We start from the raw sequence: 72,089 nt of genomic DNA, 5'->3' as shown, positions 1-72,089 counted from the left end.
ACTGGCAACATACCCAGGCAGCAGATGTAGGTCAGTATATATCTTACAAATGTATTTAAATACATTACTGTGGAACAGAGGTTAAAATTTGTCTGGCGCTGGGCTTTCAGAAGCCACTATGCGGCCAAGACACAGTCAGTAGCCTTATGGGTAGGTGGCTTTGTGCTACCCCTTGAAAGGCATGCCACCCACAGTACATTGGGTGTGTATGGATTACTTTCTAGTGCTGAGCTCCTGTTAAGAGCCCTAGTTGTCAAATTATCTTTGGCTTACACTTTAAAAACACAAAGGTTAATTTACTAAAAGAATTTAGACTGTTTGCAATGGATACCGTATTTTTTGCCGTATAAGATGCACTTTTTCTTCCCCAAAACTGAGGAGGAAAAGTTGGTGGGTCCTATACGACAAATGTGTTATAAAATAATTAAAATAAGAAACTCACCCGATACCCGATCCTGCGTGTGTCTCTTCTCCTCGCTGGCTGCATGCAGCGTGTGTCTCCTCTCCTCTCTGGCAGCAGCGTGTCTTCTCTTGGCTGCAGTGAAAGAAGCCTATCCCAGACCTATCCCAGTGGGGAAAGATCCCTGGATAGTTCTAAGAGACCATATATTCAAATTTCAGAGCTAAAGCATGCTAAATACCAAAGCAATAACCATTTACAGCCAAGTGCTGCTTTGGCTCTCATTGCTGTTAATACCATTCAATATACCTTTTGTAATCCACTTTGGATATGCTTTCACAAGTTTCAGGTGCTACAGCATCATTGCATGCAATATTACAATATCAAATAACAATGAAAATCAAATACTTACAGGCCAAGTTGAGGTTCAGGGCATTGTTGGCCTCATTTCCTAAAATATTAGATGCTTCAAAGGTGAAATTTCTAGTATCAACTTTAGGGATAGAGCAGATGAAGAGATTGGAGTGTGGGGGAGAATCACCGTGTGATAAGTAATACCGGGAATCTGCAGGTAATGGTTCTCCATTCAGATTCCAGAGAAAGGTGATAGCTGATCCCTTAGCTGAGCAATGTAAAGTCACAGATTCCTCCCCAGTCCAGATGTATGATCCCGATGTGTTACTGGTCAGTGTCACTGAAGAGACCGGAGCTGTAATTTACAAGAGTCATTGTTACTACAAGTCAGAAAAAACTATTAAACTAGCTAATATAGTGCAAATAGAGTGTCACTGATGGTAATACAAATGTTAAAAATCTACAATTGTATTACACTTACAGGCCAGACTGAAGCTGGCTTGCTCGCTGGTCTTGCTGTCTATTGGGTTTGTGGCAGTACAGGTAAAGGTTCCAGGTTCCTGATTGTGAGGACTGTGGTATTCTCTCTGAGGTGGTAATTGGCATCCTGGGGCAGTGCCCCCCCCTCCCAAGCTCCAGGAGTAACTGACATCTGTACCATAAGCGGAACAGTTTAGAGACATTGACCCTGATTTATCAAAGTTCTCCAAGGCTGGAGAGGATACACTTTCATCAGTAAAGCTGGGTAATCCAGCAAACCTGGAATGGATTTCCTAAAAGTCATTAGCTATTTGTTAGCAAATGTTTTCAATCCTGGACCAGATCCATCCCAGGTTTGCTGGATCGCCCAGCTTCACTGACAAAAGTGTATTCTCTCCAGCCTTGGAGAACTTTGATAAATCAGGGCCATTGAATCCAGTCCCGGCCAGGCCAATTCTGTTACATTTTTTGTTAATTTCACATCAGAGACTGGAACTTCAAAACAGAAAACATATTGTTATGTTCTTGGTAATGTTAATTTCTGAGCAAACTTACATTAAAACCACAAAGAAAAACAGATTTTATTTCTCAAAGTGCTGTGTGGTTTGTTTATTGAAATTAAAAAAAAAGTGGGACCAGTCTATAGCTTTCCAGTCTACCATGTCTATTAGTCACTCCAAAACTCCAGTGTATTTATATTTAGAGAATCAAAATATATAAAATTTCATCTAATATAGGAGTTGCAGTTGGCCTTCTTATCATCTCCCCTTTGTTTATATTGATTTGTAAATGATGCACTCATTAGATGAAATATTAGAACTACCCGTATAATACTGGGATTCAGGTTGAATGCTGCAGTTCCCACAGCACACATTTTGTAGCTGCTGCCCCAGCCTGTCCTTTAATTTAGAGATACAGGCAGCCAAATTCTGGAGCCAAGGGATGTCCTGTAAATAACACTCAGTTATGTACATTTGCATTAAGCATGATATTTAATCCTAAACACTTCATTCCCTGAGTTCAATATTCCCTTTGTTACACACTCCTAAACCCTGTTCTAAATGTTAGACACTTCTGATCTCTGCAATTCATGTTTAACACTTTGTAAGGAATATACAATTATGTGTAAGGTAATGTAAGAGAACAGTTTATTTACTTACATATGATTGGATGGCTGAAGTAATCAAAGTTTTATATCATTCCTTAAATTACGTAAAGTATACCAGAGTTCAATAAGAACATCATGAGGCTGATTAACTAAAATAAGACGGACAACGGAATATTTCACTTAGCAAAGTAAATGAGATGAATGTCTGCTTAAATCAACTACAAGCAAAAATGATGCTATTTTACCTTTTGTTGCATGTGATTGAATATTGTTGCAAAGTGAATTTTAACTGCATTCACTAGCTAAGTGAATTATAACTTGTAGGGTAACAATTCACCTTAGTAAGTGAACAGCCAAAATTCATTTAGTACTGTAAATCAGGCCCCGCTTTTTTCTTTTGCAGTTTTCACAATTTCAGAGAAAAGCAGCTATGATCTGGTTTCAAAAAATCTATAATTCACACTCTCTATAGTTCACACAATTCTCACCTGATACAATCATCTGCAGAGTGTTGCTGTTGTTTGAGCTGAATGGGTTCTGGATGGTGTAGATGTAATTTCCACTGTCACTCTCTGTGATTGGCTGGAAGTAGAGGAGGAAATCCCTGCAGGACACATGGGGCCCAGAACAGACTTTTTTCCCATTTCAGTGGAAGGTATAGGTAGTGACATTCAGCATTACAATGGAGAAACACATATGTGCCACTGATGGGCCTATTGGATGTGTCATTACTAACGAGGGCAGAAAAACTAAGAACAGCTAGAAAAGGGAAAAAATGAAGTTAAAAGTAAAGGAAAGACTTATTAGCTTATACATTTTATCTGAAAAAACAAAACAAAAATCTAATACTCTGATTGTATTATTCACAGTGCTAGAGTCACAATGATGCTGTTAAATTTTACAAGCTCAGGTTTGACCAAAAAAATAACAACGGTTTGACAACTTGTTCTGCAACCTTTCCCAAAAATTAGCAACTAACATAATTTGTCATAGTATAAATATATAAGTCCTAAACTTAATGGATATCATTTTAGGTCTACAAGGACAGTTTCCCCAGCATTTAGACGAAGCCGTTAAACAGCCACAATGAGGGCTGTAGAGAAAACGCATCACTCAAGCTTACAAAAACACTTTTAAACGCCCAATAAATGTACCTATTGAATGAATGGGGTTTTTTTTATATGTTTTGCTGAGTCTTGAAGTTAATTTTTTTTGTGTTTTTGCTATATTTTGTAGATAATTGAGTTGTGTTGAAACTAGTTATATCCTCCTTATCAGTAAATCAACATTTGCTTCCCCATAACCTTGAGACTCCTTACCTTGAGACATTCCATGCTCAGCAAAGTTGTTAATTATATTTCTTGTTATTGACTAACTACTAAGTGCCTTCCACCTTGCTGACTGACTTTATAAACCGCAATGTGATAATAAAGGTTTGAGAGTAATCTAACTACATGCTTGAGTTGCGTGTGTTACGTTCTCTCCCAGCGCTGTAAACAGAAGCCATCAGACAGAGAAAGAAAGACAACTGATCGGGGATCACCAAGAAATCACCCTAACAAGAATTTATGAACTTTTTTTTCCTATTCTACCTCTTCTCTGCCACATTCTTTTTTTAAAACACTCTTAAAAACCTATACAAAAAACGTATAGAAATTTAAAAGGGTTTAAAATTAGTACCATTGTAGAGTTAGCCTTAAAAGTACAAAAGATTATGTTATTTTGTAGTTTGCATAGAAATATAAAAAAAAGAGTGGGGGAGCAGCATTAGGAGCTGGGCTGGTGTGTTCCAGTGTATCACTGTGATAGGAAAAAATACTGACAGATGTATGAGCTCCTCAGTGTTCTGATTTCTCACTGTCCCAATGCAATGAAAACTGTTAATAAAAATTGTGCAAGATTAGGATCCTACCCCTAACAGGCCGAATCTTGCTGTGTTATAAAAATCTAGATGGGAAATAATTAACAAAAAAGTAACTTCATTATTTCATAACTCTACAAATCTAAAACAGTTTTTTGGGAAAGACACATTTAAATTGTAAGAAACAACTACTATGTATCAAAGCCTTTGTTTAAAAATAAACATTTTTTACCTGAATTAAAAAAAAACACACTTAAGAAGATAACACAATACCACAAAAATATGTGTTATTTTCAACGTAACCTCATATTCCACATTTCACCGCTGAATAAATCATACTTTGTCTTCATTGTTTTCCCTATTCATTATCTTACGTGACTTTAGAACATGTTATCTAAATTGTATTAACATAACCTCTGTTGCTAGAAACAGGTAAAGCAAAAAACTTTGAGATAACAAATCAGGAAGCTACTTTTATTAATATATACAGTGCCTTTACTTTCAGTGGCATAGTTGACTGTGAAATTATCTCATTGACGTAGAACATTTCAAACATAAAGTGTCACAGAAAAAAGTTCTACTTTAATTTATCAGTGTTTACATATAAAATGAGTTTGAATTAATCTTCAAATAGATCCTAATGACTAAAGCTGCGTACACACTTCCAATTAATATCGTTGGTAAACGAACGACGAACGATCCTGCACGATATCTGCGAACGATCGTATAGCACCGATCCTGTACATACAGATACGAACGATTTTTGCCCAATCGATCGTTCGTCGTTCGTTCGTCGTTCATTTTGAACGATAAAAATTGGAAGTGTGTACGCAGCTTAAACTTATTGACAAAGGTAAATATTGCACCTATACCATATGGCTTAACCCTTAAAAAGTTAGGTTCAGTTTTTGATTTAGGCCATGGTTTAAAAATTTTAAACACTCATCATTGACCACCCTGGTGCAAGTGAAGGGCAAATCTAATGCCTTTAAGGTATCAAGGTTTTGACCCATAAACTACAGACCTGGAAGTTTAACCAAGTGAGAGACTTGAAAAGAAGTTTAGACAAAGTAGTGGCTGTGGATTTAGTATATCTTGATTTTGCAAAAGCATTTTAAATTGCTCCTCGGAATGCAAATATGTAAGTTCATGTCCTTTAACTATATAGTCGGTAAAGGAAAAGAGAACTGGTTTAAATACCATGTTAGGAGCACCCGTGTGAAGTACAATCTTAATATTCCTGATAGTCAATTGACAAGAGAAAGAGAGAAAGAAGGCTCTTTTGTACAGCACCAATGTATTCAACTTAAAATTTAAAAGTAATCAAATTTTATTTGATTTATCAACAATAAAACGAATGTCACATACAATTGGTGAACAAACATGTATTCATAAAATCAATTTAAAAGGGTATACATAGCCAAAGGATCCCAATTCCTAAGATAGATCTTACAGAGAATGATAAGCTGTAACTCATTCAGACGCGTTTTGCCCCTAAAAAGTCTTAATCAGGGGAACACTAAGTAACATCATTGGGACTATAAAAAGTATCCAAACATTAAATCACACAATGATCAAAACATACATTTCAGTTAGAGAGATATATATAATTAGATTCCAAAATTATTTTCAAAGTTAAATAAACAAACCAAAAAATACATACTTTATTGAAAAACAGAGATACTTACACATGAATGTACATCTTAGGAACAATCAATAAAGGAAATGAAAGTGAGTTGAATAAATTGAAGACAAAAGGTATCAAATACCTAACGATCTATCCAAGAAAAAGGCTTCATTATTGGGGATAAGCGAGGGAGTTTTCAAAACTTGATTTCGCAGCAAGTTCGGCCGTTCTCGCTTACCGAAATTGTAAGCGAGAACAACCAGTGTAAATTCGCCAAACGAGATTGAATTTAAAAAAAAAAAGCACTAGAGGTTTTGAATGGGGAGACTTGTCCTCATTTAGTGCTGGGGATTGCACACAGGATTCCCAGGGCTGCATGAACGAATGCAGCCCTGAGAATCCACTGCGATCCCAGAGCTTAATTGGTCACGGGGCTGTACTTATCAGCTCGGTGACCGTGAGAACTTAACTGCAAATGAACTCTCAATGGAGAAACTCCATTGAGAGTTCATCTGCAGTTCCACTGCAATCCCTGGGCACTAAAGGTTAATTAACCTCCAGTGCCAGGCATTGCAAACTGGAGGATTCCCAGGGCTGCAAGAATGAATGCAGCCCTGAGAATCCTCTGCAATCCTGGGGCACTAGAGGTTTAGGATTCCCAGGGCTGCATTCATTCTGAGAATCCTCCTGTAATGATTTCCTCGATCTTCCAATGGTTTTTGTGAAATCGCTTCGCCGAAATTTTGCGGACCCATTGGAAGTTCGAGAAATTTTTTGCTCATTTTCCTCATTGATCATAAGGTAATAACTGATCCATAACACAGAAAAAGAGAAGGCGAAGAAGAAAAATAAATCAAGAAAGAGAAAAAGTATAATCAAAAAATAAATAAAGAGCCACTAAAGGGGTAGATATGAAAATACCCGCAAAAATAGGAGTAAAAATAAGATAAAAACAATAACATTTATTTATTTATCATAAATAGCAGGTGAAAAAGGTTGTGTAAAATACACAGATGATACTTAGAAGATTCACTTTGCACAGGATAAGACATCCAGTGGATATTATCTACAAACATATGAAAAAATAGGAAGAGGAAGAAAAAACATTGAAGGAAGTTGATACTTGGAAAAAAATGAAAATAAATGACAAGGAAAAAAAAAACAAAAAATAAGTAAATATACACTCACAAGCGCAAAACAGATAACTTACTGGGGAGGAAGTGGGAGGAACCAAGAAATAGCCTGTCAGCACACCTCCAAGCACACAGGAATAGTGCTGCTTGCAGGACGTGCCTAAATAGAGAGAGTGAAGGAGGGAGCATGTAACATTCTAAATAACAGGTAATGCAAGCGCAAGAATAAACTGCGCTTGCGCTAGGTTATAGGCATCCAACCTAGCGTCCCATAGGCATCCCATGATTAGTTAGCTTAGGAATATGTCCGTGTTTAAATTGAGTCTCCTGCAGACAGACAATATATGCTTTGGATTGCTTGAGTCCATAGAAAATTAGAGATTTTTTATAGGGATAATGCAAATTTTAACATTATGGCAGATACTTTTACACTAAAACATATTGGAAATTGGAGACAAATTTTGAAATAGTGAATTTTCAACACCATTGAACGTGATAAGTCTGGTGTTGGAAATTAGATGCTTGTTATGGGAATCTGTGACCTGTTTCATCCAATTAAAAGGGAGGAAAGTGCTTTTTTCTGCTCCTGATTTCCAAAAGTAACACTATTAGTGACATGAACCAGCTTGGAATCTATATCTGCCACGGTGCATAATATCAATTTGTCCTGTGAGCAATTTTGGGCAAAGTCTGTACAGGAAAAAAAGGTTTCTGTTCTGCACTTCTTGAAACATATAACTCTTTACTCAGCAAATGCTTGACTATTGGTGAGCTGTAACTCTGAGTTTTCTGCTTCAACACTGGTATAAATTTAGACTTTATTCCAAACATACAAAAATACACAATATCCCTTGTAAATCCTGCTTGGCATTAATAAGCTAATTGTATTTCCACAGTGGTTCATTTCTATTTACTTTGGATCTGAATAACATTTTGTATTTCAGCAAAAAAAAAAGCCTTTTTTATGGGACTTTCCTTTATTATCCCATATTTCCTCGTTACATTTTAGTCCTAACAATAATGCCTGTATATAAATATTTAAGCAAAGTTTTCATACTGTGATAAAGTAACCTATTAAAGAAAATAAACAAATAAATAAAAGTGTTTATCTGGCCATTTGTTTTAAGTTTTAAACACATGACACAGTACATGTGTAAACATAGGAACGTCTGTTGGGGTTTATTGCACTTTGCACTATAAAGTTTAGATGTGCTCCATCTTTTCTTCTCATTGAACTAAAAAATCTTTATATATTGCTTTCCCAGGTAAACACTGACACCATTCTTTAGTGCATAATTTATCAACCAGAGCTCCATTAAAGCCCCCAGGGAAGCTCCTAAAGAGATTGCTTTAGAATTTTCTTTCTTGACTACTACTACAGTAGTTTCTGTCCATTCAATAGTGCCCTCAATGACACCACTAAGTAAGCTCAGGCCATAGTAATAGGTTACTCATTTAGCTGACATTTCCATAACGAGATAAAACTGGAAAAATAGCTTATAACTCTCTGGTAATTATTATGACACTCAATTTATTATTGCCACTAAATACTAATGGTAAATATTGCTTTTCAGTGGATTTATTGTCGCCAAACAATCTCAAAGCTAGGTAAGTAAATTATTGGCTTTAATTGAATGCCAGTTCTAATTTAGCCTTACCACTGAACACCTATGTTGCATTTGCCATAGAATCGCATTATACTCAATAAATATATATACACTGTTTCAAGAAAAAAAAAAAGAAAAGATGGCTTTTTTCAATTCTTTTTTATAACATTCCTTATTTAACTTTTTTTCATTTTAAACAAACAGTGTACAGACATTGAAAGGGGTAGGTAACAAGTAGGTGGAGGTAAAACAGAAGTCAGCATGTATAAACAATTTGTGATAGTTAAAGAACAGATATCAAAGTTTAAAGATGTAGGGTTCTCTTTGAGATCCCATCAGAATCTAACACCCACATAAAATTCAGATCTCCACATTCTTGTACCTAGAACATTTCAAATAGCATATGAAGAGAATGCTTTATGTACCTGGGTCCATGTAGCACTTGAATTCAGGGGTGTCCTTATAGTATATCCAGCATCCAGGGCAGTGTAGTTGCTCAGAGGTTAGCACTCTTGCTTTTGCAGTGCTAGGTCCCAGGTTTGATTCCCAGCCAGAGCACTATCACAGGTTCTCCCTGTGTCTGTGTGGGTTTCCTCCAGGTTTCCTCCACATCCCAAAAACATGCAGTTAGGTTATTTGGCTTTCCACCCAAAATTGACCTTAGACAGCATTAATGACATATGACTATCGTAGGGACATTAGATTGTAAGCCCCTTTGGGGGACAGTTAGTGTCATGACTATGGATGTTGTACAGTGCTGTGTAATATGATGGTGCTAAAAAAAAAACTGTGTAGTAATGATAATCCCCGTGTTTCATTAAATTCTTCATCGCTACCTCTCAAGCTAGCAGTGAGATCTTCCATTAACATTACATCGTTCACTTTACACAACCATAACCCAACAGCTGGAGAACCCTCTTTCAATTCTAAGGGTAATATTTAAATCAAACCTCAGGTGTATACCAACCATCAGATTATAATGTGTCATTATTTATTTACCAAAAAAGCAGGAAGAAATAGGGAAGCATCCAGAAATATATATGGTGGGGAGCTTGCTTCTTGGGCGGAGGTGGTCGCACAGAGCTCTGTGCTTTCAAAGGAGACAATTCAAATATCAATATATCCAACTTCTCCCGACCACATTGCCCTCTTCATCAGACTTGTACAAAAATAAACCCCATGATTTATTAGCATTGAAATTTGTGGTCATTTACAGCTTTCCTAGGTTTCTGCCACAACATTTGAGTGGGTTTAGGTCTAGACTTTGACGGAACTATTGCAACACCTTGATTCCTTTCTTTTTTAGCTATTCTGTTTTAGGCTGAAAGAATTATGGGGAATGTACATTTTTGGTCACACAATAAATGTGAATTACAAATACATTTTAAAAATGTCTTTATTTATAAAATTTTAAATGAAAAACAAATAAGAAAACAATCATAACAAAGTAATATGTGCAATCAGACGAGGCGGGCACTTTGAAGTAGACCTAGATGGGATGAATTGCTGGGACATCAACTTCTGAGAAGATTGACAGCTGTCTTCAATGCTTAACTCTTACTTAAACCTTCTAACCCTTTACAGATTATTGGACAACAACAATTGCTTATCTAAGATTACTGCTGATGTCTTCCCCTTGGCTTTGTGTTAACACACACGTGAATGCTCTAGACCAGCCAACAGCCATAAACTTTTGCTTTTATAGAGATGGTCACATTTGCTGATTTAATTAGCAGTGCCTGGCTTTTACTTACCATTTTATTTTTGGATATTGCACATATTTACATATATATACATATGTGGGTTTACTGAACCATACAAAAAACACATTAAAAAAATACAAAGTCCATTGCTGACCTCTTCTTATAAAACAAATTGCCTTGCTTTTATGCTGAAACACTTCAGAATTTTTAAGACTTATGATTTTCAAGTTTCTATAGATTTGATTGGAGTAAAATACACAGAATGCACTACAACAAGGATTAAAATACCAGGGAGGAAGAATTTTAGAAGTTTGTACCCCATATTTCTCATTAGTTTATGATTACACAAACATCAATTTTCAGTGCTTGGAAAAGTGGGCATGATATATTTAACTTTACAATCCTTTTTTCAGTTATTAGTGGAATAAATAACAGATCTAGGTAAAGTAGAATTCAAAGACTCTGCAGCTTTGATGAAGATAAGGTTCCTACATACAAGACATTTAGACTAATAGTTTAACGCTTGCAACTTATATCAGCGGATGGTTATGAGCTTTCATCATGACTCTCACGAGTTTGTGAAGAAATGGTCTGATCTGACCCTGTGTCCTGGGACGGAGCAAGGACAGCATTGGTAAATGGCATCTAGAGCTGGGTGTGGTGCATCATCAATGCCACCCAGAAGTGTACAATTTTAGTGAATGGAGTACCGACAGGCAGCAGCAGGAGGAGGTGGTGGGACCTGAGATAGAGTGTAGACATTTTTGGTAAGTGGCATCTAGAGCTGGGTGTAGTCCATCATCAATGTCACCATCATCAATGAAAGCAGGTTTGTTGTACCCTAATGTGGTGTGTAATGTCACCCTCATCCTCCTACCCCATTTCTTCCCCTCATCTCCCATCTCCACTTTCCATCAGGCCACACAGGGTATTATCAAGCAGAAAGATGATGGGTATGATGTCGTTCCAGCCTGAGAGCTTCTGGCTCACAACGTTTGTGGCCTGCTCAAAGGGGCCAGTACCTTGCACAGAAACTCCATCTGCAGCCACTGGTAAAATAGCACAGTTCTGTGGCTGTACCAAGGACCCCGCTGCCTCCACGCACCACGCTGACCAAGTAATGGCGGATGGCTAGCTTTTGCTCACACAGACACTGGAGCATTTGCAGGATGGAGTTCCATCTACTCACAGTATCACAAATGAGTCTATGCTGTGGCAGCCTCTGTTGGTGCTGGATCTTGCTAAGCACCGTGGTGGCAGTAGGAAATAGGCAGACATGGCTGCAGATGGCGTGAGCCTGTCTCAATAAGTCCTGCAGTCCTGGGTACGTGCGGAGGAACTTCTGCACCACCGGATTCAGTATGTGCGCAAAGCAGGGCACATAACAATAATAATAATAAACAATAACATGTGTTATGCAGCCCATGAGCTGCGCAGGCATAAGGTTGGCCTTGTTGTAGCACACTACGTTGTCTGTTGTGAGCTGGGGGGGGGTCAGCCAATCCTCAACCTTTCTGTGCAAAGCGTTCAAGAGTTCTCTGGAGGTGTGACTTTTCCCCCAAGGACACCAGTTTCAGAACTGCCTGGCAACGCGTGTGCTTGAGGAAGCCGTAGAGCCGTGCCGGCTTAACCACAGTGTTCTCCACTGCTGGCCGTTCAAGAGGAGTGTGGAAATGAGAGGGGTTGATGGTAGAAAGAATGCAGGAGGGGGAGGAAGAGGACTGGGGTGGCCCATGCTTTCCCACCACATCCCTCAGGGTTACCAGGTGCTGTAATGCCTCTTGCAGACTACCGCCCACTGAGCTATGCAAGGCCATCCCACTCCGTGCCTGGTTGTCCAGCTGTCCATGGTGATATGGATTTGGCTAGACACCAAGACTGCCAATGCCTGGGAGAGGTTTTCCATTACATGTGCATGTAAACTGGGTACAGCTGTGGGGGAGAAATAATGCCTGCTTGGTATATTCCACCGCTGCTCGGCACAGGCCATCAGGTCATGGAAGGGAGCCGAGTCCACAATGCTGTGCGGTAGTAGCTGCAAGGCCAATAGTTTGGCTAGACGTGAATTGAGTTCAATGACTCTTTTGTTGGTTTGGCCCATAGCCGGATGCCTTGTGCAAAACTCTGGTAGAGTGGGCTGAAGGGACTGGGAGCTGGGGAAGCTGAAGGGGTCACCGGAGTACCTATCTTGTGTCCACAACCGTCGTCTGATGCCACAAAACCTGCGGGCAAAAGCTGAAACTTCCTCACAGCTGGAAGTCTGGCTGGCACCAACCTCCTGAGACTTACTAGCAATGACAATGGAGGTGGAAGAACAGCCGATGACGTGGTTGCACCTCCTTCAGGAGAACGCAAGTACTGCTCCAACTTTGGTTTGTGGTTCTTGCACATGTGGGAAAGCAAGGATGTTGTACCCAAATTTTATCCGGCTTATCCACTATGGGTCTGCCTGTGGCACAGGATGCAGATTGCTACACACCCATCATCGTCTTTCAGCTTAAAAAGGACCACACTGGAGAGGTGCGTGTAACCACTCTGCTGCTCTTTTTCTTTACTTGCTTCAGCGTCTGCTGGGTGCCCTGCATCTGCTTCAGCTCCATCTCCCCATGGTCACATCATCTCTGACTGTTCCCCTGCTTGTGCCCACTGGTCTGTCTCTTCTTTGGGACTCACATGAGGCAGATTTGCAGCCCCTTCCATCCCCAGTCTGTTGCTGTTGCTGCTGCCTTTCCTCAATGTCTGTTTTGGAACTGCTGCTAGTCCTTACACGCACCGCTGGTTCCCAGGTGACATCACGGTCATCATTATTCTCATTTTTATGTAAGCCAACTGAATTTGCACTTACAGATCCTCAGGCTGTTCGTCAAACTGCAAGGGAGAGTCATCAGGAGGTACAGGCACATTAGCCACGCTAACTCCTGTCTTTGCTCCTGCCATGGCTGTGATGGTTGCGCTCATCTTTTATTTATTCAGGCAAAAATGCACCTGCACCAAACAGTTTCCTTGGTAAATAGCAAGAGGTATTAAACAATGAAATATCTGTATTTTTTTATAATAGGACAGAATTTTTTTCTGTACCAAACAGGCTTCATTGGTAAATAGCAAGAGGTATCAAATATCTGTATTTTTTTTATAGCTTCTTTAGTAAAAAGGAACAGGTAGCATCAAAAAACTGAAATATTTGTATATTTACAGATATACATAAGGCTCCTAAACTGTCCCTGTCACAAGGCACGTCTCTCCCTGCTTCTCTCCCTCACACAGAACACAAGATAGGGTGACTTACCCCTCTCTTCTTCCCTGTATATACGTCTGTGCTCAGATCTCTCCTGATTGGCTGCTGGGACTTGCTGTGCATCCTGGGAGCAAATGATTTGCTCCCCGCCACGATTCTCGCTGGATATAGTCGCCGTTTCCGCCCCCTGATTTTTCCCTTGTCCATTCGGTGAGAACACGACCTCATAGCGAATCACAAGACTGTTCTCGCTTACATGTTCGGCAAGAAAGGCTCGATTAACTGCAAATTCGAACTTAAAATCTTGCTTGCTCATCCCTATTGCAGATACATTACAGTGTCAAAAATGATTACTGGTATATATTTACCCAGTATATATTATTTAGGTTAGTTGTAGCAGATGATAGCATTGATGATGATAGCATAGTTGTAGCAGATGATAAATTCTTTATTTCATACAAAACAAACATCATGACTTCTACAACTATATCCAGTAATTTAAAGTAAACTAAAAATTGGTGGTCAGAAGACTTTTCCCATCCTAATTATAACGCTGCCTTTACTTTCACAACTAACCTAAATAATATATACTGGTAAATATATACCAGTAATCATGAAACATTTACCTTATCCAATCTGTCTCTCCAAAACTAAAACACATTTTTGTGATGGACATTTTTTTAACTGTAAGAAACATTTACTATGTAACAGAGCCTAAATTTATCATTCGGAGATTCTTACTTGAATTAGGGAAAACACACCAAAGCTATTTCTATCACTGCTTCCAATTCCACCTTTCATTGCTGAATAAATTGTATTCTGTCTTCCTTGTTTACTTAAAGTTTACGTAAAGTTTGTTTACTTCATGACTTTTTTTCAATTTTACAATATTTACAATTGCAAAAGAGTAACCAACAAGGTATTTGCAGACTTTCATTAACCATCCAATACCCTGATATGGATCATCTTTCTTCTCCTATTACAGTCTCAATAAAGTTAGTGATATATTATCATTTATTATTTATTGTAATGAACAACAATTTGTGATTATCACTGGACTACAATTTGTATTACTTCTATTATTTAGACATTGAGGAATAATACTACAGCCATATCCTTATCAAATTGGAATACACTATACTCAGTACTCTCAACCTCCTTATAAGATTTTCTAGCCCACATCCTTATAATCTACAACCTCACAGTAAGTAAAATTGAAAACTAGTATAAAAAACTAAGTTTAGACTTTATGAACTTACACTAACATTAACAATCATTTCTAAATATATTTATAATGTATATAGAATAGACAGGGACATCATCTAGCACCAGTATAACCAACATCTTGGACAACGCAATTTCCTTTATTATGTTAACACCATACAAGTAAGTCCACTCATTAATAAAATATTTCATTTATCCATTATTCTCATTTACCTTATCCATTGATTCACATTTCTGAAACCCATATTTTTGTTATCATGTTTGAACATAACAAGTACAATAACATGCCTAAGTACTAGTATTTATACCTCATACTAGTAATCATATCCCTTTACCTTCCCCGCTTTTTATGCATCAAGTCTAAGATATTATAATGTGCTAAAACTAGCTTGTTACTTGTTATTATTGTTTTTCTGACTGTACATTTGTGTATATTTCTGTTCAATTTATGAATTTAGTCAAGTCTCAAACATTCCTGATAAAGCCAGAAGGCGAAACATGTTGGTAAACTGAGATTACCCCCGTGAAAGTACTGTACACTTCATAATCAGTTAAAAATACTTTGTTGGTTACTCATTTGCAATTGTAAATATTGTAAAATTGAAAACACACAGGATGAGTCGCAGGCATGCCACACAAGCACCCCCAGAACGAAGACCGCCGTCAAGGGCAGTGGACACATACTTCACCAAAATGGGCAAAGCAGCTTCTTCCTCACAGGGAGATGGCAATGGATCCAAGATGGCGCTGAAGGAAAACGCAGGGCAGGAAAGTGGGAATGTGAGTACTTCTCCCCTTCCTGACACTTTTCCCCAGGCTGGGAGCCAGAATGCCAGTTTTTGGCCACATCTAGCCCCCCTCCTTCACCCCAAGCCCCCTGGATGTGGTAGCAGGCCATGGGCAGCAATCTGTGGGGATTACAAAAGCGAATTCGGAAGCTTGTATGGCCAGAATAGAAGCCGCAATGCGCAGTGAACTGGCCACGCTTAAGAGCGTTTGGGAGCAAGGGTGCTTACTGTAGAGGAGACCATAACAGCCTTGTCAAACACAGCTGAACAGCACAGGGGACTTCTGAACGGGCATTCCCAGTTGCTGCAGAGGTTGGAGTTGCAGCAAGATGACCTCAAGAACAGAAATCGACAAAACAACATTCGAATTAGGGGTCTTCCAGAGTCAGTAGAGACCCCGGATTTATCGCAAGCGGCCACTGTGTTTTTCAACAAGATTTTTGGTGTACCGGAGGACTCACCCATAGTTATGGAAAAAATACATGGGGCTTTGGGTCCTAGACCACAAGATCCTGGGAAACACAGAGATGTAATTTGTAAGCTGGCTTCCTTCCCATTGAAGGAGAAGATCCTGAGAGCTGCATGCATACAATCGGAGATATTATTTAAGGGGGCGGAGGTCATGCTGTTACAAGACCTGTCCCGCCACACTCTTGGGCTCAGGAGGGCGATGCGACCTCTACTGTAAGTATTTAACAACATGGCTTCTGATACCGTTGGGGCTTTCCCTTCCACTTAGTGGCGAATAAGGGTGGTGAAACGGCAGTTTTTCATGACCCATCGAGCTTACCAGCACTACTAGCTACCCTAGCCTTGCCACAAGTATCTCTCCCTGATTGGCCTAAGGGCCCAGGGTTTTTGGATGACACAACGGTGAACGGCTGGTCGAATATATAGGAAGAGGCACAACAGGAAGCACTCCAACCTGAGCCCATAACTCTCAGGTCTGATGCAATCATACTTACTTTACCTGGTCCTGTGTGGGACACCTGTTTAATTGTTTTACTTAGTCCATGTAAAGACTTACAGACCTTTGATTGGTATATATGTGGAGGTGTTCTCTACTGAGAGGACTCTGTACACAAGCAGGACAATGGTGCTTGGAAATATAATGATTTGGTACATGTTTTGGTTTTGTGCTGTTCTGCTGGGGATCAGGGGGCTCCTGGTCTAGCCCTTGTAGTCTCCGCATTAGAGCCCTAACTCGGATAGTAGAGGGGGGATCTGTTGTTAGACCAGCCCCCCCTTTTTAGACCCCAGAGGGACTGGTGTTGCCTTGGAAACCACTGGGTGGGGAGCCTAGGTTTTTCTACCCCACCCCCCAGTTTTTCTATCTCCCCTAAGGAAAGGACACCAGTTGACTCAACCCTTCCCCTACCCAGATCCCCTGCTGTATCCCGTCCCTTCCTATCCAACCTTCCCCTGGTTTTATAGTTTTATACTCGCATTTTAGTTGGCTAGTCCAACTTTGAAGTTGAGGTTACTGCTTATTGGATACAATTTAAGTTATCACTCTAAATGTAAAAGGTTTGAATGTACCGGAGAAAAAGTTGTCTCTCCTGGAGGGGCTTTATGGACATAAAACACACGTTGCCTATATACAGGAAATATCAAACAAGAGAAGCTGCCTAATTTGGGGAATCAGAGGTTTACCACTGGTTATCACAGTTGTTCTGGGGACTCTAGATCCAAGGATGTGATCGTCTTGATTGCTAACTCAATAGCTTGGGACCTGAAAGGAATTTAAGAAAATACAGAAGGGCGATATTTGTTTGTAAAAGGTCTGTTAAACAATAAGTTGGTTACTTTGGCCACCGTATATGCCCCAAACACGGCCCAGGCCACGTTTCTCTCTGACACATTAGAGGCCCTGGCTAATTTTAGAGAGGGGCATTTGATCTTAAGGAGGTGACTTCAATTTTGTACTAGATGTCAAAATGGACACTAGGAATCCCTCGGGAGTGATAGATCTAAAAGAGGTAGACCCTTGTGAGTCTTCCAACACCACCAACTGGTGGATGTTTGGAGGATTTTAAATTCCCGTGAGAGGGATAATACATTCTTCTCTAGGCTCCACCAGTCGCACTTATGACTTGATCATTTTTGGGTGCACCATGCCGATCTGATCCAGGTGAAACAGTGTTCTTTAGGGGATATGACATTTTCGGATCATGCTCCGGTGATCCTTCACATTAACCTGCACCATGCGACACCTAGAGTGTGGCATTAGCGTCTGAACAGGACCCTGCAGGACCGATGTGGTCACTAACACTGAGGTCTCTAGGGAATTGAAGAGTTATTTTATGGTCAATTCTACTCCAGAAGTGAGCCCAATGGTGGTGTGGGAGGTCCATAATGCAGTTAAGGGGAATACTGAATAAACATGGCTCCAGAATTAAAAACTGGCCAAGATTACTGTTATGGTTGGTATGTCGATATGTGCCTGTTTATTTGATTTAATTCTGATCCTGCGATATCCTATATCTCCTCCCTGGTTTTTATTGTACCCTGTTTTAAAAATTTTACATACAGAATGTTTAAAAAAAACTGGCCCAGGAGGAGCTCACAAACCTAATCTATAAGATATAGGATCTGGAACAAGGGCACAAAAGGACCCTTGATGAAACGAACGGCAGGGAGCTAATCAATGCTAAGGATAGACTGGCTTCCCTTTGCCTTGGCAAAGCCAAGTACACCCTGGTGAGGTGTAAACAGCTTTTTATGAATTTGGGAATAGGAATGGGAGGCTCTTGGCCAACGCCTTAAGGGCTACCAAAGAAATGACTTATATTTCCTACATTATGGACAGAAAGAGGAGAAAGAAACATCTTGTAACATAAATAGCGGAGGGCTTTAGAGCATATTACAAATCTTTATATATTATGCATCCTCCCAGTTCCAGGGCAGGTGTACAGGAACAAGGAATACAGATGATCAATCAGTATCTGATACGGTCGGGTATCCCCAAACTATCCCCAACAGAGGCATCGGTGCTAGAAGGACCCATAACAGAACCAGAGATCCTCTCAGCAATTAAAAATAGCCAACTTGGAAATCACCCAGGCCAGACGTCTTTACCATGCCCTATTATAAATCTTTTAGTGAGCAGTTGATCCCTTATTTTTTGAAGGCTTACAATTCATTGGCTAAAGGAGGATCTTTCTCTGCGGATTCCCTCAGGGCGCAAATCTCTGTACTTCCCAAGGAGGGGAAAGATGGCTCCTCCTTCAATAATTATAGGCCAATTTTACTTCTAAACCAGGACCTCAAGCTTTTCACAAAGGTGTTGGCCATGAGACTCCAATCCATTGTGTGTAAGATCATTCACCCTGCTTAGGTGGGTTTTGTCCCCTTCAGAGAAGCGAGAGACAAAACCACTAGGGTCTTAGAGTGGATTTATGCAGCAAGGCTGTCCGGGGCTCGTCATGCCTCCTGTCAACCGACTCCCAAAAAGCTTTCGATAGAGTTGACTGGCATTTCATGAGGCTCATGCTTGCCCATATAGGTCTAGAGGAGCATATGATGGCATGGATAAGCTCGGTATATTTAAACATTTCCGCGTCGGTGCGGGTTAATGAGTTACCCTGCCAATGGTACCCGACAGGGTTGTCCCCTTTCAGCCTTATTCTTCATACCTACCCTGGAATCCTTTCTGTGTCATGTGAGGGCTTTTAGATTAATATGTTCAAAAGTGCAGCACTGAATTTGACACTTACTCCAGTGATGCAGAACCAGCTGGCAGAGAGCTTCCAGTTTCAATGGGAGACTGAAGCCATTAAGTATTTGGGGGTCATGATTCCAATTAGATGGGGTTTTCACGTTAAACTTTGCCCCTATGCTGGCCAGGGTTAATAGCAACTTGGCATGCTGGAGGTCGCTCTCCTTTACATGGCTGCGGCATATCCAGGTGGTCCATTGAAGTATATATGTGTTGCTCACAAAGTGGTTATTCATGTTTTTTGTCCATATGATGTTTTGTATATGAACTGTTAATTGATGTTATGTTGTTATTGAAAAGTGTATTTTTTCTATTATTATAAAAATAAAGTGTTTAAAAAAATCCTTCATTAAACGATACAAATCTAGAATCATAAATTAGATACTCCTGAGGGTTTTTCTAAAAAAGGTATACCCAGTTTTACACGTTTCATCATGTGTGTTGTTTGGATGATCACCTGGCTCTACCTGCTCTCACTTCCTTTTCTCACTGCTGTCGTGCAGAGCACTAGACGGACTGACTCGTTGACTATTTGAAACTTAAGCCTTTGTGAACATGTTATGTAAATCAGTGGATGACTACAGTGTGTGTATATACCGGAATTACTTTCAAATCATCAAGACATTTATTGCAACAGAATAGAAGCTGGAAATTTGTATCAGAGAGGTTTTTGAGATATTTAAGATGTAATTTGGTTGCTGCCCTATAAGAAATAGTCCTTTGATTGCTGTACTGTCTGGCCCTTACCAGCATATAGGAGGGGTGCTGCATGTTCAGAACCAGATCTCCTTGCTTTCCTGAAGAAGCGGATAACTGGGTATACCCTTTAGGAAAACCCTCAGGAGTACCTGGTTTTTGATTTTTGAATGCTATTTAATAAAGTAAGTTTTATCATAGATAAAAAAAAAACCTTTTTCCTGTTTGTTAAATAATTTAATATATTAATAGTAAAATTGGCTTAAAAAGTCACAGAAACTAGTGGTTTTCCACAAATTATGTTTGTCTTAGTCCTGAGATAGTTGAGCTCAGCTTTTTATTTAGGCAATAACTCCTGGGCTGTTCATTTCTGTCCAGGTTTATCTGTCTCAAATGGGGACATTGTTTTTAATAAAAATGTATTTGTACAGTATAATAAAATAGTATGAGTATAATAAAGTTTGAAACACATAATCATGTCAAAGTAATAAATACAAAAAATGTTTTGCATTCAATACAGTTATTTTGTATTGAATGCAATACAATTAGATTTAAAATTCCCACCATCACCACCATCAGCTTGCTACAATATGCCCATGTCTAAGCATGAATTCTGACTAAATACTTCAACAAAACCCAATATGCATTGTTTGGACTAATTTCATGGTTGGCCTAAGCAAAAGTACCAATATAAGTGACATGAAGCAGCTTGGAATCTACATCTGCCAGGAAAAATTATATGATATGGGAGAAAAATTGGCATTTTTGGCGAAGCTTGCACAAGAATAGAGATTTTACTTTTGTAGCTCTTAAAACATAAAAATTCTCAATCAGCGAATGTTTCCTATGAATTAGTGAGCTGTAACTCTGACCAAGCAAGGGGTGTGTCAGACTCCAGAGAAATTGCTGCTCCTACACAGCTTTAAGTTTATACTTTAATCCAAACACAAACCCAAAAATACACAATATCCCTTGTAAATCTATCTTGGCATCAACCAAGTCAATATTATTTTCACAGTGGATGATTTTTTTTTCTTTGGATCCTAAGGACGTTTGTTTTTTTTTAAGGTAACATGGTGTTTCTAAGAAACTTTCCTTTATTATTCCATACTTACTTGTTACACTTTGGTCTTAACAAAAATATCTACATATTATTACCATAAATCAAATTTACATTTGCAGCAGAATCTCAAATATACTTGGATTAGACCTTCATAATTATTTAAATCTGTGCTCAGATGCAAAACAACCAACAGTTTCCAATGTGTCATTATTTATTGAACAAAAATAGAGAAGCGATGGCAGAGAAATAGCATTCAGTACCCACTGTTGGAATAAACCTTTCCCTTTTGTAAGATGTATTGGTCCTTCTTTAAATTCAAGACACCCCAAACAGAGCACATTCTACACCCACCAACCCCTCCCCCTACCATTATTAACCCTTTCTCTCCCCAAAGAATCCACTCACAGGGTTGGTTAAATGACCCATAGGCCTTTTATTTCAAATTATAAATTACTTTTCAATAACTAATACATTCCAATAAATAAACATAAATAACATTAACCATTTAAAACATAGCTAACCAAATATATATATATATATATATATATATAACCATGCATAAAATACATAAACAATATCAACAATACCAGTAATAACAATTCTCTTTTAAAAATTTAACCCTTAACAACTATCAGGTTACTGGTCCTTGAGGACCTGCTCCCATGCATTACCTTCCTCATTTTAGATCTGCAGTATCAGGATAAATATATGTTCCCAGCTTTAACCCAGCTCGGGAACAATACTCCTAATAATACACAGTCCTCACCCTCAACAATCCAACCACCATTTTTATCATCACAAACCGGAGAACTCCATACAAGATGGATCCCCCATCACCACTGATACCACATCCAAAAACCCACTAAATTTATAATCTGTTACCCATATCCCCAAACCTGCATCACCTCTAACACTCCCTTCTTAGACCATTACTTCATTCCCACCTAAAAAACCTTAACCCCCTCCTGCATGCTACCTGCCCACGCCAGTCATGGAGGCCTTCCTATACTTCCCATATACCCAAGGCCTATATGGAAATATAAATGGTGGAGAATTAGGACGTACTGCCCCAAAAGAGACAATTTAAAAACTTTTGATGAGACTGTGCTGTAAAAATGTTTGAACATTAGTTGCAGCACACATCTCTTACAGCCATTACAGACAAAAACATTTGAAAAAACTAAACTTTTATTCATAATTATTTAAATGAAAAAAACAAGAAAGAAAACTTATAGTTTTAACAATACAATATATACAATCAGGAAAGGCTGGCACTGTGAAGGGAACTCCTCCAGCTCCTCCCAAAATCATGCTTATATGATACATATTAAAGAAGGTACTAAATATAGGCTGTTATTACTTCAATATCTTCCATAACATCAACACAAAAGGAAGTCAACCAAAAGGATCCAGCAGTATGACGTTGTAGATTTGCTGATGCTTGAGATTATTGTCCTCTTCCCTGACCCAATTTGACCAAGCTTTAGTTGTTGCATAGAGGGCCTCACATTTGACTCTGGAGACCATTGGAAAACCGAGGCATTCGTGGTTGACTTGATAGGGCTAATTTACTTTTAGGCTATTCACTTACCAAGGTGTAAGATCACCTTGCTGGGTATACAAAACCAAGTTTAGTAAATATGGTGATAATTTACTCAATACTAGTGTTGATGTTCGAATTCGGGTTGTCCCTATATTCGACTCGAATACTCGGGTAGACCCGACCCGAAAAACACGGGATTCGACAGCAAAAATTCGGAAGGAAAAAAAAAGGGTTACAGGTTACAGGTTATCCGACAGGGTTTTACAGGTTATCCGACAATGACATTATGAATCATAATGTCATTGTGGGATTCCTGGACCGTAGGAACATTGCGGTCACAGCTAATTGAAAGCAGGTGCCTTCAATTAGCTGTAACTGCAAGCAATACGAGGGCAATAGAGATTGAATGGAGATACTATCTCCATTCATACCTCTACTGCTCTGTGATTGGCTGAGAAATAGGAATCCCTGATAACAGCTCAAGCATCATCAGGTTTTCCCTTTCCTCAGCCAATCAGGGAGCAGAGCAATCAGCGGAGCTTTACTATGCTGACAGCTCTGCTCCTCTGATCATTCCTGCAGCCCTAGAGGAGCTGTGACATGTATTCTGTATGTGTTATACATGTCACAGTTTCTCTAGCGCAGCAGGAGCGATCAAGGTAGCAGAGCTGTCAGCATAGTAAAGTTCTGCTGATTGCTCTGCTCCCTGATTGGCTGAGGAAAGGGAAATCCTGATGATGCTTGAGCTGTCATCAGGATTTCCTATTTCTCAGCCAATCACAGAGCACTAGGGATGAATGGGACAAGTCTCCCCATTCATCTCTAGTGCTGAATAGCTGAGAAATATAAAACCTCAGCCAGAACACTAGGGGTGAATGGAGAGGCTTGTCCTCATTTAACCCATAGTGCCCTGCAATCCTTCACTGTCAGGAGGATTTCCAGGTTCATTGCAACCCTGGAAATCCTCCTGTCATTGGGATAACCTTTAAAAAAAAAAAAAAAAAGTGAAATTACACAAACACCCACATTAATAAAATAATTTTAAATTAAAGCATTGTCCTATTTTTTACTTATATTTTAACCCTTTCAGGGAAAGAGTAAGGGGATTTATGTACCCCTGTACTCATTCACCAGGGTGGGGCGGTGGAGATCTGGGAGTCTCCTTATTAAAGGGGGCTTCCAGATTCCAAAGTCCAGGTAAAAATGTTTATAAAAGCCCCCATTGTTATCAATTGAAGCTTTCATAAAAGCTTAAAAACGCTTGAAAAAGCCTCCATTGAGTTCAATAGAAGCGTTTTCCCACGTTTATCCAGCGTTTTAATTTTTTAAATGTTAAAGCAACGTTTAAGATAACGCTCAAAAACGTGCCTGAAGGAAACGTCCTGGTGTAGATTAGCCCATGGGAATGCAGTCCATGTAGACTAAAGCTGCATACACACGTCCAATAATTATCGTTAGAAACGACCGATGAACAACCGATTGGTCAAAAAAAAGTGACCAAGGACGTCAACGAACGAGGATTGTCGTTGGAAATGAACGACTGCCACTGTTGATCTGATTGGCTGACGATCTTTCACTATCTATCGTGTGTACAGTATCGTGACGTATACTCCTCCTTACATGTCCCTCCCTGCATCGTTCAAACGATTGTATCTAGTGTGTGGACACTGTTGGTGGATTATATATGAACGATCATATTGTTACAGCATGTACAGAATTGTGCACAATATGATTGTTCAAGTATAATCGTGCATAATCGTTGATCGGTCGTAATTGTTCATTTTCTAACAATAATTATTGCAAGTGTGTACCTAGCTTTAGCCTAAAATAGATTTGACAGGTGCTCTTTAATCTTCATGTGAAGGGGTATGTAATAGTGTTATGTGTCTTTTTACAATGTATCTTTTTATGTATCCTTTTACAATGTATCTTTTTATGTATCCTTTTATAATGTATCTCTTTACAACTGTTTGGAGGCTGTAGAAGCTCTACACAGTGCTGAAAAAAACCCAAATTTTTCCTCCCATTGACTTTAATGGTGTTTGACTTTGACATTCAACCACCCGAATTTTTTTGCTATATTCGAGCAAATAGCTGCCGAATCGAATAGTGAGCTATTCGACCAACACTACTCAATACAAAAAAATATGCATTCATGTGCAAGGTGAAAAAATGATTGTGAATGAAACTGATTTTTCACATTTTTGAATGGTTGAAGCCAGCAGAGCTTTACCCCATTTACTTAGCTAAGTGAAATATCCCTTGCAAAGAAATAGTTCATGGGAACAGTCTATATATTTCTTTGTTAAATCAGCCCCAAATACTACAAAGTGCCCAGGTCCTGTGCCTGAAATGCCGGCTCATACCATCATCCTTCCACCACCATGCCTGACGGTTGTTATGAGGTGTTTGTTCTGATGTGTGGTTTTCACCAAACGTGGTTCTTTGCATTATGGCCAAACATCTCCACCTTGGCCTTGTCTGTCCAGAGGAGAATGTTTTAGAATTGTTGTAGTTGGTTCAGATGAAAAACCTAAACCATACTGTCATGTTCTCTTTAGAGAGAGAATGTTTTCTCCTGGTAGCCCTTCCCAACACGTTTATTCCGCATATTTCTAATTATACTATCATGAACTTTAACATACTAACTGAGACCTGTAGAGTCTTAAATGTAGCTTTTGCTTTTTTTTTTTTTTTTTTGCTATTTCTCTGAACATTGCATGGTGTGACCTGGGGATGAAAGGCTGGGACATCAACTCCTGGGGCAATCGGCATCTATTCTGAATGTTCAGCTCTTGTGAACAATCTTTGTTATATTAGAGTGATGGGCTTCAAATTGTTCAGAAAATGATCCCCCCCCCCCCCCCCTCGATTCACAGGCTTTTCTAAGATCATTGATGATGTCTCTCTTACTAGGCTTTATGTAAACACCCATTTGAATGTTCTAGTCTGCAAACTATCCAAACTTCTTCTGTTATAGAGGTGCTCATACTTCCTGATGATCAGTTTATCAAGTGAATTTGATTAACCATGTCTAGCTGCCACCCTTTTAAATGCTGCTCTTTTGAATATTTATATTTTTTCTGCTCCTCCTTGTGACACTTTATACTGTATACATATGCCTACCATACCAAAAAAACACATAATAAAAGAAAAAGTCCATTGCTGACTTCTACTTTTAAAACGACTTTCTGGGCTATTATGCCGACTCATGCTGGGACTTTTTAAGACTTGTGAATTTCATGCTCTATAGATTTGATGGTGGGGTAAAAGGCACAGAATGCATTAACACCAAGATTCAGGCCTGAAGCAAAATAAAAAAAAAATTAGAAGGTTGGACCCCAAATTTCTCATTAGTTGATGAATACATAAACATTAAATTCCATAGTCTAAAGCTATAGGGAAAAAATGACAGATCCAAGTAAGGTAGGTTTCAATGGTCCTGTAGCTTTAACAAACAGAAGGTTCATACATAAAAAAAACATTCAAGATCATACAAGGAGTAAATATCCTGCTATATATATCAGAAGATGATTATGATCCTTTTTCTCATAACTCGCTTGAGCTTAGACAGAAAATGTCTGGAATGACTCTGTCTTTTTTTTTTTTAATAAAGACTTTGGTTAGCCGCATTCATCCACATAGAGTGTATTAACTGTAACTTATTGGTTACTTTAGACGTTCACTCTCTGCAACAAACAATGGTGGGTGGTGAACTGAGAATTCCTCACTTCTGATGGTTCTTGGGATGTCTAAAGACTGTGTGGTACAAAATTACCCATTAGTTTCTATCGAGAAGAGAAAACATAGAAAAATAGTTGCATCTCATTTGTTGCCGAAACATGGGAGGAGGGGACAATATCTAGTCCTTTGAGAACAAGACAAGGCTGAACCAAGAATTATGTGATTATTTTGTCATCATTATTGGTATTTTTGTGACAATAAAACTATTGAATTCCATTAAAAGTTTATGTATACATTTATTTACAAAATACCATGATTCCAATCAGTATGCTATTTGCCTAAGTACATATTGAAACAATATTTTTTTTATATTTACAAATCTCTTACTGCTCATCATGTTTTGTTGCTTTGTATTCTGATTCATCAGAAAAGGTTGAAGTAAAGCATGCTATAAGGGAATAATGTGTAAGTATATTAGACATAAAAATATAAACACAAATCAATATTACATAAAACTGAACAAAAAGCAAAATAAATCAAATCATACTACATATCCTACATACAGTACAACAAAGTTTTAAGACAGGGTGAGCTATTTTCTCATATTAGTATTCAAAGATGACAAAGCATGACAAGTCAGGAAGAAGGAATCTGGGCAGCAGTAACAAACTAATCTCATTTTATTTCTATGTGTGCATAAGGCTGCATGGTCTATAACAATAAGCAAATAAAATGATTTTGAGAGGGTGAAGCTCTCAGATCTTGGGATATCTGCCATGCCATTTATGACCAGTGAAGCTTCTATCTGTTAAAACTAATTTCCATTAATAACAGCAATACCCCTGCTATGACAGGATATAGTACTCCATATCAATGAGGGGAGATCCTATAATATAGATATAATCTTAACATAGCATTGTCACCAAAACTGCTACCTGGAGAAACAAGTCCCAAGGAAAGCAAAAATAAAAAACACGTAACTGTGTAACAGTGTAAAAGTGAGTTTTAATGAAAACTTTTTCACATAAAAATTTGTAACATTTTATTTTACTTGTGACATGTAATAATATTACCATATTTAATTTCTTTGGCCGGGCATCAGTGTACTGTATGTTGCTGTATTAGGGAAAGCTATTTGCTGATAAAAAGAAAAAAAAAAGAAAATTATGTATTAGAGAACAATTTGTAAAAACACATGCATGCCTTTATTATTCCTGTTCCTATAGTAATTTAGTATCAGACAAGATTTACAAAGTATATAGGATTGTTTATATTAACCAGTGACATGTAGAAGTGAAAATATGATTGTCCCTCCCAAAGATTTAGGCGTTGTATACAAGCTAGGGTTTCCTTTCCTAAGATGATCATTCATGAATATCCTGGATAAAATCTACCATCTCTATAGCTGTCCAATGATGTTGTTTGTGATCTACTTTGGAAGTTTATTAAATGACTGATAGGAATGACCATTGTTGGGAATGACACATAAGGGATCACCCTACTTGTCCTTTCCTCCTCATAGGACACAACAGTGACATCTATACAGCGCTCCTTTGTTCTACTGTTTATACAAATGGTACCAATGATCAAATGTTCTGCATGTGTATGAGGCTTTACACATATCTATGTACTAAGAATAGTTCAGGTGAGACGCAAATAACTGAATAGCATGTTTGGGAGCTGCATTTGCAGATGGGACAAAGCAGAAAAACCAAACCAGTATATTTTTAAGCTAATTTTAATAAATAATAATAATAATTTGATAATGTTTTTCTGTTGGGCTTCATTTTAACATTGTAGGTAAATCCAGTGCTTGAGCAGCTGGGAGGAACACAAACTTCTCCATACAAAAGGAACAGTAAAATTATTTCTTCCATTACCCTTTACTTTGGTAGCAACCTGACAGCATACAGCCCCTAATAGAACACTCATTGTACATGCGTTTTTTACAACTTAAGGATGTCATTGTTCTTTTGTGCCAAAGGCAGTCTCTACACAAAGTGGAGGCACTGCTAAAACAAAATGCAGGAAAAAAACTTCATTTAGATTGTGTGAAATATATTAAATGAAATAAATTACACTCAGCTTCTAATGACTTCACTCCAGGCTGAAATTTCTGATAGGAAACCCCTGCTGGTAATCATACAAATGTGTCGGAATGGGGGATTTTTAGGCATGTTAGTGGTCATAATGATCAGTGACAGGTAGTACTCTGTGAGATTTAGATGTTCCTCTACTATCCCTGACCCATAAAATGTATCCTTCCATAACCCTGAATTCATCTCTAAAACCTAAACTAACTCTTAAATAAACTCTTAAACTATTTGTGTACATTGGTGGTTCCCTATGCAGTCTCAATTATTTACCTCATATTGACTTGATTCTGCTTTTGCAACATTTTGATCTGTCTGTAAAAGGAAATAAAAGATTTATTGTTTTTATATTATTATGGGTACATAATGGTTAATGCTGCCTATAGTATATGTTACAAAAACAGAAGAACTACTATTTGTGAGAAGGAGAAAAGGAAAACATTGATCTGGAGGACATGTGTTGATTATACACTCAAAATATAGGATTAGTTTTAGAAAATTGCAGAATGATACAAAATAAAAAATATAAAAAAAAAAACATTATTCCACACAGTCGCATTCCAGGAAACTTACTGTGATCACAGAAATAGTCCTTTTATCCAGAGGTGAAATATTTTCATTTTCATATATTGGAGACTTGGGAGTTTCTGTGAAAATAAATTAAATATTCCATCATATGTTGTAAAGATGACTAAAAACATTTTGCCAACATTGTATGTATTGAAAATGATGTGCACTATATCGGCCTCCTTTGTAATTGGCAACCAAACATAACGGCTGGCCCAGTAACCATTACCACGCTTCAGGTGTCACTTCTTTGAAGCATTGTGCCATTAATGGATAAGTTAAACCATTGGCTTAATATATATAGGACTGCAGCAATGGGACACCAAGGTCAACTAAAAATTTTGGAAGCAATACCTGGATTAACAGAGCAGTAAGTGTAAGGTACACCTTATTCTACTTTACATATAACTAACAATACATCTGTACTTATAACTATTCCTAAAAATACAATGTATAAAATATAAAATGTATAAACAATACAGCAATTCTTTAACCTCCTTAGCAGTATTCCCGAGTGTGGCTCGGGGTGGATCTTCCATACCAAAAGCAATAACCTTAAGCCACACTCGGGGTGGAATTGCCAGGAAGCTTAAAACTCCTACATGGTTCCCATGTTCCAGCAGGGTCCTTCAGCAGTGCCCAAGGCATCCTCCAGCAGTGTCCGCCATGTCTTCCAGTGATGCCCAGCATCTGTTTCCCCTGGATATGCCAGGCATCCGCAGGCTACACGGATGCCGGCCAGCATCTGCGTCTCCGGCGAGTGAACGTTGGGGACGTGAGGCCAAGGGAAGCATCTGTTCGTGAGTGCGTGGTTGGAAGGCAGGACTGTGGAGATGGTAGGCGGGACCAGGTGGAAATTTTAAAATATTGGGGATTTTTAAATGTACTGCTTTTACATGTAAAAATCCTCATCATTCATACTGCCAGAGAGGTTAAATTATTATCCTGATTTTATTTTATATATCTGACCCTAGCTATTTATTCTGTACTACTAAAATACCAATTATAAAAATTTAAATTATTAAAAATAATATATCCATTGTGGTTTCTATTGGAGTGTTTAATGTGCAGTCTGCATCTGCTTACGTGTATCAGAATAGAGGAGACTTTCTAACCATACAATGACAAAGAGATCAGATCATATATTTATATTTACACCGTAAAAAGTTATATAGTGGGAGGGTTAACCTGACAGCACAACAGACCGATACAACATACTTTTTTTCTTATTATGTAGCCAACCAAGCTGCTGATGAAGATCACTCCGAATATTACTCCAATAACAATTCCAGCTATCACTCCACCACCAAGTCCTGCAAAAGGAAAAGCACAAACATAAGCTTAGAGTTTATTAGATATAAGATGTAGATGGGTATAACATGTTATAATTCAGATATACAATTTATAACTAGTGTCAACAAATATTTGGATCCAAAACTTTTAAGAGAAACCTGCCCTAGATGCATCATGTAGGTTGCCATATCACTAAGATAAAGGGCTCCAATAAAAGCAGGGATCCTCTCCTCCATCTTTGTGGTGGCAGGCAGCCAATTAGCCAGGGCTTTCCAGCATTTACCACTCCTGACAGAGATCTGCTAGCAGACACAACCTCTCTGTGCTGCTGGCACAGTCAAAGTAAAATAAAGTTGCTGTAGTTAGACTGTGTCACTATTAGTCAGATAGATAGTTGGATTGTACTGTATTGCTTCAGTCCTGTAATCTACTGTACTCAGGTAGAGTGTTTCACTGTTAGTCACATAGATAGATAGTCAGTCAGTGTGTTACATACAGGCAGCCAGAGCCAGGGTACCCAGACGGTGTGCACACCATCACACTTGTACCAAGAGACAGTCAGACAGATGCAGAGATAGATATCACATTTGTATACTGTGTTACATATTAAGGAATTGTAATATGCATATTGAAGGAAAGTGCCGCATACAACACACACAGTGCACTTGCATTTCTTGTGTAAATCCCGCCCCCCCAAAAAAGAATCAACTTACTGTAATAATTTACACTCTGTGAAGCAAATTAACATTTTAACTCTGTCTAGCCAAAGAGGAAGGGTCATCTTTGCCAGGCATGGCAAGGAAAGCAGTATATGGGTAGGTTTTTAATTACAGAACCGAGAACAAGAAGCAAGCTGGACCTTAGACATTTTAGCGCTGCTGGTGGTGATGCGCATCCATTATTACTGTACCTTGAACAACAGGTACATGACCCAGCCTGCATCAAATGATTGCACCCCTTCTTACTCCCAGTTCCAGACACAGGCCTCACAGGGGTCCCAAACTATAGTCCCCGATACACCTGTACTTCCTACTTCTTTCTCCTCGACTGGAAAGATTTGCATAGAGCAGATTGTTCATGTGTACATAGAGGAGTCCCACCGAGGGGTTGGAGAGGCGGAGCTGGAAGCATTCCTTCAAACTATAGTCCTTGATACACCTGTACCTTCTACTTCTTTCTCCTCAACTGGAAAGTCTCATGTAGTGCAGAATCTTCATGTGTACGAGAGGAGTCCTACCCAGGGGTTGGAGAGACGGAGCTGGAAGCATTCCTTGAAGATGCACAGTTGTTTGAGTCATCTGACGAAGAGAGTCAGTTCACAGGCTTTCCCTCCTCCCTCCCTTACTTTTCACCCCAACACTCTGAGCCAGACGAGCCACTTCAAACTGGCTCCAAAAAGCTGCTGCTTCCTGTCGGCACATAAAGGGAAACTGTCTCTTCTAATGATGATGATGATGTCCTTTATCTGACATAGGGTGAACAAGGAGATCATCATAGGCAAGAAGAGGAGAAGGAGGTTGCAGAACGCTCTCAAAGGGGGAGAGGGAGGAAAAGGTGCCAACACTCTGCAGTATTCAAGAACCAGTCAGGCAACTCATAGTCGTCCATCGTTGGCAGCACCACACCACAGGTGTGCCTCAACAACCGCGGACCACCACCACGAACACCAGCTCCAGAGCACCTTTTGGCCCATTTTGATGTTCGCCCGTGTGGGCATTTTTTTAGTGTCCATAGTGATGACAACACTATGATCACCTGCAAAATGTGTGCTCAGCAGTTCAAACGAGGTAAAAACCCAAACAAACTTGGAACAAGTTGCATGAGCACACATTTAAAAAGCCACCACCCGGTAACCTGGCAGTAACAGGTCCCTGTGCTGCTGCCAGTAATTTGAGTGGGGGATGTAGCCAAGCAATACAGTTTTCAGGCTCCACCAGCAGTGAGGATGAGCTCCAACGCAGATCAGCTGGTGTTTGTCGCATTGCTAGCAGTCAAGACCATGCATCATTGCCATCCCCCACACCTTCTACCTCATCATACATCATATGCCTGCTAGAACAGATGATGGTGGAGCTCGGACATGACACAGAGCGGACGCTGCAGGAAGCCTGCAGGAAGAGATGACGTTTACAACATCATCTTGGACATGCGTGCCTACTAGGCATAGTGTACCGCAAATCTAGGGCGAGGAGGATGTGGAAGATGAGGACTGGGAGGAGACTGCGAGTATGGGAGAGGGGGAGGAAGGGGCAGAGGAGGATATGGAGGGTAGATGGCATCCATCCACCCAAATACAAGGCGGCATGTTCCGTAGATGGTAAGACTAGGCAGAGGAGGACGACCCTGTGCTGCTGTTCAAACCACAGGAGACTAAAGGTGCGTACACACTTCCAATTTTTATCGTTCAAAACGAACGACGAACGATCGATTGGGCAAAAAATCGTTCGTAAAAAAGTAACCAACGACGCCGACGAACGAGGAAAGTCGTTGGAAACGAATGACCGGACCGGCGGATCGGATTGGACGACGATCGTTGAACATCGTTCGTGTGTACGGTCGTTCGTTGATCGTCCATGGGCTGAGCATGCGTAATGAACGAACGTTCGTTCACTTTCCTGTCGTGCACATAGTTCCTCTATCGCTCAAACGATCGTATCTATTGTGTGTACAATATCTACGAACAATCGTGTCGTTATCTCTATGTGCAGGATCGGTGCTATACGATCGTTCGTAGATATCGTGCAGGATCGTTCGTCGTTCGTTTTCCAACGATAATAATTGGAAGTGTGTACGTAGCTTTAGTCCAGAATTCCCTCAGCTGTGGGAACTTTGAGCCACATGACAGCCTTCATGAAGGAGTGCATAGCTACAAGGGCATACAGCACATAAAAACAAACACTGATGACTATTGGATTGCTACATTACTTGATCCACGTTACAAGCCTGAGATAGAACAACTCATCTTGACCCAATACAGGGGACCCACAATGCAGCACTACCAAGAAGTGTTTGGAAGGGACTTGTGCTCAGCCTTTCCGTATGCCAGCAGCAGGGATCCCCATGGCAATTCCACCAGTCATGGCAGCCAAACAATTACCTTAAGCGGCATGGGTGGCAGCAGCAGGAGAGGTCGTCCAAGCAAAACTATGCATGCTTTTTTTGAGCAGGGGAAAGTCTCCAGTCGTGCAGCAGTTGCCAATGACAGTCTGCAGCCTGCAATGCCAGGACCCACTGCGCTACAGGGTATCGAAGCTTGAGCAGTGTCCGGAGCCGGCAGAACATGCCATTGAGATCCTTGCCTGCCCAGCAGCAAATGTGTTATATGAAAGATTGTTCAGTGTAGCTGGGGACGTAGTGAGTGACAAGCGCATTCGCCTCTCCGCAGTAAACGTTGGCTGACTCAATTTTATTAAAATGAATAAGGCTTGGATCAGCAATGACTTCAATACCCCCTCTGCAGAGTGCACCGATTAGTCGGCAACTGCTGCACGGCCTGCTGACACCTTGACGGAAAGAGCACTTTTACAGCCTTCTGCATCTCCATCTCCTCCTTCTTGTCGTGGCCCTCTACCTCTACTCTGTCTCTCAGGCCCATACTTTTTAATGGAGCTGTGTAACTGGCTAATTTTTGTATGGAGGACCTCCCTTGGGGCCCTCTGCCTCTATCTACTGTAAGGCCATATCACTTGTAATGGAGCTGTGTAACCGGCTATTTTTTGCACAGAGGATCTCCCTCGGGGCCCTCTGCCTCTATTTACTCTGAGGACTATATCAACCGTAACGAAGCTGTGTAACTGGCTACTTTTTATATGGAGGACTATTTCTGTATTTCTCTCAAAAAAACAGATATTTAATTATGATCCCACTTGCTCTCTATCAAAAAAGACAGAAAAATTTCTGTATTTCTTTAAAAAAAAATTCAGATATTAAATTCTAATACCACTTGCTATCTATATCTATTTTTGATACCTCTTGCTATCTATCACAAAAACAATAAAAATGTCTGTATTTCCCCCAGATATTTATTTCTGAATCAGAATTCTTCTGGGTGTCATTGACAATGCACTACACCCAGCTCTAGATGCCAGTTACCAATGCCATCCACGCTCCGTCTCAGGGCCGACCGCCTCCTTCCACTAATGTTGCTGCTGCCACCTATCAGTACTCCATTCACTAATACTGTACACTTCTGGGTGTCATTGACGATGCATTACTCCCAGCTCTAGTTGCCAGTTACCAATGCCGTCCACGCTCTGTCTCAGGGCCCACCGCCTCCTTCTCCTGCTGTTGCTGCTGCTGCCTGTCAGTGCTCCATTCACTAAAACTGTACACTTCTGGGTAGCATTGACGATGCACTACACTAGCTCTCCATGACTCTTACCAGTGCGGTTTCCCAGACGATAGGTGACCAGAGGCCACACATTGCTACTGCTCTCGCTGACCCACGCTCCGTCTCTGGTCCTCCATCCTTTTGCCTAATGTCACGGCACATACTTGTCCACAACTTTATGAGTGTCATTCCTAACACATGTCATCCAGGTCATGATGCCAGCTAGCAATTATTATTATTAATAAATAGGATTTATATAGTGTAAACACATTATGCAGCTGTATAAATTGAATATGGGTGCGTAATGGAGCTGTGTGACTAGATAGCTGCCTCTATCTACTTTGAGGCCTAAATCACTTGTAACAGTGCTGTGCAACCGGCTAATTTTTGGACCAGAGGAACCCCCTCGAGGCCCTCTGCCTCTATCCACTGTGAGGCCTATATAACTTGTACCAGAGCTGTGTAAATGGCTAATTTTTTTACTGAAAAACCCCCCTCAAGGTCCTCTGTCTCTACTCTGAAGCCTGTGTATGGCTTGTAATGAAGAGATGAAACCTGGTGGGTAATTTTAGGACTGGAGGAACCCCCTCGGGGACCTCTCTGCCTCTACTCAGAGGCCTTTAACAAATCAAAATTTAACAAACCAAAATACAGTGTTGTGCAAAACTGTGGGAGTCTTGACACGTCTTTTTAAATCTATTTGTAGGCTGTAAAAGCGTTACACAGTCCCGAAAAATAACCCGAATTTTCCCCACATTGAAATTATTGGTATTCGAATTCGACGTTCGATCACCTGAACAATATTGGCCTATTCGAGCGATATTTGACCAACACAGATTACGTGCAGGTTTTGTTGAAGTACTGAAAGAAGGTACAGCCAGGAAAGTAGCAAATTATTCAGTTCTGCAATGGCAGTTTACATATTTCTCTCAAAAAAGCTTTGCTTTAAAGACAGTAGCAGTAAAACAGGATTTAGATATTCTTGAAGGGCAGATTTATTCCAACCTACCGTTAGCAGCCACAGTAACAGTGAAGAAGAAGCTCTGACTTCCAATGAAATTCTTGGCTCTGCATTCATATTTTCCTGCATCCTTCATAGTAACATCAGGAATGTGGAGGCTGGAGCTAGAACTTGTACTCTCCACTAGGATATTACTGTTGGTTTGGATAGGGATGGGGTCGGGGTTTAGATAGTACCAGGTGAACTCGGCTGACAGTCCACGTACCAGCATCACTGTCAGGTTTACAGTATTGCCGACTTTTGATTCAGTGATGTTATTGTTGTTATGTCCAATGGCCTCCGGAGGAACTGATTAAAGAAACATAAAATCAGACAACATATCTCATTAATATTATTTATCCAAAGCTGATTGTAGATAGTAAATGGAGGTTACGTTTTTTGTATAATATAAAGGTATATATTACTACACAATATATTCTACATTTCCTGCACAGCAAATTATGTGCTTGACTCACTGATGTGATGTGATATATCACCAGAGTGATATATCTGGTGTTTTGTACATCTTTTTCTGGCCTTACACTTGTAATATTTACTGTGTATGTGTGTGTGTTTCTGCTTTACCAGGCCTAGACAAGTTTTACAGATAACTATAGCAGCACATTTTGGGATAAAGTTCTCAAGGAGAAGCTGAATTTAAAGTCTCTGCATTATGACATCAACATAATGATCCTCAATATTGTTGTTTTTTGTTGTGGATCAAAGCAGTACACCCATAACTAGAAACAAATTACCAAATATCACCGAGCATTGAGATGTTCTTCCCAGCTGATCTCCAAGGCAGATTAGACTTGATCCTTCAAAATTACTTTTTGTGGTTACTACATTTACACTGTTCTCTCCACTTTTCCATATTCTTCCACTTAAGATCAAGATCACATTAGTTGCTGGTTGTCCTCCTGACCAGGAACAGCCAAGCTGAAAGTTCAGATCAATGGGTTCCGCAGTGCATTGCATATTGCCTTCTGGATTCCCTATAAAATGCAGAAAGATGTCAACTTAACTAATATTTATGTTTTTCATGTTATGTATTTGAAACTACATTAGGGATCTGCCTTCATTTAGTGCCCTTTTGGGAATTATGCTGGAAAAACTTAAGAGAAAGTTTGGAATATTGATGAGCAAAATTGGGAAATTTTGTTATTATTTTATTGTATATGTATTGTTTTTTATTTCTCTAAAATACATCTCAACTTTGCAAGTTAATTGCAAAGCCCTAAACATTGGTAGTGTTACCAAACTTGTTGGGGGTGGTGAGGGGTGGAAATTATGGAGTATGTGGGAACATGTCCCAGGTAATAATGTTACCCCTGCTGGCTTTAAAAATGCAATTTCCCATCTATAATTTTTTTTTCTTTGAAACCAGGGATATTTCAAATTTTGGCAATACAAAAACATCTAAAGCGTGCCAGTGATAGAATGGGGCAGGTAAACTGCACCAACAATGAGTTTTGAAATATCTCTAACAGATATTTTCCCATAAGAACCACAAACCCATACTGTACACCATGTGAATTACCTGGCAAAGGGTTATACTTAGTTAAAATAAATAGGAGCCATTTTTATTTGTTATACAGATGTTGTTTTCTGCTTGTAGTGCTTTACTGTGTTTGTGCTTATTGTTCTCTTTCAAAATAAATATCTAAAAGATTGCAGACGCATTGTGGTTGATTTACTAATTTGCAAAGAACATCCAATCATACACATGAAACATTACAAAAGTAATTATTTATTGGACATGGCTGGATAACAAAGGTCAGCCCAACTTCACCTCATTTAGTAAACAAAGCAAGCATTTTACTTTGTTAAGTTTTTATGTTCTACTTCATGGTGTACAATGAACAGCATTCCCATTGGCTGGTGGTAATTAGGACATCGTTAACAATCACCAACCAATGGGAAAGCTCCCAACTGTATATTATAGCAAAGAGCTTGTAACTCACATGAAACTTATGGAATATTGTCTGGCAAGCCTGTTTTTATGGTATGCAACAATCGGTGGACCCATGACTAGTTATCATAAACCATCTCTAACAACCACCAGCCAATATTACCAGGCTATCAATTTGTTTTTTAACATTGTAACATTAGTTATAGGCAGCTTGCATCTCAATGGTTAATGTACACAGCAGACAGGACCTTCAAGTATTTACATTGCTAATGAAATGGTGCAATTTTCACTTTGTTATTCACCGAACATTTGGTTCAGTTTGACCGAGTGGGCCAAGAATAGAAAAGAGGCATGGCTGAGCTCCTAGGTTCCAAGATTTAAAATGATTTCCCAGGTATTCCTATCTGCTTTGCATTTTACAAGTTTCCTCTTTAATATATTGGCCAGAATTGTGTTTTCTAATAATATAAATAAATGTAGATTAAAAAACATCAACTTACAGGCCAAGTTGAGGCTCAGGGCAATGCTCGTCTCACTCCCAAGCTGATTAGATGCTTTACAGGTGAAATTTCCAGTATCATTCCTATAGACGGGGCTGATGAAGAGATTGGAGTGTGGGGGAGAATCACCGTGTGATAAGTAATACCGGGAATCTGCAGGTAATGGTTCTCCATTCAGATTCCAGAGAAAGGTGATAGCTGATCCCTTAGCTGAGCAATGTAAAGTCACAGATTCCTCCCCAACCCAGATGTATGATCCCGATGTGTTACTGGTCAGTGTCACTGAAGAGACCGGAGCTGTAATTTACAAGAGTCATTGTTACTACAAGTCAGAAAACAACTATAAACCTAGATAATATAGTGCAAATAGAATAAACTGGCAATATAGAAATGTATGTCAGACCAACACAAAATTTGACAGATTTGTTGTTAGTAATTTGGAGTATTTGACTTATTTCTGACACTTAAATAAAATGTCAGGCTTCAATAAAATAAAAGAAGCAAACTAATGAGGCAGATATAGGTTTGATATAAAGAAGCACAAAAAGAAGGACAAAATTTGTACAAAAAGAATAATTTAATAATTATACAGATGTACCTAAAACTGCTTACTGGTAATAAAAAAAAACAAATCTGTTTTACACTTACAGGCCAGGTCGAAGCTGACTCCATTGCTGGTCTCGCTGTTTATCCAGTTTTTGGCAGTACAGGTGAAAGTTTCATTGTCTTTATCAGAGACCGGGCTGATTGTGAGGACTGTGTTATTCTCACTGAGGTGGTAATTGGGGTCTTGGGGCAGTGGTGCCCCCTGTAGGCTCCAGGAGTAAGTGACATCTGCACCACGAGCAGTACAGTTCAGACACACTGAATCTAGTCCTGGCCACACCAACTCTGATGCATTGCTTGTTAATTTCACGTCAGAGACTGGAGCTGCCAAAAAGAAATAAAATATTGTTTGTTTCTAATCAAACTCAGGAACAAAAACAGATTCTACAGCTTGCATTGTAGTTTGGTTTTTGCCCAAAAATAAAATTAGTTTTGTTATGGAACCAGTCCATGGTTTCAGTCCAAGCTGTTTTTCAAAATGGCACCAAAGTGCACTTCTGAAATGGTACATTTCTATAGGAAACCAACATCTCTTCCTACAATAAGAGTTGTAGTTGAAAGCAATAATTGTCATTATCATTATTAAGTTTTGTTTTAAATGTAAGCAGTGTCAGTCCCAGAATCTGAATTAGTGGAAATGGAGGGTGGTGGAGCAGCATAATAACATAGGCTGAGGTGTTGCATTGAAAGGGTCATTTCAGACCTGCAGCTAAGCCAATCACAAACACTCCCATTCAACAGAATAGGAGCAGCTGAGAATAATATTGTGCACACATTTACATGCAGCTGCTGCTGAGATTGCAGAGGATTGCGGTGAGGTTCCTGAACACGATAAGTTACTTTTGGCTGTGCAGTTATTTTTACTTATCTAATCAGCACTCAACTACACCATAAAGCGTTTGCCAGTTATTGTGGATGACATTGTAGTGGTTGTAGAGGGGTGGCTCAGTGTGGCTAATAGCTTCTGTTTTCTACATCATGTCTGAAATGGGCGTTAGGAATATGCTGAAAGGAAAAAAGACTGCCAAATGTACGGGTCATCAGTCATCTGATTCTTCACTGTTCAGTCAATAACAGTATTGGGGGGAACTGTTAGTGAAAATGTATCAGGGAAAGTGTAGGTTCCTTCCCCTGCCAGACAGGACTGTGCTGTGATGTAGAGCAGTGTAAATCGCAGGACTGGATGGACAGAAATTATAGACAAGTAATATTTGGCAAACAAAGCATGCAGAGATAAAGTTCATCTATGTTTTTAGCTGTGTGCCTGGAATTCAGCTTTAAAGCAATTAGATTAGTATTTAGGTTATGCTGACAACCAGAAGACGAGAGGTTTAGGAATATAATGCCCAGTTATTACTTACTATAGACTCTGAGTCCATAGGTAGACTGCTTTATAAAGGTAGAGTTTGGATATTGTGCAGAAAAATGGTAATCCCCATCATCTGATAATCTCAGATCCTCCAATCTCAGAGTTCCATTCACATACAGGCTGCATCTTCCTGTGAACTGTTTAAGACACACAGGAGAGCCACCAGGAAAGCGCTGTGCAATTATAGTGTTTTTAAAAGTCCATTGTATTACAGGATCGGCGATTGGTATAGACTCATAAAAATAAACAGATCCTCCAAGAGTTCCATTCACAACCTGGTTAGCCAATATAACACCTGCAGGAAAAACAGACAGGATAAAAGGACAAGCAAATATAATGTACAAACTAATCCAAACCTATAAAAATATTCTAAACCCTTCATATTGTTATTAGTGATAATATTATCAGGAAATATATTTGTATGTTTAGGTGAATGTTATAACTTGAAGTTTGGACAAAACATTTGCTATGTTTTTTTTTTTATATATTTGATATGTTCCTTAGGGTGAGTTACCCATAACTAGACAGAATTATAATATGTTCAGACGAGCAGTAACAAAAACTGCAGCATTTACAGCTCCCAGGGGCCCACTAGGTGGGGCTATTGCTAGGTGCCCAGGATTGGTAACAGGCAGTCACTGATATGTGCAGGTGTTTGCTCAAAAATTCTAATGCCTTTCAAAGTGATGCAGTTTTTAATTTCACCTTTTTTAACCATTCATAAAATATGCTTGCAAATGCATAAAAAAACTTCCATATAATAATAGCAAAATGCTTTCAAGTCTATGAAGACAGTGAGGGAGGTAAAAAAAATGCAAACTAGTTTTTGCAACCCCTATTAAATGTACAGCATTGTGTAATATGTTGGTACTATATAAATACTGTTTAATAATAAAAAATAATTATAATATTATTATAACTGCTTGCTTGCAAATGCGTGAACATGATTTTATTGAATTTAATACATTAGCAGTGAGTTGGCTGGAGAATACCATTTCCTAAAAATTAATTTATTCAATTTTTTCTGTTAATGGCCAATGTACAGAAGAAAGCGGTTCACTCGTAAAGGTTAGAGATCAGGTCCTGCATAGACTTGATGTCATTTATCATTTCATTCCACACACTAATCCGAGAAGGGAAGGATTTCTGTGCTTTAATGGTATCATAAAATATTTCAGGGGCATCCATTCAAATACCCAACTTGCTTGTTTATATAAATCCCTATATCTTATATAAATTGATAATATACATCCTAAAGTGATTTAGTCGAATTTGGCTTTGTTTATTTCAACAAGAGTTCGTCAAACTTTAACCTTAACCACCTGAGCGTTACACTGAGGTCTAGATTTCTGTACCAAAAGTGATCCACTGTTTTTCTTGAAATTTTTTTTTTTAAATTGTAGACCTGTAACTTACAGAAATATGTCCGAACAGGGGTTCTATTAGATATTATGAATATAAAAAATGTATTTACTTTTATTTTTTTTTATTTTTTTGTATTGGATTGGATACCGGAGTTTGTATTCAATCCAATACAAAATGACAGTTTGAATTTACCAGTTATGTACTTTGTATTAATTTTATATTATTTTGTATTGGATTGGATACGCAAGTTTGTATCCAATCAAATACAAAATATAAATTTGAATTTCCAAGTTATTTACTTTTATTTAATTTTTTTTTATTTTTTGTATTGGATTGGATACAGGAGTTTGTATTCAATCCAATACAAAATGACAGTTTGAATTTACCAATTACAAACTTTGTATTTATTTGAATTATTTTGTATTGGATTGAATACAGGAGTTTGTATTGAATCCAATACAAAATGAATGAATGAGTTTCTATTTGAATTTCCCGCACACGCGCCGATGTCATCACGCACGCAGGGAGAAGCCTTCCGGTTTTTTTTCTCCGCCGGACAGCTTCTCCCTGCAGAGATCATCCGGCGCTGGACGAACACGGACGTGGACCATCAGCGGGACTAGGTAAGATGCCGGCCGGTATCTTGTGTTCAGCCGGCCGGGATCTTGTGTTCGGCCGGCCGGGCGGCGGAACGCAAGATGCCGGGCAGCGGAACACAAGATACCGGCCGGCATCTTACCGGTCCCGCTGGCACCCGACGCTGGAGATCGACGGACGACGATGGACGGAGGACGACGCTGGAATGGGAAAACGACGCTGGAATCCTTACCTCCATGGTCCCGCTGGATGTGCACAGCGGGACCATGGAGGTAAGGATGTGACAAAATTACGGGGTTAACCATCCTAGCAATTTTTTTTTGCCCGTACGAAGGTTGGGCATACCGGCTAGGTGGTTAATGACTATATGTGGATGATGTGAGATTATTATTGATACTGTTCTATTTATTGAATATACTGATAAATTTATTAATATACAGGGTATATGAATACATTGTATTGATTGTAATGAAAAATTATTTTTATGATTTTCTATTGTTTTAACTATAGTCTTGCTCCATTATCCTTATAAAGTTGTGACAAAACGCGTTGAGTGAGGGCAATAAATACTGTTCTAGCTGCGATTGATGCATAAAGCCATTTTTTGGCAAGTTTTATACTGTATAATTGGTGGTTATGGTTATAATATTGGAAACGGTTTCTATGTGAAACTTATCAAATAGATGAATTCATTCTATGGAGTTTTTAAATATGTATATGTATATATTGAATTATTTGATATTTTTTATATATATCTCTTCTGTCTGCCCTGAAAATACCATTTTGCTTTGTTGTATTATTAACCTCCCTAGTGGTGTAATTCCGTCAATATTTCCATGCAAAAAGAGGTAAAAGAGGTAAAAGTTTTTGCATGGAATTTTTGTTTTCATTGTAGGCTATAATTCACCGATATTTAATAAATTTAATATTAAACTTTAAATAACAAAACAAACAAAAATCTGTTAAAATATATATATATATCTCAGCCTGAAATCCACTCTGGCTCTCTTTCGGCTTGGCATCCCTCTCTGGCTCTCTCACAACCTGAAGTCCCTCTGGCTGAGCACACCTTCCCTCCTTCACCTAAGTGCAGGTGCATATTAACCCAGTCAGGATTGGGTTGGGCCACGGAGCCCACCCTTTCACTCCCTTGGCCGGCTCCAGGGCCCTAAAATACCTGGTTTCCTCCCAGAAACTTATCCAAACCTATTAACTCTCTATTCCCTGGAGCCTTTATCACACTTTCCTGACACTTTTCAATCCTTTCTAGGGACACTCTGTCAAAAAATATAATATAAATATATATATTATATGAATATTTCTTTGTATTTGTCTCAACACAGCTATTTTGTTTTTAATCCAATACAAAATTATTTTAATTTCCCGCCAATCCGCCCACCCGCAGAGACACATGCACCGAAGTCACCAGGAAACCCTGGAGATCATCTCTGCATTCACCGGCTGGAAATCGAGGAGAAAGAAAGTGTCCCCAGGACCTGCGGGGACAAGCAGGACGGCAGGGGATAGTGACAGAGCAAGGTAAGTGGGTTTTTTTTTACGCTTTTATGTACCCCGCTAGGGGAGTTAATCTGATCCCAATTTTTATCAGTTTTGCCCATCCTGCCAGCCAATCAGGAAACTGCCTTTTAATCATTCCATTAGCTAGTTTAGACACATCACTCTCCCCACAAGTGCCAACTCCCCTACCTCTGCTGAACATTTCCTGTACATCTGTAGGTTAATTCAGTGCTTCCTCTGTCCTTCTCCTGCGTTAACCCCTTGTTGCCCAGTCTGTTGTTTCCCAACCTATTCCCTTGTGTTGTTTAAGTGTTCCTCTCTGTCTGTAGTTATTCCCATGTCACCTGTGCCTCCTGTTGCTTCGAGTGTCTCCTGTGTTCCCTGTGCTGCGGTGGCCCCTGTCTCACTGGTATCTGGTTCCTGGTTTCCTGGTATTTGACCCCTGGCTTGTGACATGACCTCTCTTGCTTGCTGCCTGCTTTGACCCTGGCCTTTCTGACAATTTTTCTGCTTAGTGATTTGGTACCATGTATCTTCCTGCCCACCCTGGTGTGCCCAAGGACCTGCAACCTGGCAGTAACCAGCAGCCTAACATCCTCATCACTAGAGGCTCTGGAGAAGACTTGGTTACTGTTTAGACTCTGCACCTTGGCTCTTCCCAAGGCTCACACCACCTCCGTGCAAGTCATAGCACCCCCTAGTGGCCCTTTCTCCCAAGGCGTGAAATTCTTTACATGCTTTTTTATATTTGGCCTCTCTACAAGCATAAAGTGCCGTAGAAACAAAGCCATGTTTGACCAACACTGATAGCTACAAATAGTGAATACATAGAGCTAATAGCCAACTTAATTTCTCTAAAGGTTGAAAAAAAAAAATACATATTTTTTTTCCTATAAAGTGGTATATGTCATAATTTGTCTAATACTCCACTAATAAAGAAATAAAAATGTTATAGATAAATCGAGATAAAATGTTAAACAATACTTTACAATAAAGGTCTTTGGATGTAACAATAGACTTATTAATTTATCATTATTAATAGGTAATAGCTTTCATATTGAGGCCAGTTGGCCCCATCAGATGTTTGCACATTTTATTTTTATTCCAAGTTTGCAATTTTATTGTGCTTGCAGAGGTTTTTATTATTCTCAAAAGCAGAAGTACACTCAACACACGCAATATCAATCACTTTACACCTGTAGATAAAAATTCATAGGACAACTGGACTGACAATGTTCTGTCACATATCTTACTACCCTGGAGCTCAGCTCAATGGCAAAAATTCCAAATTCCTAATGATTGCAATAATCTATAATATAGGTTTGGTGGCTACAGATATCAATTCTGCATTTCAGTAACCTTTTAAATAGCCCTATTTCCATATGCTGTGATTACATTGTGTCTCTAGCCTGGTATATGTGATAATTGTAGTTTGTTTTTAAAACCTTTTATAAAATGCCTTTACTTCTACTTCATTTACCTACTAAATAATATACTGTCCTCACACTTCATGGTTTTCAAGCAATGCATGTATATCACAAATTAGAATAGTCCAAAATAGGCACAGATTGTGTTCTTTCAACAAGAAAGAAATCTTGTTTGTATTCACTGGTAGATTTATATCCCACTATTAATCTCAATAGGAACTCCTTGCTGGTCACACATTAGAAAATAGTGTTTTAATTATGTTTATTTTTAATTCCTTTTACTCAAATACCCATAGCTACCGAGAGTTCAGCTTTACAGTGCAGTAATACCTGGGGATACGGTGATATTTATTCCAAATGATACTCTCTGTCAGCAATCAGCTGCCAACTCCCACTGCTTTTTAAAGAGAACCACTGGAATTTCCACCCCAGTAAATTCTTCCCTATGTAATATTCATGGACAGCAAATGCAGTGCAGACACAGTACAATGTCAAGGATGTAAAGGTAGCAGATGATATATTCCTTGTATCTTTTGAGTCTAAGACAAACATTAGGACTTCTACAACTATATCCAGTAAAGTAACTTAAAGTGAACTAAAAACTGGCAGTCAGAAGTTTCTCCCATCCTAATTTTAATGCTGCCTGTACTTTCACTACTGACTTATACTCATAATCCCTCTCCAAGGGGGGGAAATATATACCAGTAATAATGTAACTTTTCACCTTCCCCAATCTGTCTCTCCAAAACTAAAACACATTTTTGGAATGGACACTTTCATAACTGTAAGAAACAATTACTACATAACAGAGCCTATATTTTACATTCAGAGATTCTTACCTGAATTAAGGAAAAACAAACTAAAGCTGATCAACAAATGTGCTTTTTCCATCTCTGCATCCTATTCCACGTTTCATTGCTGAAAATTTTTTTTCCTGTCTTCCTTGTTTACTTAAATTATTAACTTATATGACTTTGTGAGATGGCTAAATGTTATCTGAATTGTACACACATAACCTCTACTGGTAGAAACAGGTGGAGACAAAACTATGAGGAAGGAATCATTTTTATTATTATATATACAAAATATTTACTTTCAGTGTCTTTGACTTAATAATGGGACATTGTTTCATTTACTTACAGACTTTTTTTTTTAAATAGAATGTTACAAAAATGCTCTACTTTTCATTTTAGGATCTGCATATATACACCAATGTTACAAGAATGGTAAAAATGTAATTCAAATTGGATCTTGACATTGCAACACTAATATGGTTCATTAATACACTAAGGAGAACAAATCACCTAAACCAGATGTTTTAGTCCTCAGACAGTTATGTTCCGTTTTTTATTTAGGCCATGACGTTTAATATTTAAAGATTCTTTGGCTAGCTTGGTGCCAATGAATTACTGAAAGGTGAAACTGGTGCATTTAAGGGATCAATGTTTTGACTCATCAACTATGGACCTATAGGTTTAATTTGATCAGAAGATACTTTTTAAAACCAAGTGACAAAGACAAATTATTGGCTGTGGATTTGGTATACTTGCTGTATAATTTAGTATTTTCTGGTCCCTATAGAACCCAACCCTTACAAAATGGATGTTGATGTTGAACTACTCTGTTGCTTCTTAATAGTCATAAAAGTCTATTTAAGCCTTTGGAGCAGTCAAGTCAGAAAAATTGTTAAATTTTTTCAATTGTACAAACATGGCAGCATGTTACAGCTAATAGGTAATCCACAAAGATGGTGTGGAAGACATCAGGGACCCAAACCTGGTTCACATTAATAAAATATGCCCATTATGATAGGATCTGGACAGGCAAGCATGTCTATTGGATGTTCCATAAACTCCAGTCATATGTCCATCTTGGACACCCTGTAGACAGCTGGGTCTTCACATTTGAGATATCTTGCTTTATTGTGCTTTTAACAAGTCTGGCTAAAAGAGGTTTTCCAAGGACCCCTACTCCCTCCATGGCCACACATTGGTACACTCGGGGTGTCTATGTCTAAACCTGAATTCTGACCAAATACTCCAGAAAAACCCAATATGCAATGTTTGGACCAATTTCATGGTTGGTAACAATACTAGTGACATGAACCATCTTGGAATCTAAATCTGTCATCATACATGATTATGAATATGTTAAATGGGAAGAATTGGCATTTTTGGACGAAGCTTGGACAAGAATAAAGATTTAACATTTTTAGCCCTTAAAACAAAAACAATAATACTCAATCAGCAAATGTTTCCTATTGATTGATGAGCTGTAACTCTGACTAAGCAAAGGGTGTGTCAGACATCAGAAATCGCTGTTTCTACACTGCTTTAGGTTTAGACTTTTTTCCAAACACAAACCCCAAAATATACAAAATCCATTGAAAAACCAACATGGCATCAACCAAGTCAATAACATTTTCACAGTGGATGATTTTTTTTACTTTGGATCCAAAAGACTTTTGGGTTTTCAACATACCATTCTATGAAACATTCGTTTATTATTCCATACTTATTACACTTTGATCCTAACAATAATCTGTACTTATGATTAACATAAGGCAACGTTACATTTGCAACAGAATCTCATGTATACTCAAAATAGGCTTCCATAATTATTTAAATATAATGTCAGTTGTAAAACAATCAACAGATTCCTATATGACAATATTTATTTAACAAAATGACACAGAAATAAAAGAAGCATCAGGAAATATACTGTAGACAATTAAAACTTTTTAGAGCACCATCTTCAATCATAATTGTTTAAACATTAGTTGCAGCACACATCTCTTACAGCCATTACAGAGAAATTAATTTGAAAAAAATTTATTCATAATTATTTACGTAAAAAAAAGAAAAGGCTGGCACTGTGGACTTGGTTGCTCCCGAAATCATGCTTATATCATTATGTAGCAAACTAGTGATACATATTACAGAAGCTACTAAATATACTAAATTTACTTTAGAGTGATGGGCTTCAAATTGTACAGAAATTGTGTTCTAACTCTCCACAGAATTTAGCGCTTCTCTAAGATCATTGATGATATCTCTCCCCCTTGCTTTTTGTTAACACCCATTTGAATGTTCTAGTCAGAAAACTGTCCAAACCTCTATATTTTTAGAGGTGCCCACACTTGCTGATGATCAATTTATCAAGTGAATTGATTAACGGTGTGGAGCTGCAACTGACCATTTTAAATGCTGCTGTTGTGAATATTTATATTGTTTCTGCTCCTCCTTGTAACACTCTATTTACATATGCCTACTATATGCCTGCCAAAAAAACAAAAGAAAAGTTGTTGCCCTGCTATTATGCTGGGAATTTTTAAGATTTGTCCGTTTCATGCTCTATAGATTTGATGGTGGAGTAAAAGGCACAAAACGCATTAACACCAAGGTTCAGGCCAGAAGCAAAACAGGCAGGATACAAAAGTGTTAGAAGGTTGGACCCCAAATTTCTCATTAGTTGATGATCACACAAACTACAAATTCCAGTGTCTGAAACCATAGGCATGAAACATTTAACATTATGATCTTCTTTTCAGTTAGTACTGGGAACGAAAAGACAGATCCAAGTAAGGTAAAATTTCAATGGTCCTGCAGCTTTAACAAAGAGAGCGTTCATACATGAAAGATTCAGGATCATATAAGGAGTTTATAGCTTGCTTTATATATATCAGAAGATGATTTTGATCCTTTTTTTTTTATAACTCTTGAGCTAAGGGCGAAATGGTCTGGAATGACTCTGCCTTGTTTCTATCAAAGACCTTGATTAGCCATGTTTATCCACATAGGGTGCTTACACTGTAACTTATTGGTTACTTTAGGCATTCTCTCTCTGCAACAATCAATGATAGATGGCGTACTGAGAATTCCTCAATTCTGATGCTTCATCTCTATAGAAAGTGTGGCTGTCAGTATGGGAACCCGCTTTCTGGATGTCCGGGGTGTGTTATTGTAAGACAGTCTTAACTTTCCATTGCAAACAGTAATTGGACTTTTGTATTGATTGCAAATATTGTGAACTTAGAAAATTTGATAAAGTGTGGGGCAAAATTACCCATAGGTTTATATTGTGAACAGAAGACATTTAGTTCTATCTCAGTTGTTGCCAAAACATGGGAGGAGGGGACACTTTCCAGTCTTTTGAGAACAAGACAAGGCTGAACCAAGAATTATGTGATTTTTTTGTCATCATTATTAGTATTTTTGTAACAATAAAACTATTGAATGCCATTAAAAGTTTAAGTATACATTTATCTATAAAACACGATGATTCCAATCAGTATGACAAGTACATATTGAAACAATATAATACAGCAATTTTTTTACATTTACAGTTGTCTTACGGTTCATCGTGTTTCGCTGCTTTGTGTTAAGCTTCATCAGAAAAGGTTGAAAGAAAGCATGCAAATTCTATAAATGAATAATGTGTATGTATATTAGACACAAAAATATAAACAAAAATCAATATTACATAACTAATTAGAAAGGAAAGTACATCAAGTCATAATACCTATTCTACCTACAGTACATACAGACCGACAAAGTCAGTTCACTGATAACGCAACATCACAAGTCAGGAGAAAGGAATCTGGGCAGCAGTAACAAACTCACAAAATCTCATTTCTGTTATGCTATGTGCATAAGGCTGCATGGTCTATAACAATAAGCAAATAAATGATTTTGGGAGAGTGAAGCTCTCAGATCTTGGATATCTGCCATGCCATTTATGACCAGTGAAGCTTTTATCTGCTGAAACTAATTTCCATCAATAACATTATTACTATTGCTATGACAGGATATAGTACTTCATATCAATAAGGGGAAATCCTATAATAAAGTTATCATCTTACCATAATATTGTCACCAAAACTGCTACCTGTGGAAAACAAAACATAAAAAGTGTGTAGCTGTGTGACAGTAAAAGTGAGTTTTAATGAACAATCTCACAAAAAGATTTTGTAGCATTTTATTTTACTTGTGATGTATTAATATTACCATATTTAGATTCCTTGGCCGGGCATTGGTGTACTGGATGTTGCTGTTTTTGGGAAAGCCATTTGCTGTTAGAAATAAAAAAAGAAAAACATTTATTAGAAATAGATTTGTAAGAGCACAAGCATTTACACCTGTATTATTCCTGTTCCCTATAGTAATTATCAGAAAGATTTTACAAAGTATATGGGATTGTTTATATTAACCAGTGACATGTAGAAGTGATCATACTATTGTCCCTCCCATAGATTTAGGCATTGTATACTAGCTAGGGTTTCCTTTCCTAAGATGATCATTCATGAATATCCTGGATAAAATCTACCATCTATATAGCTGTCCAATGATGTTGTTTGTGATCTACTTTGGAAGTTTAGTAAATGACTGATAGGAGTGGCCATTGTTGGGAATGACACATAAGGGATCACCCTACTTTTCCTTTCCTCCTCATAGGACACAACAGTGACATCTATACAGCGCTCCTTTGTTCTACTGTTTATACAAATGGTACTAATGATCAAATGTTCTGCATGTGTATGAGGCTTTACACATATGTATGTACTAAGAATAGTTCAGGTGAGATGCAAATTACTGAATAGCATGTTTGGGGCTGCATTTGCAGATGGGACAAAGCAGAAAAACCAAACCAGTAAATTTTAAAGCTAATTTTATTAAATAATAATATTTTGATTTTTTTTTGTCAGGCTTTAATTGAGCATTGTAGGTAAATCCAGCAAACCAAATGTAGGGGAAGGAAGTACTTGAGAGGAACACAAACTTCTCCATAAAAAAAAACAAAAAACAATGGTAACATAATTTCTTCCATTACCCTTTACTTTTGGAAGTAACCAGAGAGCATACAGCCCCTAATAGAACATTCATTGTACATGTGTTTTTACAACCTAAGGGTCATTCTTTTGTTGCAAAGGCAGTCTCTACACAAAGTAGAGGCATTGCTAAAACATGTGGGAAAAAAACAGACAAAGTCCATGTAAATAGTGAAATATATTCAAAGTATTGAAAAAAAATAATGAAAAAAATCTGCAGTCAGCTTCTTAGGATTTCACTCAAGGCTGAAATGCCTAATAGTGTAAACCCCTGCTGGTAATCATACAAATGTGTCAGAACGGGGAATATTTGGGCATGTTATTGGTCATAATGATCAATGAGAGGTGCTACTCTGTGAGATTTAGATATTCCTCTACTGTCCCTGAATTTTAAAACTTATCTTTCCATGTAACCCTGATTAATCTTTAAAACCTAAACTAACTCTTAAATTAACCCTAATCCCAGTCATTGAACGTATAAACCTCTAACCCTGAAAAGTGTCTTAGTTTACCTATCTTTCTCCTTACGGGAGATCTTAACCTTAGTCCTCAATTTTCTCCTAATCCCCAAATCTGAACTCCTAGCAAAAAGCTAAATGTAACGGTTGAACATGCAGTGTCTATGAAGTTTGGTGCCCATCCAAGAACAAGGGATCCTCCTACCTATTGTTCAAGGACTAAAATGAGAATGATATTTAGAATAATGCGTATTATGTATTTTTGTACATAAAATATATAAACTATATATATATATATAAACAATCCTTAGTTTGTATTTGGTGTTTTCGATATACTATTTGTGTATATTGGTGGCTCCCTATACTGGCACAGCTACTTTCTTCATATTGATGTGATTCTGCTTTTGCAGCATTTTCATCTGCCTGTAAAAAGGACATACAATATTTATTGTTTTTTTGTATTATTAAGGCTACATTATGGTGCATGCTGCCTATAGTATGTGTTACAAAAACAGAAGAACTACTTGTGGGTGGGAGAAGAGGGAAACATTGATCTGGAAGACATATGTTGATTATACACCCTAAAATATGATAAGTTTTAGAAAATTGCAGAATGACACAAAATAAAAAATAATCATTATTCTATACAGACACATTCCAGGAAACTTACTGTTATCACAGGCATAGTCCTTTCATACATATGCAGAGATGAAACATTTTCATTTTCTTTTTTTGGAGACTTGGGAGTTTCTGTGAAAAGAAATCTGTATGCATTATATGTTGTAAAGATGGCAAAAACATTTTGCTAACATTGTAATTATTGAAAATGATGTGCACTGTGTTGCCCTCCTTGGTAACTGGCAACAGACCAATACAACATACTTTTTTTGCTTAATAAGCCGCCAACCATGATGAGGATCACTCCGCATATTACTCCAATCACAATTCCAGCTATTATTCCACCACCAAGTCCTGCAAAAGGAAAAGCACAAACATAAGCTTAGAGTTTATTAGATAGAAGATATAGATGGGTATAACTTGCTAGAATACACATGTACAATTTATAACTAGTGTTAACAAATGTTTGGATCCAAAAACGTTTTTAAGAGAAACCTGCCATAGATCATGTAGGTTGCCATATCACTAAGATAAAGGGTTCCAGGAACATTGATCCCCTTCAGGAGTTCAGCTCGCGTATAATCTGGACGTGTAACCATTCTTAAATGTCATTGTGACTACAGCACAAGCAGAAGGTGGGAACCAAGGATGGCAGAATGTTTTACAAATTGTTCCAGGTATGACAAAAAGTCCTGGACCAGAGGGAACACACCTCTAGACAGGAAGAAAATACATTTTTCCTACAGATTAAGTGAAGATTTTGTTGAAGTACTGAAAGCAGCTACAGCCAGTAAAGTAGCAAATTATTCAGTTCTGCAATGGCAGTTTTTTCTCTAAATGAAAGTTTTCTTTAAAGGAGTACACAGGATGTTGATGTCAATGCATATTCAGGTTTCATTGTATAGAAGATACACTGTAGCAGTAAAACAGGATTTTTAGATCTTTTTGAAAGGTAGATTTATTCCAACCTACCATTAGCAGTTACAGTAACAGTGAAGAAAAAGCTTTGACTTCCAATGAAATTCCTGGCTCTGCATTCATATTTTCCTGCATCCTTCATAGTAACATTAGGAATGTGGAGGCTGGAGCTAGAACTTGTACCTTCCACTAGGAGTTTTCTGTTGGTTTGGATAGGGATGGGGTCTGGGTTTAGATAGTACCAGGTGAACTCGGCTGACAGTCCACGTACCAGCATCACTGTCAGGTTTACAGTATTGCCAACTTTTGATTCAGTGATGGTATTGTTGTTATGTCCAATGGCCTCTGGAGGAACTGATTAAAGAAACATAAAAGCAGACAACATATCTCATTAATAATATTTATCCAAAGCTGATTGTAGATAGTGAATGGAGGTCAGGTGTGACCTATAAGGGGCATGCAAATAAAACTATTTGGTACTTTCTTAACTGTAATATTATAGCAAGCCTCTTTGAATTTCATTATGCCACCAGCAGAACCTCCCCCCACACCATCTCTAAGATGAAACATATGGATTTTTAGCATATTCTCCCAACTTTCTTCTTATCCAATAACACCTCACCTTTCACATTTTCTTTGCTCCCCCATCAGCATATTTACCGGTTAGCAGTGTAAGTGTTAGAAGAAACAAGAATTGAAAAGTCATAGTTTTTCAGTAAGATCGTTAACAAGCTGGACAGCTTTAGATGTTGACTAATAAGATTTGCATATGTCAAAGTAAAACTGTATCAGGAATCTAAAGTTTAAGAAGGGGAAGGGTGAATAGGCAAAAACTACTGGACCACCCAATTAGTTTATTTAATCTGTTTGATTATATTTCACAGATTCTATTTTGAAAAATCTATGTTTTTCTTGATTATCAGCAAGCTTTTTTATATAACAGTTTCACCTTAAACGCTAAATATCTAAATAGAAAATGGATCATCACAGATGTGGACATCTTTTATGGTTTCAATAGAGGTAATTTGCCATAAGCATACTTTATACTAGCATTAAACCAACAAAGGTTTCTTTTGACCTTAAGTTTCATTTAACTCATTTTGTTGTCCTGTTTTATTTACTTGAACCCTGTGATGTATAAGATACTTTTTTTGTATAATATAAATTGTTATATTACTACACAAAATATTCTACATTTCAAGCACAGCACATTATGTTGTTGACTCACTAAGTGACATCTCTGGTGTGTTGTACATGTTTTACTAACCTTAAAATTATAACATGTACTGTGTATTTGTGTGTGTTTCTGCTTACCAAGGCCTAGACAAGTTTTACAGATAACTAAAGCAGCACATTTTAGTATAAAGTTCTCAAGGAGAAGCTGAATTTGCAGTCTCTGCATTATGACATCAGCATAATGATCCTCAATAATAAAGTTTTTGTTGTGGATCAGAGCAGTACACCCATAACTAGAAACAAATTACCAAATATCACCGAGCATTGAGATGTTCTTCCCAGCTGATCTCCAAGGCAGGTTAGACTTGATCCTTCAAAATTACTATTTGTGGTCACTACAGTTACACTGTTCTGTCCACTTTTCCATGTGTTTCCACTGAAGAACAAAGTCACAATAGTTGCTGGTTGTCCTCCTGACCAGGAACAGCCAAGCTCAACATTGTGACCAATGGGTTCCACAGTGCATTGCATATTGCCTTCTGGATTCCCTATAAAATGCAGAAAGATGTCAACTGAATTAGTATTTATGTTTTTTGTGATATCTGAAACTACATTAGGGATCTGTTCCCATATACTGCCCTATTGGCAAATAGGCCAGAAAGTTTTAAATATTGATGAGCAAAATGTTGTATTTATTTTTATTGTATATGTATTATTTTTTTCTCAAAAACACATCTCAATTTAGCAAGGTAATTGCAGAGCTCTGAACATTGCAGTGTTAGCAAATTTTTTTGGGGTGGTGAGTAGGGATGAGCGAGCAAGAATATTAAGTTTGATCTTGCGGCGAATCTCTAAGATTGATCTTGTGGCCTTTTCTCTCTTACCGAAAATCTAAGCGAGAGCGGCCTTCTGATTCACCGAGAGGTCAAACTCTCTCTGAACAGGACTTCCAGGGATGCATCATGCAGCCCTGGAAATGCTCTGCGATCCCCGGGTACTGGAGGTTAATTAACCTCTACTGCCCTGGGGATCGCACACTCTTCTCAGATGCTCAGCACAGGAGAACCTCCTGACATTGTAATATCTCTTACAAATGATACATTTGTTATGAATATAAATGTATAATTTGTAAGAGATAATTATATCACAATGTCAGGAGGTTCTCCCAGGGAGCTCATCAATGATTACAGCTGTGGCTGCAATCATTGAGAAGAGTGTGCGATCCCCGGGGCGCTAGAGATTAATTAACCTCCAGTGCCCTGGGGATCGCACACTCTTCTCAATGAATGCAGCCACAGTTGCAATCATTCAGAAGATGCCCAGCACAAGAGAACCTCCTGACATTGTAATATACCGTATTTTTCGGACCATAAGACGCACTTTTTTTCCCCCAGAAGTGGGGGGAAAAAGTCCCTGCGTCTTATGGTCCAAATGTATCAAAATGTATCCTTCCCAGCTGCTGTCCCGTCCCGTCTCCTGTTCAGACTGTGATGTTGGTTTTTAATGCACATAAAATATTTTAGGACACTATTTGTTTCAGAATCTTTTTTTTCTTCATTTCCCTTCTCTAAAAAACTGGTGCGTCTTATGGTCCAGTGCGTCTTATGGTCCGAAAAATACGGTAAGTATTTCCTACAAATGATACATTTATATCCATAACAAATGTATCATTTGTAAGAGATACTTATATTACGGTGTCAGGAAGTACTCCCAGGGTTTGCAGACTGAGCTCATCAATGATTACAGCTGTGGCTGCAATCATTGAAAAGAGTGTGCGATCCCTGGGGCGCTATAGGGGTAATTAACCTCTAGTGCTCTGGGGATCGCAAACAGAGAGATTCCCAGGGCTGAATGCATCTCTGGGAATCCTCCTGTTAAAATTTCTCTTCCGATGGTTTCGCAAAATCGGTTCATTGAAATTTCATGAAACCATTGGAAGTTAGAGGAAATTTCTCGCTCATCCCTTGTGGTGAGGGGATGGGAATCATGGAGTATGTGGAAACATGTCCCAGGTAATAATGTAATCCCTGCTGGTATTAAAAGTCAAATTTCCCATCTATGCTTTCTATGCTTTGGACTATTAACATTTTTTGTCTTTGAAACCAGGGATATCTCAAATTTTGGCAATGTAAAAACATCTAAGGCAGACCAGTTCTAGAATGCGGCAGGTATATTGCACCAACAATGAGTTTCAAAATATCTCAGATATTTTCCCATCTAAGCTACAAACCCTTTGTTACTCCATGTGTTACTCTATGTGAATTACCTGGGGAAGGGTTTTACTTTGGTAAAATAAATAGAGGCCATATTTGTTTGTTATACAGAATCTGTTTTCTGCTTTTAGTGCTTCATGTTGCTTTAGTCTATTGTTCTTTTTTTTTTTCGGAATAAATGTCTTTAAGATTGCACACACATTGTGGTTGATTTACTAATTAAATAGTGCACAAATGAAAATGCATAAAAATGTACTTTGCAAAGAACACTCAATCATACACAAGGAACATTACAAAAGAAATTATTTACTGCACTTGACTGGATAACAAATATCAGCCCAGCTTCACCTCATTTAGTAAACTAAGCAAGCATTTTACATTCTAAAGTGAACATATTCTACTCCATGGCATACAATGGACAGCATTCCCATTGGTTGGTGGTCATTGGAGCATCATTACCAATCACCAACCAATGGAATATCTCCCTACTAAATACCATAGCAAGAAGCTCGTAAACTACTTGTAACTTATAATATATTGGCTGGCAAGTCTGTTTGTATGGTATGGAATGGTCACCAGCCAATGGTAAAGGTGTCTGCTATACTACATCATAATATTAGGCTATCCATTTGTTTTTTAACATTTTACAATTAGTTATAGGTAACCTGCATTTCTATGGGTAATGTACACAGCAGACTGGGCTTCAATTATTTAACTTGCTAAAGAAACGATTGCAAACTTTCACTTTGTTATTCACCGAACATTTGCTTCAGTTTGACCGAGTGGGCCAAAAATGGAATAAAAGTCATGACAGAACTTCTGGGATTCCAAAGTTTATAATCATTTCCCTGGAATCTTTTTTTGCTTTGCATGTCACAAGTTTCCACTTTAATATATTGGCCAGAATTGTGTTTTCTAATAATATAAATGAATGTAGATAAAGAACATCAACTTACAGGCCAAGTTGAGGCTCAGGGCAATGCTTGTCTCACTCCCAAGCTGATTAGATGCTTTACAGGTGAAATTTCCAGTATCATTCCTATAGACGGGGCTGATGAAGAGATTGGAGTGTGGGGGAGAATCACCGTATAATAAGTAATACCGGGAATCTGCAGGTAATGGTTCTCCATTCAGATTCCAGAGAAAGGTGATAGCTGATCCCTTAGCTGAGCAATGTAAAGTCACAGATTCCTCCCCAGCCCAGATGTATGATCCCAATGTGTTACTGGTCAGTGTCACTGAAGAGACCGGAGCTGTAATTTACAAACGTTATTGTTACTGCAAGTCAGAAAACAACTATAAACCTAGATAATATAGTGCAAATAGAATAAACTAGAAATATAGAAATGTATGTCAGACCAATACAAAATTTGATAGATTTGTTATTAATAATTTGGAGCATTTGACTTATTTCTGACACTTAAATAAAATGTCAGGCTTCAATAAAATAAAAGAAGCTAACTAATGAGGCAGATATAGGTTTGATATAAAGAAGCACTATTTTGGGCAAAACTTGTACAAAAAGGATCATTTTAATAATTATACAGATGTACTTAAAACTTCTTATTGGTAATTATAACCCTCAAATCTGTTTTACACTTACAGGCCAGATCGAAGCTGACTCCATTGCTGGTCTCGTTGTTTATCCAGTTTTTGGCAGTACAGGTGAAAGTTCCATTGTCTTTATCAGAGACCGGACTGATTGTGAGGACTGTATTATTCTCACTGAGGTGGTAATTGTGGTCTTGGGGCAGTGGTGCCCCCTGGAGGCTCCAGGAGTAAGAGACATCTGTACCATGAGCAGAACAGGTCAGAGTCACTGAATCTAGTCCTGGCCACACCAACTTTGATCCATTGCTTGTTAATGTCACATCAGAGACTGGAGCTGCAAAATAGAACAAACAAAGTTCTTACAGGGGCCAATGAGTTTGGGTTTAGCCCTAAAATAAAATAACTTTCATTATGGAACCAGTCTATGGTTTCAGTCCAACCTGTTTTTCAATATGGCACCAAAGTGCACTTGTGAAATAGTACATACATGAAGGGCAGGCGGAAGAGGCAGCTACAATATGAGTGCTATAGTCACTGTAGTACTGTTTAAGTTGGGATTCCTACAATAAGAGTTGCACTTGATCTTCCTATTCTCTCATTTTGTTTTGCATGGATTTAAAAATTATGCACCCATCAGGTTTTTTTACTAAAGGAGTTTAGATTGTTTTCCTGGCAAAGAGATTTATTATTAGACCCCAACTTAAACAGTACTACAGTGCCCATAGCAATCACATTGTAGCTGCCACTTCTGCCTGCCCATCAAACCTAGGCCTTCAAATAGGAGGTCCATACTCCAACCACTCAATGACAATTGAATGGAACACAATGAATGGAGTCCCTGGATATCTTTACTATCAGGATTCCAACCCTTATGAAGACATAGATTCCATACCTTCCAAATATAAATACAATGATGTAGCACTTCATTACGTCCCCTGAGGAAGTTTAACAATGAAACACATCTGGGTTGCGAAGTTTGCGCATATGTTTGGAAAATATCTAGTTCCCTTGTGTAGTTATCAGGCACTATCTCCAGGAAGAATTGAACTGGGACGTGCCAATCTATGTTAAATGTAACGTGCTGTAATTAGAGATGAGCGAATTTCTCAAAAATTCGATTCGGTCGGTTCGCCTAATTTTTCAAAAATATTTGTTTCGATCCAGATTTATTCACGGTGAATCACGTTAAAAAACGCCTATTTCCGGCCTGCAGAGAGCCTTGATAGTGGCGTAGAACACTGTACCTTGCAGTAACGTGCATACCTAGTCCGCTGTGGTAGTGAAATAATACTGTGAGTCAGTATGACATGCAGATGACAGGCGTCACTATTAGAATCACTGCACACTTCACTTATTTGGGCAGTCACAGGGCCAAAACTGACCAAATAACTCAAGTATGAACTCAGCCTTACAGGTCCATGTTAGCGTCAAGAAGCGCACTCCTTTTATAATCAGTTCTTCTTGGGGTAACTATGGCCCCCACCGCACTAAACACCTGCTCTGATGCCGCACTACTGGCCAGACAGGACAGCTTTTCCAGGGCAAACTTGGCCAAATGCGGCCACAAATCTTGTTTGGCTGCCCAGTAGCCCAGCAGATCTTCAATGACAACTGGCAGGGTGCACTCCAAGTATGCCACCACCTGTTGCTTCAGGTTCTGCTCTATGTCTTGCTGCTGGTGAGTAGTTTCTTCACTATGCCAGTGAAGAAAGCTGCTCATCAACAACTCTAGACTCTGGCTGCTGCTGATGGTGCTGGTACTGCTCCTGCTACCATAGCCTTCCTCAGCAGCCATGGCAGTGGAACTGAGTGCAGTGGGCCCCCCCGGTCAGACCTGAGAGAGGGTGGACGATGGCGCAGATAGGCAGCAGCCAACTGACTACATAGGATATCTCTGTAGTAGTTCAGTTTGTCCTTACTCCCAGCGGGTGTACAAAAGGCCCCCATTTTGGACCGGTAGCAAAGGTCCAACAAGGTGGAGAGCCAGAAGTCATTCCTCTGCTGAATTGTGACAATTCGGCTGTAACTACGCAAGTGAGCATGCAGCGGGCCATTTGTGCAAGTGACTCGGAAGGACTCCCTGCCTCCATCTCCACTGCATACTGCCACGATGTGTCTGGGTCCTCTCCTCATCTTCCTCTTGCTCCTCTGGTTGCTCCTGCTCCTCCTCTCCTGTCACCTGAGTTGAAAAACCACCTATTTCGCTATACTTTGCCTGTGCTCCAATGTCCTCCTCCTCCTCCAGTTCAGCTGTTGAGGTTGTTCATCCTGTAGTCCTGGCAATTGACAAATAACAAGGCCTCCTCAAAGGGCTTGACCAAATGGCAGGTGTTATGCATGAGCTGACACTGGCTGACATCGAAGTTACACATGGGAGTACTCCTATCCGCTTGGATCATCATAAAATCGTTGATGACCTTTCTCTGTTCTTATAGTCGGTCCATCATATGGAGGGTGGAATTCCAACGTGTGGAAACGTCGCACATCAGCCTATGTTGGGGGATGCCATTCTGCCGCTGCAGCTCAAGGAGGGTGTGCTTTGCGGTGTATGAATGGCTGAAGTGCATGCAAAGTTTCCTGGCCATTTTTATGATGTCCTGCAGATGGGTGGAAGACTTCAGGAACCGCTTGACAACCAGATTAAACACGTGTGCCATGCAGGGCGCATGGCTCAGCCTTCCTTGACGCAGTGCCGATACCATGTTCTTCCCGTTGTCGGTCACCATGGTTCCGATTTAGAGTTGTTGTGGAGAAAGCCACCAGGATTCAACTTCTTGATGAATCACACTGAGCAGTTCCTCTCCTGTGTGACTCCATTCGCCAAGGCAAACCAGGTGCAGAACAGCGTGACACCGCCGTGCCCTGCACATGTGGTATGATGGAGGGGCACTGTAAATTGTCCCTGCAGTGGAGGCTGAGGACACGTTGGAGGATAAGGAGACAGAGGCGGACGTTGTTGCAGTACCAGCAGCGTGAGAACGTGGAGGCGGAAGCGGTGTCACCGGGCTAAGTTTCTGGTGTGGCTGTGCAGGGACTACATTCACCCAGTGGGCCGTAAAGGACATGTATTGTCCCTGATCGTAGGTACAGCTCCACACTTTGGCGATGCTGTGTACTTTGGCAGACACCGACAGGCTCAAGGACAGGCCCACCTTCTGTTCTACATATTTGTGCAGGGCTGGTACTGCCTTTTTTCGCAAAGAGATGACGGCTTGGGAAGCTCCACCTCGGTTTGGCACAAGCCATCACTTCTCTGAAAGGTTCAGAGTCTACCACTTGGAAAGGGAGGGACTGCAGCACCAGCAACTTGGACAGGAGCACATTCAGCTTCTGCATAGTGCATGCATACTGTTGTCTGTTGGCAATCGCTTCGGTGATCGAGGACTAGGAGGATCCAATAACACCTCATCTTTCACCTTTACTTCCCTATCAGCATATTTAACAGATAGCAGTGTAAGTGTTAGAAGAAACAAGAATTGAAAATTCATAGTTTTTCAGTAAGATCGTTCACAAGCTGGACTACTTTAGATGTTGACTAATTGGATTTGCTTTTGTCAAAGTAAAACTGTATCAGTAACCTAAATTTTAAGAAGGGGAAGGGTGAATAGGCAAAAACTGCTGAACCACCCAATTAGTTTATTTATTCGGTTTGATTATATTTCACAGATTATAATTTGAAAAATCTATGTTTTTCTTGATTATCAGCAAGCTTTTTTATATAACAGTTTCACCTTAAACGCTAAATATCTAAATAGAAAATGGATCATCACAGATGTGGACATCTTTTATGGTTTCAATAGAGGTAATTTGCCATAAGCATACTTTATACTAGCATTAAACCAACAAAGGTTTCTTTTGACCTTAAGTTTCATTTAACTCATTTCGTTTTTGTTGTCCTGTTTTATTTACTTGAACCCTGGGATGTATAAGATACTTTTTATATAATATAAAGTGTTATATTACTACACAAAATATTCTACATTTCAAGCACAGCACATTATGTTGTTGACTCACTAAGTGATATCTCTGGTGTGTTGTACATGTTTTACTAACCTTAAAATTATAACATGTACTGTGTATTTGTGAGTGTTTATGCTTACCAAGGCCTAGACAAGTTTTACAGATAACTATAGCAGCACATTTTAGTATAAAGTTCTCAAGGAGAGGCTGAATTTGCAGTCTCTGCATTATAACATCAACATAATGATCCTCAATAATTTTGTTTTTGTTGTAGATTGGAGCAGCACACCCAACACTAGAAACAAATTACCAAATATCACCGAGCATTGAGATGTTCTTCCCAGCTGATCTCCAAGGCAGGTTAGACTTGATCCTTCATAATTATTATTTGTGGTCACTACAGTCACACTGTTCTGTCCACTTTTCCATGTTTCTCCGCTGAAGATCAAGGTCACATAAGTTGCTGGTTGACCTCCTGACCGGGAACAGCCAAGCTCAACATTCTGACCAATGGGTTCCACAGTGCATTGCATATTGCCTTCTGGATTCCCTATAAAATGCAGAAAGATGTCAATATAACTATTATTTATGTTTTTTGTGATATCTGAAACTACATTAGGGATCTGTCCCCATTTACTGCCATATTGGCAAATATGCCAGAAAGTTTTAAATATTGATGAGCAAAATGTATTTATTTTATTGTATATGTATTATTTTTTTCTCAAAAACACACCTCAATTTAGCAAGTTAATTGCAGAGCCCTGAACATTACAGTGTTAGCAAACTTGTTGGGGGTGGTGAGTAGTACCGAAAATGTAGGAGAGAACGTCTTTCTGAATCACCGAGAGTTCGACCTCTCCCTGAACAGAAGGATTTCCAGGGATGCACCATGCAGCCCTGGAAATGCTCTGCAATCCCTGAGCACTAGAGGTTAATTAACCTCTAGTGCCCCAGGGATCGCACACTTTTCTCAATGAATGCAGCCAGAGCTACAATCATTGAAAGATGCTCAGCACAGGAGAACCTCCTGACATTGTAATGTAAGTATCCCTTAGAAATGATACATTTATATCCATAAAAAATGTATCATTTGTAAGAGATACTTATAATACAATGTCAGGAGGTTCTCCCAGGGATCGCACACTGAGCTCATCAATGATTACAGCTGTAGCTGCAATCATTGAGAAGAGTGTGCAATCCCCGGGCGCTAGAGGTTTATTAACCTCTAGTGCCCTGGGGATCGCAAACAGGAAGACTCCCAGGGCTAAATGCATCTCTGGGAATCCTCCTGTTTGAATTTCCTCTTCGGATGGTTTTGCAAAATCGGTTCGACGAAATTTCGCAAAACCATTGGAAGTTAGAGGGGATGGGAATTATGGAGTATGTGGAAACATGTCCCAGATAATAAAGTAACCCCTGCTGGTATTAAAAATGCAATTTCTCATCTATGCTTAGGTCTATTAACATTTTTTTGTCTTCGAAACCAGGGATATCTCAAACTTTGGCAATGCAAAAACACCTAAGGCAGGCCAGTGTTAGAATGCAGCAGGTTTACTGCACCAACAATGAGTTTCAAAATATCTCTAACAGATATTTTCCCATCTAAGCCACAAACCCTGTGTTACTCCATGTGTTACTCCATGTGAACTACCTGGGAAAGGGTTATACTTAGGTAAAATTAATAGGGGCCATATTTGTTTGTTATACAGACTCTGTTTTTTGCTTCTAGTGCTTCACGCTGCTTTTGTGTATTGTTCTTTTTCAGAATAAAGTAGGATTGCACACACATTGTGGTTGATTTACTAATTATATAGTGCACAAATGAAAATGCATAAAAATGTACTTTGCAAAGAACACTCAATCATACACAAGGAACATTACAAAAGTAATTATTTACTGCACAGGACTGGATAACAAATATCAGCCCAGCTTCACCTCATTTAGTAAACTAAGCAAGCATTTTACTTTCTAAAGTGAACATATTCTACTCCATGGCAAACAATGGACAGCATTCCCATTGGCTGGTGGTCATTAGGGCATTGTTAACAATCACCAACCAATGGAATATCTCCCTACTGAATACCATAGCAAGAAATTTGTCAAATACTTGTAACTTATTGGCTGGCAAGTCTGTTTGTATGGTATGCAATAGTCAGTGGCCCTGGGACTAGTTATCATAATCTATCTCTTATAACAACCAGCCAAAGGTAAGGGTGTCCGATATACTACATCATAATAATAGGCTATCAAGTTGTTTTGTAACATTTTACCATTAGTTATAGGTCACTGGCATATCCATCGGTAATGTACACAACAGACTGGGCTCCAGGTTAAATACTACTTGCTAAAGAAACGATTGCAAAATTTCACTTTGTTATTCACCGAACATTTGCTTCAGTTTGACCGAGTGGGCCAAGAATGGAAAAGAGGCAAGACTGAACTTCTGGGATTCCAAAGTATATAATGATTTCCCTAGTATTCCTATCTGCTTTGCATGTCACAAGTTTCCTCTTTAATATATTGGCCAGAATTGTGTTTTCTAATAATATAAATGAAAGTAGATAAAGAACATCAACTTACAGGCCAAGTTGAGGCTCAGGGCATTGCTCGTCTCACTCCCAAACTGATTATGTGCTTTACAGGTGAAATTTCCAGTATCATTCCTAGAAACCGGGCTGATGAAGAGATTGGAGTGTGGGGGAGAATCACCGTGTGATAAGTAATACCGGGAATCTGCAGGTAATGGTTCTCCATTCAGATTCCAGATAAAGGTGATGGCTGATCCCTTAGCTGAGCAATGTAAAGTCACAGATTCCTCCCCAACCCAGATGTATGATCCCGATGTGTTACTGGTCAGTGTCACTGAAGAGACCGGAGCTGTAATTTACAAGAGTCATTGTTACTACAAGTCAGAAAACAACTATAAACCTAGATAATATAGTGCAAATAGAATAAACTGGCAATATAGAAACGTATGTCAGTTTAACACAAAATTTGATAGATTTGTTGTTAATAATTTGGAGCATTTGACTTATTTCTGACACTTAAAGAAAAAGTCAGGCTTCAATAAAATAAAAGAAGCTAACTAATGAGGCAGATATAGGTTTGATATAAAGAAGCACTATTTTGGGCAAAACTTGTACAAAAAGGATCATTTTAATAATTATACAGATGTACTTAAAACTTTTTACTGGTAATAAAAGCCCCCAAATCTCTTTTACACTTACAGGCCAGATTGAAGCTGACTCCGTTGCTGGTCTCGTTGTTTATCCCGTTTTTGGCAGTACAGGTGAAAGTTCCATTGTCTTTATCAGAGACCGGGCTGATTGTGAGGACTGTGTTATTCTCACTGAGGTGGTAATTGGGGTTTGGGGGCAGTGGTGCCCCCTGGAGGCTCCAGGAGTAAGAGACATCTGTACCATGAGCAGAACAGGTCAGAGTCACTGAATCTATTCCTGGCCACACCAACTCTGATCCATTGCTTGTTAATGTCACATCAGAGACTGGAGCTGCAAAATAGAACAAAAACAGATTCTACAGATTGCAATGTAGTTTGGTTTAGCCCTAAAATAAAATGATTTTCATTATGGAACCAGTCTATGGTTTCAGTCCAACCTGTTTTTCAATATGACACCAAAGTGCACTTGTGAAATAGTACATACATGAAGGGCAGGCAGAAGTGGCAGCTACAATATGAGTGCTATGGGCACTGTAGTACTTTTAAGTTGGGATTCCTACAATAAGAGTTGCAGTTGATCTTCCTATTATCTCATTTTGTTTTGCATGGATTTAAAAATTATCCACCCATCAGGTTTATTTACTAAAGGAGTTTAGATTGTTTTCTTAGCAAAGTGATTTATTATTAGGCACCGACTTAAACAGTACTACAGTGCCCATAGCAATCACATTGTAGCTGCCACTTCTGCCTGCCCATCAAACCTAGGCCTTCAAATAGGAGGTCCATATTCCACCCATTCACTGACAATTGAATGGAACACAATGAATGGAGTCCCTGGATATCTTTACTATCAGGATTCCAACATTTATTAGGACATAGATTGCATACCTTCCAAATATGAATACAATGATGTAGTGCTCTCATTACATGCCCTGAGGAAGCCTAACAATGAAACACATTGGGGTTGAGAAGTTTGTGCATATGTTTGGAAATGATCTAGTTGCCCTTGTATAGTTATCAGGCACTATCTCCCAGAAGGACTGAACTGGGACGTGCCAATCTATGTTGAATATAATGTGCTGTAATGTAATACACAAGAACTGCTTAATCTTACCCACGATTGTGGAATATTTCATTACATTGTATGACATATAAATACATGTTTGAATATTTGCCAGCAAACCCCCAGCTTTTTCTATCCTCCATGGTATTTATCCTTCTCATTTTGGCGCTGGCACAGGAACAATATATAACTTAGGGAAAGGGTGAGTGTGTCCCATTTTACACAAAAAAATCTTCAAACCTCAAATTTACACCTGAGGGGAGATCTTCTTACTTAGCTTCTCCTAACTTCTGGTCACATGACACAGTCAAAAAATTGTGAGGGATTTTTGGAGGCGCCAGGGAATATATACATGGGAACCATACTGGTACATTTAGGCTGTGGGGGAAGATTTGTACTGTGGGGTGGAGAAAGCAGTAAAATGTATTAAACTGAAGTTATATGTAAAAAGAAGAATTAAAGAACATTTACATCATCTCTGCATAAACCACTTACATAAACAAATATATTAATGCACTGATAATACACACTGCTAGTGACACACTGACACTGCTATGTTTTACATGCTGAGTTTTCATGTTACCAAACAAATAACAATGCTCTGAAAATCTATTCTTTAACCTTTCCCAAAAATCAGTAATATTCACTATGGGGTCTATTTATAAGGCAGTAAATCTGAAATTGACTGAAATATTAGTGGAGAATCCTGCAGGTCCATGTATTTCAATAGGAGTAATCAATTCGCTTTGTCAGAATATAAATATATTTCCGAAAAGTAGTAGATATAATTATTCTATACAAAAATGATATTATCTTTTCATGTAGTTTTCATAAAAAATTAATGTCTTAAAAAATTTGGTTTTGTAAGCAATAATTGTCATTATCATTAATAATTTTTGTTTTAAATGTTAGCAGTGTCAGTCCCAGAATCTGAATTAGTGGAAATGGAGGGTGGTGGAGCAGCATAATATCATAGGCTGAGGTGTTGCATTGAAAGGGTCATTTCAGACCTGCAGCTAAGCCAAACACAAACACTCCCATTCAACAGAATAGGAGCAACTGAGAATAATATTGTGCACACATTTACATGCAGCTGCTGCTGAGATTGCAGAGGATTGCGGTGAGGTTCCTGGACATAATAAGTTACTTTTGGCTGTGCAGTTATTTTTCCTTCTCTAATCAGCACTTCTACTGCAATCACAGGATCACTCAACTACACCATAAAGTGTTTGCCAGTTGTTGTGGATGACATTGTAGTAGTTGTAGAGGGGTGGCTCAGGGTGGCTAACCGCTGCTGTTTTCTACATCTAACCTGAAATGGGCGTTAGGAATATGCTGATAGGAAAAAAGACTGCCAAATGTACAGCTCATCAGTCATCTGATTCTCCACTGTTCAGTCAATAACTGTATTAGGGAAAACTGTTAGTGAAAATATATCAGGGAAAGTGTAGGTTCCTTCCCCTGCCAGACAGGACTATGCTGTGATGTAGAGCAGTGTAAATCACAGGACTGGATAGACATAAATTATAGACAAGTAATATTTGGCAAACAAAGCCTGCAGAGATAAAGTTCATCTATGTTTTTAGCTGTGTGCCTGGAATTCAGCTTTAAAGCAATTAGATTAGTATTTAGGTTAAGCTGATAACCAGAAGACGAGAGGTTTAGGAATATAACGCCCGGTTATTACTTACTATAGACTCGGAGCACATAGGTAGACTGGTTTATAAGGGTGGAGTTTGGATATTGTGCAGAAAAAGTGTAATCCCCATCATCTGATAATCTCAAATCCTCCAGTCTCAGAGTTCCATTCACATACAGGCTGCATCTTCCTGTGAACTGATTAAGACACACAGGAGAGGCACCAGGAAAGCGCTGTGCAATTACAGTATTTTTAGAAGTCCATTGTAATACAGGATTGGCTTGTATTGGTATAGACTCATAAAAATAAACAGATCCTCCAAGGATTCCATTCACAACCTGGTTAGCCAATATAACACCTGCAGGAAAAATAGACAGGATTAAAGGACAAGCAAATATAATGTACAAACTAACCTAAACCTATAAAAAATATTCTAAACCCCTCATATTGCTATTAGTGATAATATCAGGAAATATATGTGTATGTTTAGGTGAATGTTATAACTATAAGTTTGGGCAACTTGCAAAACATTTATTTAATATGTTTTTTTATATATATTTGATATGTTCCTTGAGGTGAGTTACCCATAACTAGACAGAATTATGATATGTTCAGACGAGCAGTAACAAAAACTGCAGCATTTACAGCTCTCAGGGGCCCACTGGCTATTGCTATAAATTGATAATATACATCCTAAAGTGATTTAGTCGAATTTGGCTTTGTTTATTTCAACAAGAGTTCGTCAAACTTAAGGCTTAATGACTATATGTGGATGATGTGAGATTATTATTGATACTGTTCTATTTATTAGAATTATTTGATATTTTTTATATATATATCTTCTGTCTGCTCTGAAAATACCATTTTGCTTTGTTGTATTATTAACCTCCCTAGTGGTGTAATTCCATCAATATTTCCATGCAAAAAGAGGTAAAAGAGGTAAAAGTTTTTGCATGGAATTTTTGTTTTCATTGTAGGCTATAATTCACCAATATTTATTAAATTTAATATTAAAGTTTAAATAACAAAACAAACAAAAATCTGTTATTATATATATATATATATATATATATATATATATATATATATATATATTTGCCTGAAATCCACTCTGGCTCTCTTTCAGCTTGGCATCGCTCTCTGGCTCTCTCCCAACCTTGGGTCCCTCTGGCTGAGCACACCTTCCCTCCTGCACCTAAGTGCAGGTGCATATTAACCCAGTCAGGATTGGGTTGGGCCAAGAAGCCCACCCTTTCACTCCCTTGGCCAGCTCCAGGGCCCTAAAGTACCTGGTTTCTTCCCAGAAACTTATCCAAACCTATTAATTCTCTATTCCCTGGAGCCTTTATCACAATTTCCTGACACTTTTCAATCCTTCTAGGGACACTGTCACAAAATATAATATAAATATATATATTATATGAATATTTGTATTTGTCTCAACACAGCTATTTTGTTTTTAATCCAATACAAAATTATTTTATTTTCCCGCCAATCCGCCCACCCACACCGACACACATCTCTGCATTTACCGGCTGGAAATCGAGGAGAAAGAACGTGTCCCAGGACCTGCGGGGACCAGCAGGACGATGGGGGACAGTGACGGAGCAAAGTATGTGGGTTTTTTTACATTTTTAGGTACCCCGCTAGGGGTAATATGATCCCAACTTTGATCAGTTTTGCCCATCCTGCCAGCCAATCAGGAAACTGCCTCTAAATCATTCCTGGCTTTTTAGCTAGTTTAGACACAGCACTCTCCCCACAAGTGCCAACTGCCCTAGCTCTGCTGAACATTTCCTGTACATCTGTAGGTTAATTCATCCAGTGCTTCCTCTGTCCTTCTCCTGTGCTAACCCCTTGTTACCCAGTCTGTTGTTTCCCAACCTATTCCCTTGTGTTGTTCCAGTGTTCCTCTCTGTCTGTAGTTATTCCCATGTCACCTGTGCCTACTGTTGCTTCCAGTGTCTCCTGTGTTCCCTGTGTCTTCGGTGGCCCCTGTGTCACTGGTATCTAGTTCCTGGTTTCCTGGTATTTGACCCCTGGCTTCTGACATGACCTCTCTTGCTTGCTGCCTGCTCCAACCCTGGCCTTTCTGACAATTTTTCTGCTTGGTGATTTGGTACCATGTATCTTCCTGCCCACCCTGGTGTGCCCAAGGACCTGCAACCAGGCAGTAACCAGCAGCCTAACATCCTCATAACTAGAGGCTCTGGAGAAGACTTGGTTACTGTTTAGGCTCTGCACCTTGGCTCTTCCCAAGGCTCACACCACCTCCGTGCAAGCCATAGCACCCCCTAGTGGCCCTCTCTCCCAAGGCGTGAAATTCTTTCCATGCTTTTTTATATTTGGCCTCTCTACAAGCATAAAGTGCCGTAGAAACAAAGCCAAGTTTGACCAACACTGATTGCTACAAATAGTGAAAACATAGAGCTAATAGCCAACCTAATTTCTCTGAAGGATGAAAAAAATATATATATTTTTTTTCCTATAAAGTGGTATATGTCATAATGTCTAATACTCCACTAATAAAGAAATAAAAATGTTATAGATAAATCAAGATAAAATGTTAAACAATGCTTTACAAAAAAGGTCTTTGGATGTAACAATAGACTTAATAATTTATAATTATTAATAGGTAATAGCTTTCATATTGAGGCCAGTTGGCCCCATCAGATGTGTGCACATTTTTTTGTGCTTTCAGAAGTTTTTATTATTCTCAAAAGCAGAAGTACACTCAACACACCCCATGGCTTCACACCTGTAGATAAAAATTCATAGGACAACTGGACTGACAATGTTCTGTCACATATCTTACTACCCTGGAGCTCAGCTCAATGGCAAAAATTTAAAATTCCTAGAGATTGCAATATTCTATAATATAGGTTTGGTGGCAACATATATCAATTCTGCATTTCAGTAACCTTTTAAATAGCCCTATTTCCATATGCTGTGATTACATTGTGTCTCTAGCCTGGTATATGTGATAATTGTAGTCTGTTTTTAAAACCTTTTATAAAATGCCTTTACTTTTACTTAATTTACCTACTAAATAATATACTGTCCTCACACTTCATGGTTTTCAAGCAATGCATGTATGTCACAAATTAGAATAGTCCAAAATAGGCATGGATTGTGTTCTTTCAACAAGAAAGAAATCTTGTTTGTATTCACTGGTAGATTTACATCCTACTATTAATCTCAATAGGAACTCCTTGCTGGTCACACATTAGAAAATAGTGTTTTAATTATGTTTATTTTTAATTCCCTTTACTCAAATACCCTTAGCTACCGAGAGTTCAGCTTTAAAGTGCAGTAATACCTGGGAATACTGTAATATTTATTCCAAATTATACTCTCTGTACATATAAAAACCTGCTCTTCCAATTATCACTTTAAAAAAACATCTGCCAACTCCCACTGCTTTTTAAAGAGAACCACTGGAATTTCCACCACAGTAAATTCTTCCCTATTTAATATTCATGGACAGCAAACGCAGTGCAGACACAGTACAATGTCAAGGATGTAAAGGTAGCAGATGATATATTCGTTATATCTTTTGAGTCTAAGACAAACATTATGACTTCTACAACTATATCCAGTAAAGTAACTTAAAGTGAACTAAAAACTGGCAGGCAGAAGATTTTCCCATCCTAATTTTAATGCTGCCTGTACTTTCACTACTGACTTATACTCATAATCCCTCTCCAATGGGGGGTAAATATATACCAGTAATATTGTAACTTGTCACCTTCCCCAATCTCTCTCCAAAACTAAAATACATGTAAAATACACTGTAAGAAACAGTTACTGCCAAACAGAGCCTATATTTTACATTCAGAGATTCTTACCTGAATTATGGAAAAACAAACTAAAGCCGATCAATAAATGTGCTTTTTCCATCTCTGCTTCCTATTCCACATTTCATTTCCGAATAACTTTTCTCCTGTCTTCCTTGTATACTTAAATTATTAACTTATATGACTTTGTGAGCTTGGCTAAATGTTATCTGAATTGTACGCACATAACCTCTACTGGTAGGAACAGGTAGAGACAAAACTATGAGGAAGGAATCATTTTCATTATTATTATATATACAAAATATTTACATTCACTGTCATTGACTGTAAAAAAAAAAAATAATGGGACATAGCAATGTTACAAGAATGGTAAAAATTTAATTTAAATTGGATCTTGACATTGCAACACTAATAGGGTTCATTAATACACTAAGGAGAAAAAATCATGTAGACCAGATGTTTTAGTCCTCACAGTTAAGTTCCGTTTTTCATTTAGGCCATGAATTTTAATATTTAAACATTCTTTGGCTAGTTTGGTGTCAATAAATTACTGAAAGGTGAAACTGGTGCATTTAAGGGATCACGGTTTTGACTCAGTAACTATGGACCTGTAAGTTTAATTTGATCAGAAGATACTTTTTAAAACCAAGTGACAAAGATAAATTATTGGCTGTAGACCTAGTATACTTGTATATGATAGTATTTTCTGGTCCCAATAGAACCCAACCATTACAAAATGGATGTTGAAGAAGTAGAAAAAAAGTAAAATTGTAACATTTTAAATTACTCTGTTTCTTCTTATTAGTCACAAAAGTCTATTTAAGGCATTGGAGCAGTGTTATGTCACGGATATAGTTTGTGACAGTTTATGCAAATATTGAGGGGTTCAA

At 38.6% G+C, this 72,089-nt stretch overlaps 1 protein-coding gene and 2 long non-coding RNA genes across 5 annotated transcripts; all 3 read right to left on the bottom strand.

The window, feature by feature from the left end:
- Positions 1 to 26,508: 26,508 nt before the first annotated feature.
- Positions 26,509 to 28,964, bottom strand: LOC140341121 (uncharacterized). 2 transcript variants are annotated; one of them, XR_011922814.1, is made up of 4 exons: positions 28,891 to 28,964; positions 28,591 to 28,632; positions 27,298 to 27,362; positions 26,509 to 26,672 (listed from the first exon to the last, which is right to left on the bottom strand). It is a non-coding gene; the product is annotated as an uncharacterized lncRNA (long non-coding RNA). The 2 variants fall into 2 exon arrangements; XR_011922813.1 differs by lacking the exon at positions 26,509 to 26,672 and having other exon boundaries at positions 26,950 to 27,362.
- Positions 28,965 to 29,316: 352 nt separating this feature from the next.
- On the bottom strand, positions 29,317 to 39,099 carry LOC140341240 (pregnancy-specific beta-1-glycoprotein 4-like). The gene is made up of 7 exons (XM_072426802.1): positions 39,066 to 39,099; positions 38,568 to 38,849; positions 37,920 to 38,216; positions 36,263 to 36,502; positions 35,517 to 35,816; positions 30,103 to 30,197; positions 29,317 to 29,322 (listed from the first exon to the last, which is right to left on the bottom strand). Exons 1-7 carry the CDS (start codon positions 39,097 to 39,099, stop codon positions 29,317 to 29,319), a joined length of 1,254 nt encoding a protein of 417 aa, XP_072282903.1.
- Positions 39,100 to 54,308: 15,209 nt separating this feature from the next.
- LOC140341500 (uncharacterized) lies at positions 54,309 to 64,900 on the bottom strand. Of its 2 annotated transcripts, none has more exons than XR_011922892.1 (3): positions 64,750 to 64,900; positions 56,968 to 57,264; positions 54,309 to 54,346 (listed from the first exon to the last, which is right to left on the bottom strand). It is a non-coding gene; the product is annotated as an uncharacterized lncRNA (long non-coding RNA). The 2 variants fall into 2 exon arrangements; XR_011922893.1 differs by lacking the exon at positions 64,750 to 64,900 and adding an exon at positions 57,615 to 57,761.
- Between the last annotated feature and the right edge of the window lie 7,189 nt (positions 64,901 to 72,089).

The sequence above is a fragment of the Pyxicephalus adspersus genome, chromosome 11 (assembly GCF_032062135.1).
Source record: "Pyxicephalus adspersus chromosome 11, UCB_Pads_2.0, whole genome shotgun sequence".
Lineage (NCBI taxonomy): Eukaryota > Metazoa > Chordata > Amphibia > Anura > Pyxicephalidae > Pyxicephalus > Pyxicephalus adspersus.
The sequence above is the reverse complement of the archived record's forward strand: the minus strand, read 5'-3'. Positions and strand labels throughout refer to the sequence as shown.

Excerpts from the sequence above, each read along its gene's own strand:
- LOC140341240 (XM_072426802.1), bottom strand. The coding sequence starts at position 39,099 with ATGACAATTATTGCTTTCAACTACAACTCTTATT. Across the intron at positions 36,503-37,919 it reads CCTGAGCCTCAACTTGGCCT|GGAATCCAGAAGGCAATATG; the intron begins GTAAGTTGATGT and ends TGCATTTTATAG. Across the intron at positions 35,817-36,262 it reads TCAATGCTCGGTGATATTTG|TTCCTCCGGAGGCCATTGGA; the intron begins GTAATTTGTTTC and ends TTCTTTAATCAG.